General features: G+C 42.2%; 3 protein-coding genes across 10 annotated transcripts; 1 reads left to right on the top strand and 2 right to left on the bottom strand.

The window, feature by feature from the left end:
* Nucleotides 1-25,068: 25,068 nt before the first annotated feature.
* Nucleotides 25,069-35,289, bottom strand: LOC147255818 (uncharacterized). 2 transcript variants are annotated; one of them, XM_086212652.1, is made up of 4 exons: nucleotides 35,195-35,268; nucleotides 32,098-32,250; nucleotides 31,503-31,767; nucleotides 25,069-26,448 (listed from the first exon to the last, which is right to left on the bottom strand). In XM_086212652.1, exons 2-4 carry the CDS (start codon nucleotides 32,186-32,188, stop codon nucleotides 26,271-26,273), a joined length of 534 nt encoding a protein of 177 aa, XP_086068778.1. In that variant the 5' UTR covers nucleotides 32,189-32,250; nucleotides 35,195-35,268; the 3' UTR covers nucleotides 25,069-26,270. The 2 variants fall into 2 exon arrangements, 1 of the variants encoding a protein (XP_086068778.1); XR_015117720.1 differs by lacking the exons at nucleotides 25,069-26,448; nucleotides 31,503-31,767; nucleotides 32,098-32,250 and adding an exon at nucleotides 32,260-34,701 and having other exon boundaries at nucleotides 35,195-35,289.
* Nucleotides 35,290-36,598: 1,309 nt separating this feature from the next.
* Nucleotides 36,599-46,125, top strand: LOC147255817 (uncharacterized). 7 transcript variants are annotated; one of them, XR_015117719.1, is made up of 8 exons: nucleotides 36,599-36,701; nucleotides 37,576-37,655; nucleotides 37,777-37,836; nucleotides 39,776-42,100; nucleotides 42,490-42,586; nucleotides 43,377-43,478; nucleotides 44,424-44,583; nucleotides 45,574-46,125. XR_015117719.1 is itself a non-coding variant. In XM_086212649.1 (8 exons), the coding sequence occupies exons 5-8, from the start codon at nucleotides 41,881-41,883 to the stop codon at nucleotides 44,443-44,445; spliced, it is 441 nt and encodes a 146-aa protein (XP_086068775.1). In that variant the 5' UTR covers nucleotides 36,599-36,701; nucleotides 37,576-37,655; nucleotides 37,777-37,836; nucleotides 39,776-40,845; nucleotides 41,856-41,880; the 3' UTR covers nucleotides 44,446-46,125. The 7 variants fall into 7 exon arrangements, 5 of the variants coding, with proteins under 5 accessions (XP_086068775.1, XP_086068774.1, XP_086068773.1 ...); XR_015117718.1 differs by having other exon boundaries at nucleotides 45,571-46,125; XM_086212649.1 differs by having other exon boundaries at nucleotides 39,776-40,845; nucleotides 41,856-42,100; nucleotides 44,424-46,125.
* A 15,961-nt stretch (nucleotides 46,126-62,086) lies between these two features.
* Nucleotides 62,087-65,251, bottom strand: aar2 (AAR2 splicing factor). Its single transcript, XM_086212646.1, has 4 exons — nucleotides 65,123-65,251; nucleotides 64,092-64,893; nucleotides 63,758-63,987; nucleotides 62,087-63,215 (listed from the first exon to the last, which is right to left on the bottom strand). Exons 2-4 carry the CDS (start codon nucleotides 64,858-64,860, stop codon nucleotides 63,048-63,050), a joined length of 1,167 nt encoding a protein of 388 aa, XP_086068772.1. The 5' UTR covers nucleotides 64,861-64,893; nucleotides 65,123-65,251; the 3' UTR covers nucleotides 62,087-63,047.
* Between the last annotated feature and the right edge of the window lie 6,014 nt (nucleotides 65,252-71,265).

Below are 71,265 nucleotides of genomic sequence, written 5' to 3'. Positions count from 1 at the left end.
TGTGACCTGTGATACAAAACAGCCATAACTTTTGTTCAAAGTGAGTTTTCAGTCAAGTTTCAACCTGAAAGCATAGAAAGATGCATAAAAGAGAAGTTACAGGTGGATTTCATGCAGTTTTCCTAAAAATAAAGAAGTTATGCATGAAGTGTTCATTTTGGCCTTCTCTCGCTGAGAAAACACTATTTGTGACCTGTGATACAAAACAGCCATAACTTTTGTTCAAAGTGAGTTTTCAGTCAAGTTTCAACGGGAAAGAATAGAAAGATGCATAAAAGATAAGTTATAGGTGGATTTCAGGCAGTTTTCCTCAAAATACAGGAGTTCTGCATGAAGTTTTCATTTTGGCCTTCTCTCGCTGAGAAAACACTTTTTGTGAACTGTGATACAAAACAGCCATAACTTTTGTTCAAAGTGAGTTTTCAGTCAAGTTTCAACCTGAAAGAATAGAAAGATGCACAAAAGAGAAGTTATAGGTGGATTTCAGGCAGTTTTCCTCAAAATACAGGAGTTCTGCATGAAGTGTTCATTTTGGCCTTCTCTCGCTGAGAAAACACTATTTGTGACCTGTGATACAAAACAGCCATAACTTTTGTTAAAAGTGAGTTTTCAGTCAAGTTTCCACCTGAAAGCATAGAAAGATGCACAAAAGAGAAGTTACAGGTGGATTTCATGCAGTTTTCCTCAAAATACAGAAGTTATGCGTGAAGTGTTCATTTTGGCCTTCTCTCGCTGAGAAAACGCTATTTGTGACCTCTGATACAAAACAGCCATAACTTTTCATCAAAGTGAGTTTTCAGTCACGTTTCAACCTGAAAACATAGAAAGATGCATAATCTTTAAGTTAGAGGTGGATTTCATGGAGTTTTCCTCAAAATACAGAAGTTATGCATGAAGTGTTCATTTTGGCCTTCTCTCGCTGAGAAAACACTATTTGTGACCTGTAATACAAAACAGCCATAACTTTTGTTCAAAGTCAGTTTTCAGTCAAGTTTCAACCTGAAAGCATAGAAAGATGCACAAAAGAGAAGTTACAGGTGGATTTCATGCAGTTTTCCTCAAAATACAGGAGTTATGCATGAAGTGTTCAGTTTGGCCTTCTCTCGCTGAGAAAACACTATTTGTGACCTGTGATACAAAACAGCCATAACTTTTGTTCAAAGTGAGTTTTCAGTCAAGTTTCAACGTGAAAGCAAAGAAAGATGAATAAAAGATAAGTTACAGTTGGATTTCATGCAGTTTTCCTCAAAATACAGGAGTTATGCATGAAGTGTTCATTTTGGCCTTCTCTCGCTGAGAAAACACTATTTGTGACCTGTGATACAAAACAGCCATAACTTTTGTTCAAAGTGAGTTTTCAGTCAAGTTTCAACCTGAAAGCAAAGAAAGATGCATAAAAGATAAGTTACAGTTGGATTTCATGCAGTTTTCCTCAAAATACAGAAGTTATGCATGAAGTGTTCATTTTGGCCTTCTCTCGCTGAGAAAAAACTATTTGTGACATGTGATACAAAACAGCCTTAACTTTTGTTCAAAGTGAGTTTTCAGTCAAGTTTCAAACTGAAAGCATAGAAAGATGCATAAAAGATAAGTTACAGGTGGATTTCATGCAGTTTTCCTCAAAATAAAGAAGTTATGCATGAAGTGTTCATTTTGGCCTTCTCTCGCTGAGAAAACACTATTTGTGACCTGTGATACAAAACAGCCATAACTTTTGTTAAAAGTGAGTTTTCAGTCAAGTTTAAACGGGAAAACATAGAAAGATGCATAATCTTTAAGTTAGAGGTGGATTTCATGGAGTTTTCCTCAAAATACAGAAGTTATGCATGAAGTGTTCATTTTGGCCTTCTCTCGCTGAGAAAACACTATTTGTGACCTGTAATACAAAACAGCCATAGCTTTTGTTCAAAGTGAGTTTTCAGTCAAGTTTCAACCTGAAAGCATAGAAAGATGCATAAACTTGAAGTTACAGTTGGATTTCATGCAGTTTTCCTCAAAATACAGAAGTTATGCATGAAGTGTTCATTTTGGCCTTCTCTCGCTGAGAAAACACTATTTGTGACCTGTAATACAAAACAGCCATAACTTTTGTTCAAAGTGAGTTTTCAGTCAAGTTTCAACCTGAAAGCATAGAAAGATGCATAATCTTTAAGTTAGAGGTGGATTTCATGCAGTTTTCCTCAAAATACAGGAGTTATGCATGAAGTGTTCATTTTGGCCTTCTCTCGCTGAGAAAACACTATTTGTGACCTGTGATACAAAACAGCCATAACTTTTGTTCAAAGTGAGTTTTCAGTCAAGTTTCAACCTGAAAGCATAGAAAGATGCATAATCTTTAAGTTAGAGGTGGATTTCATGCAGTTTTCCTCAAAATACAGAAGTTATGCATGAAGTTTTCATTTTGGCCTTCTCTCGCTGAGAAAACACTATTTGTGACCTGTGATACAAAACAGCCATAACTTTTGTTCAAAGTGAGTTTTCAGTCAAGTTTCAACCTGAATGAATAGAAAGATGCATAAAAGAGTAGTTATAGGTGGATTTCAGGCAGTTTTCCTCAAAATACAGGAGTTATGCATGAAGTGTTCATTTTGGCCTTCTCTCGCTGAGAAAACACTATTTGTGACCTGTGATACAAAACAGCCATAACTTTTGTTCAAAGTGAGTTTTCAGTCAAGTTTCAACCTGAAAGCATAGAAAGATGCATAATCTTTAAGTTAGAGGTAGATTTCATGCAGTTTTCCTCAAAATACAGAAGTTATGCATGAAGTGTTCATTTTGGCCTTCTCTCGCTGAGAAAACACTATTTGTGACCTGTGATACAAAAATGCCATAACTTTTGTTCAGAGTGAGTTTTCAGTCAAGTTTCAACCTGAAAGCAAAGAAAGATGCATAAAAGATAAGTTACAGTTGGATTTCATGCAGTTTTCCTCAAAATACAGGAGTTCTGCATGAAGTGTTCATTTTCGCCATCTCTCGCTGAGAAAACACGATTTGTGACCTGTGATACAAAACAGCCATAACTTTTGTTCAAAGTTAGTTTTCAGTCAAGTTTCAACCTGAAAGCATAGAAAGATGCATAAAAGAGAAGTTACAGGTGGATTTCATGGAGTTTTCCTCAAAATAAAGAAGTTCTGCATGAAGTGTTCATTTTGGCCTTCTCTCGCTGAGAAAACACTATTTGTGACCTGTGAAACAAAAATGCCATAACTTTTGTTCAAAGTGAGTTTTCAGTCAAGTTTCAACCTGAAAGCATAGAAAGATGCATAAACTTGAAGTTACAGCTTGATTTAAGTGAGTTTTCATCAAAATACAGGAGTTCTGCATGAAGTTTTCATTTTGGCCTTCTCTCGCTGAGAAAACACTATTTGTGACCTGTGATACAAAACAGCCATAACTTTTGTTCAAAGTGAGTTTTCAGTCAAGTTTCGACCTGAAAGCAAAGAAAGATGCATAAAAGATAAGTTACAGTTGGATTTCATGCAGTTTTCCTCAAAATACAGGAGTTATGCATGAAGTGTTCATTTTGGCCTTCTCTCGCTGAGAAAACACAATTTGTGACCTGTGATACAAAACAGCCATAACTTTTGTTCAAAATGAGTTTTCAGTCAAGTTTCAACCTGAAAGCAAAGAAAGATGCATAAAAGATAAGTTACAGTTGGATTTCATGCAGTTTTCCTCAAAATACAGAAGTTATGCATGAAGTGTTCATTTTTGCCTTCTCTCGCTGAGAAAAAACTATTTGTGACCTGTGATACAAAACAGCCATAACTTTTGTTCAAAGTGAGTTTTCAGTCAAGTTTCAACCTGAAAGCATAGAAAGATGCATAAAAGAGAAGTTACAGGTGGATTTCATGCAGTTTTCCTCAAAATAAAGAAGTTATGGATGAAGTGTTCATTTTGGCCTTCTCTCGCTGAGAAAACACTATTTGTGACCTGTGATAAAAAACAGCCATAACTTTTGTTCAAAGTGAGTTTTCAGTCAAGTTTACACCTGAAAGCATAGAAAGATGCACAAAAGAGAAGTTACAGGTGGATTTCATGCAGTTTTCCTCAAAATACAGAAGTTATGCATGAAGTGTTCATTTTGGCCTTCTCTCGCTGAGAAAACGCTATTTGTGACCTCTGATACAAAACAGCCATAACTTTTGATCAAAGTGAGTTTTCAGTCACGTTTCAAACTGAAAACATAGAAAGATGCATAATCTTTAAGATAGAGGTGGATTTCATGGAGTTTTTCTCAAAACACAGAAGTTATGCATGAAGTGTTCATTTTGGCCTTCTCTCGCTGAGAAAACACTATTTGTGACCTGTAATACAAAACAGCCATAACTTTTGTTCAAAGTGAGTTTTCAGTCAAGTTTCAACCTGAAAGCATAGAAAGATGCACAAAATAGAAGTTACAGGTGGATTTCATGCAGTTTTCCTCAAAATACAGGAGTTATGCATGAAGTGTTCATTTTGGCCTTCTCTCGCTGAGAAAAAACTATTTGTGACCTGTGATACAAAACAGCCATAACTTTTGTTCAAAGTGAGTTTTCAGTCAAGTTTCAACCTGAAAGCATAGAAAGATGCATAATCTTTAAGTTAGAGGTGGATTTCATGCAGTTTTCCTCAAAATACAGGAGTTATGCATGAAGTGTTCATTTTGGCCTTCTCTCGCTGAGAAAACACTATTTGTGACCTGTGATACAAAACAGCCATAACTTTTGTTCAAAGTGAGTTTTCTGTCAAGTTTCAACCTGAAAGCATAGAAAGATGCATAAAAGAGAAGTTACAGGTGGATTTCATGCAGTTTTCCTCAAAATAAAGAAGTTATGCATGAAGTGTTCATTTTGGCCTTCTCTCGCTGAGAAAACACTATTTGTGACCTGTGAAACAAAAATGCCATAACTTTTGTTCAAAGTGAGTTTTCAGTCAAGTTTCAACCTGAAAGCATAGAAAGATGCATAAACTTGAAGTTACAGCTTGATTTCAGTGAGTTTTCATCAAAATACAGGAGTTCTGCATGAAGTGTTCATTTTGGCCTTCTCTCGCTGAGAAAACACTATTTGTGACCTGTGATACAAAACAGCCATAACTTTTGTTCAAAGTGAGTTGTCAGTCAAGTTTCAACCTGAAAGCAAAGAAACATGCATAAAAGATAAGTTACAGTTGGATTTCATGCAGTTTTCCTCAAAATACAGGAGTTATGCATGAAGTGTTCATTTTGGCCTTCTCTTGCTGAGAAAACACTATTTGTGACCTGTGATACAAAACAGCCATAACTTTTGTTCAAAGTGAGTTTTCAGTCAAGTTTCAACCTGAAAGCAAAGAAAGATGCATAAAAGATAAGTTACAGTTGGATTTCATGCAGTTTTCCTCAAAATACAGAAGTTATGCATGAAGTGTTCATTTTTGCCTTCTCTCGCTGAGAAAAAACTATTTGTGACCTGTGATACAAAACAGCCATAACTTTTTTTCAAAGTGAGTTTTCAGTCAAGTTTCAACCTGAAAGCATAGAAAGATGCATAAAAGAGAAGTTACAGGTGGATTTCATGCAGTTTTCCTCAAAATAAAGAAGTTATGCATGAAGTGTTCATTTTGGCCTTCTCTCGCTGAGAAAACACTATTTGTGACCTGTGATACAAAACAGCCATAACTTTTGTTCAAAGTGAGTTTTCAGTCAAGTTTAAACGGGAAAGAATAGAAAGATGCATAAAAGAGAAGTTATAGGTGGATTTCAGGCAGTTTTCCTCAAAATACAGGAGTTATGCATGAAGTTTTCATTTTGGCCTTCTCTCGCTGAGAAAACACTATTTGTGAACTGTGATACAAAACAGCCATAACTTTTGTTCAAAGTGAGTTTTCAGTCAAGTTTCAACCTGAAAGAATAGAAAGATGCATAAAAGAGAAGTTATAGGTGGATTTCAGGCAGTTTTCCTCAAAATACAGGAGTTCTGCATGAAGTGTTCATTTTGGCCTTCTCTCACTGAGAAAACGCTATTTGTGACCTCTGATACAAAACAGCCATAACTTTTGATCAAAGTGAGTTTTCAGTCACGTTTCAACCTGAAAACATAGAAAGATGCAGAATCTTTAAGTTAGAGGTGGATTTCATGGAGTTTTCCTCAAAATACAGAAGTTATGCATGAAGTGTTCATTTTGGCCTTCTCTCGCTGAGAAAACACTATTTGTGACCTGTAATACAAAACAGCCATAACTTTTGTTCAAAGTGAGTTTTCAGTCAAGTTTCAACCTGAAAGCATAGAAAGATGCACAAAAGAGAAGTTACAGGTGGATTTCATGCAGTTTTCCTAAAATACAGAAGTTATGCGTGAAGTGTTCATTTTGGCCTTCTCTCGCTGAGAAAACGCTATTTGTGACCTCTGATACAAAACAGCCATAACTTTTGATCAAAGTGAGTTTTCAGTCACGTTTCAACCTGAAAACATAGAAAGATGCATAATCTTTAAGTTAGAGGTGGATTTCATGGAGTTTTTCTCAAAATACAGAAGTTATGCATGAAGTGTTCATTTTGGCCTTCTCTCGCTGAGAAAACACTATTTGTGACCTGTAATACAAAACAGCAATAACTTTTGTTCAAAGTGAGTTTTCAGTCAAGTTTCAACCTGAAAGCATAGAAAGATGCACAAAAGAGAAGTTACAGGTGGATTTCATGCAGTTTTCCTCAAAATACAGGAGTTATGCATGAAGTGTTCATTTTGGCCTTCTCTCGCTGAGAAAACACTATTTGTGACCTGTGATACAAAACAGCCATAACTTTTGTTCAAAGTGAGTTTTCAGTCAAGTTTCAACCTGAAAGCAAAGAAAGATGAATAAAAGATGAGTTACAGTTGGATTTCATGCAGTTTTCCTCAAAATACAGGAGTTATGCATGAAGTGTTCATTTTGGCCTTCTCTCGCTGAGAAAACACTATTTGTGACCTGTGATACAAAACAGCCATAACTTTTGTTCAAAGTGAGTTTTCAGTCAAGTTTCAACCTGAAAGCAAAGAAAGATGCATAAAAGATAAGTTACAGTTGGATTTCATACAGTTTTCCTCAAAATACAGAAGTTATGCATGAAGTGTTCATTTTTGCCTTCTCTCGCTGAGAAAAAACTATTTGTGACCTGTGATATAAAACAGCCATAACTTTTGTTCAAAGTGAGTTTTCAGTCAAGTTTCAACCTGAAAGCATAGAAAGATGCATATAAGAGAAGTTACAGGTGGATTTCATGCAGTTTTCCTCAAAATAAAGAAGTTATGCATGAAGTGTTCATTTTGGCCTTCTCTCGCTGAGAAAACACTATTTGTGACCTGTGAAACAAAAATGCCATAACTTTTGTTCAAAGTGAGTTTTCAGTCAAGTTTCAACCTGAAAGCATAGAAAGATGCATAAACTTGAAGTTACAGCTTGATTTCAGTGAGTTTTCATCAAAATACAGGAGTTCTGCATGAAGTGTTCATTTTGGCCTTCTCTCGCTGAGAAAACACTATTTGTGACCTGTGATACAAAACAGCCATAACTTTTGTTCAAAGTGAGTTTTCAGTCAAGTTTCAACCTGAAAGCAAAGAAAGATGCATAAAAGATAAGTTACAGTTGGATTTCATGCAGTTTTCCTCAAAATACAGGAGTTATGCATGAAGTTTTCATTTTGGCCTTCTCTCGCTGAGAAAACACTATTTGTGACCTGTGACACAAAAAAGCCATAACTTTTGTTAAAAGTGAGTTTTCAGTCAAGTTTCAACCTGAAAGCAAAGAAAGATGCATAAAAGATAAGTTACAATTGGATTTCATGCAGTTTTCCTCAAAATACAGAAGTTATGCATGAAGTGTTCATTTTTGCCTTCTCTCGCTGAGATAACACTATTTGTGACCTGTGATACAAAACAGCCATAACTTTTGTTCAAAGTGAGTTTTCAGTCAAGTTTCAACCTGAAAGCATAGAAAGATGCATAAAAGAGAAGTTACAGTTGGATTTCATGCAGTTTTCCTCAAAATAAAGAAGTTATGCATGAAGTGTTCATTTTGGCCTTCTCTCGCTGAGAAAACACTATTTGTGACCTGTGATACAAAACAGCAATAACTTTTGTTCAAAGTGAGTTTTCAGTCAAGTTTCAACGGGAAAGAATAGAAAGATGCATAAAAGATAAGTTATAGGTGGATTTCAGGCAGTTTTCCTCAAAATACAGGAGTTCTGCATGAAGTGTTCATTTTGGCCTTCTCTCGCTGAGAAAACACTATTTGTGACCTGTGATAAAAAACAGCCATAACTTTTGTTAAAAGTCAGTTTTCAGTCAAGTTTCCACCTGAAAGCATAGAAAGAGGCACAAAAGAGAAGTTACAGGTGGATTTCATGCAGTTTTCCTCAAAATACAGAAGTTATGCGTGAAGTGTTCATTTTGGCCTTCTCTCGCTGAGAAAACGCTATTTGTGACCTCTGATACAAAACAGCCATAACTTTTGATCAAAGTGAGTTTTCAGTCACGTTTCAACCTGAAAGCATAGAAAGATGCATAATCTTTAAGTTAGAGGTGGATTTCATGGAGTTTTCCTCAAAATACAGAAGTTATGCATGAAGTGTTCATTTTGGCCTTCTCTCGCTGAGAAAACACTATTTGTGACCTGTGATACAAAACAGCCATAACTTTTGTTCAAAGTGAGTTTTCAGTCAAGTTTCAACCTGAAAGCAAAGAAAGATGCATAAAAGATAAGTTACAGTTGGATTTCATGCAGTTTTCCTCAAAATACAGGAGTTATGCATGAAGTGTTCATTTTGGCCTTCTCTCGCTGAGAAAACGCTATTTGTGAAATGTGATACAAAACAGCCATAACTTTTGATCAAAGTGAGTTTTCAGTCAAGTTTAAACCTGAAAGCATAGAAAGATGCATAATCTTTAAGTTAGAGGTGGATTTCATGCAGTTTTCCTCAAAATACAGAAGTTATGCATGAAGTGTTCATTTTGGCCTTCTCTCGCTGAGAAAACACTATTTATGACCTGTGATATAAAAAAGGCATAACTTTTGTTCAAAGTGAGTTTTCAGTCAAGTTTCAACCTGAAAGCAAAGAAAGATGCATAAAAGATAAGTTACAGTTGGATTTCATGCAGTTTTCCTCAAAATACAGGAGTTATGCATGAAGTGTTCATTTTGGCCATCTCTCGCTGAGAAAACACGATTTGTGACCTGTGATACAAAACAGCCATAACTTTTGTTCAAAGTTAGTTTTCAGTCAAGTTTCAACCTGAAAGCATAGAAAGATGCACAAAAGAGAAGTTACAGGTGGATTTCATGCAGTTTTCCTCAAAATACAGAAGTTATGCATGAAGTGTTCATTTTGGCCTTCTCTCGCTGAGATAACACTATTTGTGACCTGTGATACAAAACAGTCATAACTTTTGTTCAAAGTGAGTTTTCAGTCAAGTTTCAAACTGAAAGCAAAGAAAGATGAATAAAAGATAAGTTACAGTTGGATTTCATGCAGTTTTCCTCAAAATACAGGAGTTATGCATGAAGTGTTCATTTTGGCCTTCTCTCGCTGAGAAAACACTATTTGTGACCTGTGATACAAAACAGCCATAACTTTTGTTCAAAGTGAGTTTTCAGTCAAGTTTCAACCTGAAAGCAAAGAAAGATGCATAAAAGATGAGTTACAGTTGGATTTCATGCAGTTTTCCTCAAAATACAGAAGTTATGCGTGAAGTGTTCATTTTGGCCTTCTCTCGCTGAGAAAACGTTATTTGTGACCTCTGATACAAAACAGCCATAACTTTTGATCAAAGTGAGTTTTCAGTCATGTTTCAACCTGAAAGCATAGAAAGATGCATAATCTTTAAGTTAGAGGTGGATTTCATGGAGTTTTCCTCAAAATACAGAAGTTATGCATGAAGTGTTCATTTTGGCCTTCTCTCGCTGAGAAAACACTATTTGTGACCTGTAATACAAAACAGCCATAACTTTTGTTCAAAGTGAGTTTTCAGTCAAGTTTCAACCTGAAAGCATAGAAAGATGCACAAAAGAGAAGTTACAGGTGGATTTCATGCAGTTTTCCTCAAAATACAGGAGTTATGCATGAAGTGTTCATTTTGGCCTTCTCTCGCTGAGAAAACACTATTTGTGACCTGTGATACAAAACAGCCATAACTTTTGTTCAAAGTGAGTTTTCAGTCAAGTTTCAACCTGAAAGCAAAGAAAGATGCATAAAAGAGAAGTTACAGTTGGATTTCATGCAGTTTTCCTCAAAATACAGGAGTTATGCATGAAGTGTTCATTTTGGCCTTCTCTCGCTGAGAAAACACTATTTGTGACCTGTGATACAAAACAGCCATAACTTTTGTTCAAAGTGAGTTTTCAGTCAAGTTTCAACCTGAAAGCCAAGAAAGATGCATAAAAGAGAAGTTACAGTTGGATTTCATGCAGTTTTCCTCAAAATACAGAAGTTATGCATGAAGTGTTCATTTTTGCCTTCTCTCGCTGAGAAAAAACTATTTGTGACCTGTGATATAAAACAGCCATAACTTTTGTTCAAAGTGAGTTTTCAGTCAAGTTTCAACCTGAAAGCATAGAAAGATGCATAAAAGAGAAGTTACAGGTGGATTTCATGCAGTTTTCCTCAAAATAAAGAAGTTATACATGAAGTGTTCATTTTGGCCTTCTCTCGCTGAGAAAACACTATTTGTGACCTGTGAAACAAAAATGCCATAACTTTTGTTCAAAGTGAGTTTTCAGTCAAGTTTCAACCTGAAAGCATAGAAAGATGCATAAACTTGAAGTTACAGCTTGATTTCAGTGAGTTTTCATCAAAATACAGGAGTTCTGCATGAAGTGTTCATTTTGGCCTTCTCTCGCTGAGAAAACACTATTTGTGACCTGTGATACAAAAAAGCCATAACTTTTGTTCAAAGTGAGTTTTCAGTCAAGTTTCAACCTGAAAGCAAAGAAAGATGCATAAAAGATAAGTTACAGTTGGATTTCATGCAGTTTTCCTCAAAATACAGAAGTTATGCATGAAGTGTTCATTTTGGCCTTCTCTCGCTGAGAAAACACTATTTGTGACCTGTGATACAAAACAGCCATAACTTTTGTTCAAAGTGAGTTTTCAGTCAAGTTTCAACCTGAAAGCAAAGAAAGATGCATAAAAGATAAGTTACAGTTGGATTTCATGCAGTTTTCCTCAAAATACAGAAGTTATGCATGAAGTGTTCATTTTTGCCTTCTCTCGCTGAGAAAAAACTCTTTGTGACCTGTGATACAAAACAGCCATAACTTTTGTTCAAAGTGAGTTTTCAGTCAAGTTTCAACCTGAAAGCATAGAAAGATGCATAAACTTGAAGTTACTGGCGTAAAAAGGCAGTTTTTCTAAAAATACAGGAGTTATGCATGAAGTGTTCATTTTGGCCTTCTCTCGCTGAGACGACAATATTTGTGACCTGTGATACAAAACAGACATTACTTTTGTTCAAAGTGAGTTTTCAGTCAAGTTTCAACCTCAAAGCAAAGAAAGATGCATGAACCTGAAATTACAGGAGGATTTCACTCAGTTTTCCTAAAAATATAGGAGTTATGCATGAAGTGTTTATTTTGTCCTTCTCTCGCTGAGAAAACGCTATTTGGGAAATGTGATACAAAATAGACATAACTTTATTGAAAGTGAGTTTTCAAACAAGTTTCAACCTGAAGGCATAGATAGATGCATAGACCATAAGATACAGGTGGATTTCACTCAGTTTTCCTCAAAATACAGGAGTTATACATGAAGTGTTCATTTTGCCCTTCTCTCGCTGAGAAAACACTATTTGTGACCTGTGATACAAAACAGCCATAACTTTTGTTCAAAGTGAGTTTTCAGTCAAGTTTCAACCTGAAAGCATGGAAAGATGCATAAACTTGAAGTTACAGGCGTAAAAAGGCAGTTTTTCTAAAAATACAGGAGTTATGCATGAAATGTTCATTTTGGCCTTCTCTCGCTAAGAAAACGCTGTTTGGGACCTGTGATACAAAACAGCCATAACTTTGTTGAAAGTGAGTTTTCAGTCAAGTTTCAACCTCAAAGCAAAGAAAGATGCATGAACCTGAAGTTACGGGAGGATTTCACTCAGTTTTCCTCAAAATACAGGAGTTATAAATGAAGTGTTCATTTCTGCCTTCTCTCGCTGAGAAAACGGTATTTTTTACCTGTGATACAAAAAAAGCCATAACTTTTGTTCAAAGTGAGTTTTCAGTCAAGTTTCAACCTCAAAGCAAAGAAACATGCATGAACCTGAAGTTACAGGTGGATTTCTCTCAGTTTTCCTAAAAATATAGGAGTTATACATGAAGTGTTCATTTTGTCCTTCTCTCGCTGAGAAAACGCTATTTGGGAAATGTGATACAAAATAGCCATAACTTTATTGAAAGTGAGTTTTTGGACAAGTTTCAACCTGAAAGCATAGAAAGATGCATAGACTATAAGATACAGGTGGATTTCACTCAGTTTTCCTCAAATACAGGAGTTATGCATGAAGTGTTCATTTTGGCCTTCTCTCGCTGAGAAAACGCAATTTGGGACCTGTGATACAAAACAGACATAACTTTTGTTCAAAGTGACTTTTCAGTCAAGTTTCAACCTCAAAGCAAAAAAAGATGCATAAACTTGAAGTTACAAGTGGATTTCACTCAGTTTTCCTCAAAATACAGGAGTTCTGCATGAAGTGTTCATTTTCTCCTTCTCTCGCTGAGAAAACACTATTTGGGAAATGTGATACAAAACAGCCATAACTTTATTGAAAGTGAGTTTTCAGACAAGTTTCAACCTGAAAGCATAGAAAGATGCATAGACTATAAGATACAGGTGGATTTCACTAAGTTTTCGTCAAATACAGGAGTTATGCATTAAGTTTTCCTTTTGGCCTTCTCTCGCTGAGAAAAAGCTATTTGGGACCTGTGATACAAAACAACCATAACTTTTGTTCAAAGTGAGTTTTCAGTCAAGTTCCAATCTTAAAGCATAGAAAGATTTATAATCTTGAAGTTACAGGTGGATTTCACTCAATTTTCCTCAAAATATAGGAGTTATGCATGAAGTGTTCATTTTGGCCATCTCTCGCTTAGAAAACGCTAGTTGTGACCTGTGACACAAAACAGACATAACTTTTGTTCAAAGTGAGTTTTCAGTCAAGTTTCAATGTCAAATAATAGAAAGATCCATAAACTGGAAGTTACAGGTTGATTTCACTCAGTTTTCCAAAAAATACAGGAATTATGCATGAAGTGTTCATTTTGGCCATCTCTCCCTGAGAAAACGCTTCTTTTGACCTGTGACACAAAACAGACATAACTTTTGTTCAAAGTGAGTTTTCTCTCAAGTTTCAACCTGAAAGCATAGAAAGATGCATAAACTTGATGTTACAGGTGGATTTCACTCAGTTTTCCTCAAAATGCAGGAGTTCTGCATGAAGTTTTCATTTTGGCCTTCTCTCGCTGAGAAAACGCTATTCGGGACCTGTGATACAAAACAGACATAACTTTCTTTCAATGTGAGTTTTCAGTCAAGTTTCAACCTGAAAGCATAGAAAGATGCATAAACCTGAAGTTACAGGTGGATTTCACTCAGTTTTCCTCAAATACAGGAGTTCTGCATGAAGTTTTCAATTTGGCCTTCTCTCGCTGAGAAAATGCTATTTGGGACCAGTGATACAAAGCAGACATAACTACAATTCTACAATTCTACAATTTCATTTAGCAGACGCTTTTTTCCAAAGCGAAGTACAACACAAGCAAGAATTTAGACCTATTTAAGGAAAAGTCCATGGGAAGCGCAAAAGTGCTTCAGTTGTGATTTGGTCACAGGTACTGCCATCTAGTGGCAGAAGAAGTGTCGCCCCCACTCCCTTTTTTTTTTTATATAACAGACATACAACATCACACAACACAGTTAGTGCTACATAATCACGAAGCGCTGGGTCTTGGACCCTCTGACTTATTCTACCCCAAAGAGGAGAAGAGTCAGGTTAAGTGCCTAGGTGCTCTCTGAACAATTGAGTCTTCAATTGTCTCTTAAAAGTAGAAAGGGACTCAGCAGAACGCACATAGTTGGGTAGTTCGTTCCACCATTTGGGAACAACAGAAGTGAAGAGTCTGGCTGGGGATATGGAGCAGCACTCGGCTGGAAGCACCAGGCGTCTTTTGCATGCAGAGTGTAGTGGCCGAGAAGGAGAGTAGACCTGGATCAGGGATTCCAGGAAGGCTGGAGCCATTCTTGTGATTGTTTCGTAATCCAAGAGAAGTGCCTTGAATTTGATCCTGGCTGCCACTGGAAGCCAGTGAAGAGAAACCAGCAGCGGGGTGACGTGCCCTTTTTGGCTGGTTGAAGACCAGACGTGCTGCATTCTGGATCATCTGCAGAGGCTTGAATGAGCATGCAGGGAGGCCTGCCAGAAGAGAGTTGCAGTAGTCAATGTGTGAGATGACAAGAGCCTAAACCAGAATCTGTGTGGTCTGTTGGGTCAGGAAGGGTCTGATCTTCCTGATGTTGTAAAGGGCATAACGGCAAGACCGAGAAACTGAGGCCACATGAACCTTAAAGGTCAGCTGGTCATCAATCATGACACCCAGGTTTCTGGCTGAGTTTGTGGGCGCAAGTAGGCTCGAGTCAAGTTGGACACTGACCTGAGGCTGAACAGATGGACAAGCTGGAAAGACCATAAGTTCAGTCTTAGAGAGATTCAGTTGAAGGTGGCGTTCCTTCATCTATGTGGAGATATCAGCCAGACACGCTGATATACGATCTGAGACCGTTCTGTCATCAGGTGGAAAAGAGAGGAAAAGCTGAGTGTCGTCAGCATAACAGTGTTAGGAGAAGCCATGGGAGCGGATCACTGCACCAAGTGAGGTGGTGTACAGAGAGAAGAGAAGGGGACCAAGCACTGACCCCTGAGGAACCCCAGTCGATAGGCCATGTGACCTAGACACCTTTCCTCGCCATGACACTCTGAAGGATCTGCCTGTGAGGTAGGACTTGAACCACAACAAGGCAGAACCAGATATGCCGAGCTCAGAGAGTGTGGAGAGGAGAATGTGATGGTTCACCGTGTCGAAGGCAGCAGACAGGTCCAGCAGAAGTAGGACAGAGCACTGACCAGCAGCTCGAGCTCATCTCAGTGACTCAGTGACTGACAGGAGTACAGTCTCAGTGGAGTGGTCACACCTGAAGCCAGACTGAAAAGAGTCAAGTAGGTTGTTGTTCCGCAGATGTTCAGAGACCTGGTTAAATACTGAGCGCTCCAGTATTTTTGACAGGAATGGCAGAAGTGATACTGGCCTGTAGTTTTCAACCTTGGCGGGGTTGAGATTAGGCTTTTTGAGCAGTGGGGTGACACGGGCCTGCTTAAAAGTAGCAGAAAAAATGCCAGTTTCCAGGGAGGAATTGACAATGTGTGTGACTGCAGGTTTGATAGTGGGCAAAATGGTCTGCAGGATGCTGGTGGGTATTGGATCGAGAGGACAAGTTGTAGGTTTTGAGCTCAGGAGAAGTCTGGAGACTTCATCTTCGCTCAGGGGAGCAAAGGAGAAGAGTGAATTAGCAGTGGAAGGTTGGTGCTGACTGGACTGGTCAGGCTCAGAGAACTGGTTGCTGATTGCAGCAACCTTTTCAGTAAAAAAGGAGGCAAACATGTCTGAAGTCAGCGCAGTGGAAGGCTGAGCAACTGGAGGAGAAAGCAAGGAGTTAAACGCCATAAACAGTTTTCTGGAATCAGAAGTGGCACAGATCTTGTTCTGATAGAAGGCTTTCTTAGCGGACTGTAAGCATGAGGTGAAGGAAGCAAGTTTCTGTTTGTATAAGGACAAGTCAGTGGGTTCTTGGGATTTACGCCACTTTCTTTCTGCTGCCCTGAGTCCAGCTCTTTGTTCTCTCAGAACTTCAGAGAGCCATGGACTTGGTTGTTTTTTCTTGGCTGGTTTGGACACCAGGGGGCAGAGTTTGTCCAGAGAGGATGCCAGAGGGGAACAGAGTGTTTCTATAGCCTCATGAACAGAAAGTGAGGAGAAGTGCGAGTGGTCAGGCATAACGGAGTTCACCTCATCAGACAGCTGTGCTGCTGTGAGGGATTTCAGGTTTGTGGCATCGTGCACCTTGCTGTATGCTTGCCTCAGCTTCTTCATTTTTAGGTGACATTGCTCCGCTGTTCTGTCATACCCCCCCCCCCCCCCCTTTCATCCTCTCCGAAAAACCACGAAACGTCTCAGAGTTCCGGTGGGTCTTCTCCAGTTAATTTTTTATTTCATCCTCTGACCATATCTGAATGAAATATTTAATTTCCTCCTCCCCCCAAGTATTACTACGGCTCATCTTTGCTTTGTTTATGTTTTTTTTCGGCAGGAATGAGACGTTTAAATATGTCGTGTATCCTGCTTTTAGTCCAATAGTCCAAAAAATGCTTTCACATTACACAGCAGCGGACTTTGGACCAGGATAATCTGGACCGAGACCACCTCCTGAGGCAGGACCAAAGACTCGGTCCTTAGTCCGGACCGTGGTCCGGTGGAGCTTTCAAATCTGTCAAGTTGCTCCGGACTATCTGGAAAGTCCGAAAGTCTGGACCAAACGAGGTAGGTGAGAAAACGCCCTCAGTCTCCCAAATGTTTATTGAGATTAATGCAAAGCTCAGCACACACCATGTATGGACTCATACACTTTGCATACAACAACATCAACAATAGGGTTTACATAGGATGGTTTGAATCGATTACAAACAAATTGCAAGATGGCTCCTTTCAAAATACTACAGTCACACTGATGGTAGAGCTGAAATACTGGGTTTTATCGAGGAGGCGAGGAGTTTGAAATTTTTTTCACCAGCTGTTTCAAGGAAACACATAGCCCCCCACCCAGCAGACATTCATGGTGGGCGATACAATACTTTTATTTTAGTGATATTGTGGATTACCAGCTGGTCGGTGACAGCCACGTTCCACTCCTGCGGTGTATAAATGTATCTGATGAGCACAGACACATGCCCACATTGACTTTTGACAAGCCACACAACACGTCGCTCTCCAAATCTGTTATAGACAACATAGAGATATCATTTCAAAACGAGCACAACCCGTATATGTACGGGAAGGCGATAATGAAACGACACTCCAGACCCAAAAAGAACAAGTTAAAAAATATGGATACAGCTATGTACACCCCTCATGTCAGCGATGACGCGAGATATATGTCGTATTACATGGAGCAGGCAGGTGGCACGATGCCGGGGTTCATAGGAACAAGCACTCAATATGGTAATGGACTGGGTGGAATGTTTTGCAGTTTATTCAGGATGGCTCTGCCCTTGCTGAGGAGGGGTATAAATATAGCAAAGCTTCATTTAAAGACAGCAGCCACTAGCATTGTGGGAGATGTAGTTTCAAACATAGCCAGAGCTGCCAAGTCTCACGCTTTGAGAGTGAGAGTCACACAATTAAGCCTCTTCTCATGCCACACGCCACACTTGCCATTTCGCACGCTCATTTGCCAAAGTTGAGATTTGCTGAAATTCCACAAAATCCATTTAAATTGGTGTTAAAAACTGAATTCGGGTCTGGCTACACTCTGTTTTGTTTCAACCTGGAGCCTGAGGAGGGCCATAGCAGAAATGTCTCTGATCAAATCCGAAAACGTGAGATTGAAGGTGCGATTCAGAAAGCCCCTCGCCAGAACTGTCAACCTCATTTGTTATTCAGTGTTTGATTCAGTCATTAAGATATCAAACAGAAGACAGGTGCTGCTAGACAACTACTGAGAAACATGAACACTGCCGAGTTGACCGGAGTTGTTGAAAAAATAGCAAGGAGAGACTGATGTTGTCTCCCGAAAAGAAAAATTACACATCTTCCCACAATGACAATTGTTAACACAGATCCGTCACACATGCCTGGAGAGCACTGGTTAGCCCTTTACATCACAGAGGACAAGAACGGATGTTTTTTTGATAGTTTTGGAAATACACAATTCTGGTCCTGATAGCTTTAAATTATCTGAAATTTGTGGGTTAAGTTCCCTCAAGCCATTTTCAAAGGTTTTTATGGCTTTTTATGACTGAGTGAGTGAGCGTGGCCCATCATCAACTCAAGCCTACACTACAGTGAGTGGATACAGCCGAAGCTAACTAGTATCAGGATGCCACCCCTCTCCGCTGATGATTTCCACAAATTTGTGCTGAAGATCACTGTGCTGGAAACCAAAATTCATAAGTTAGAAGTAAATGTGGATGTTAACGGACTCTGTGGAAACGAAACTACTCTGCTTTTAACACCAACAAGTGGACAAGAGAATGCTATCAAACAGCTACTTAGCACAGATAAGACTGCAAAGAAGCTGGAGAGTTATGATCTCTGTAGTAAATCTTCACATGGAAGTCCTCCCTGGAACAGCCTAGGAGAGAAGCAAAAGAAGGAATCTGCTCCCTTGAACATGGAAGGACATTTAACAGGCAGAACCGTCCTCCCATAAATCTCAGATGCTACCGGCTGACGCGCTACCATCTACCTCCTCCTTGTTGTGCCAACTCAACCAGATCAAGAGATTCATTTTGAGATGTGACAATTAATCCACCTGAAGGAAAGGCTTTCGGCCTGTGAGGCCTAACACCCCTTTTCAAAGCCTGCATTTGAGTGACCACATGTTCTTGAAACAAAGGGTGATAAAAGTTTCGTAAAATGGGTCTCAATCTGGCCATTGACCCCCCCCTCAAGAACTCGTGCTTGCTTGACCGGAAGTTCGCCTGTCGAACTGCTATTGGCTGAGAGCCAGTACCATCCCACGGGAAGTGACATCATCGGCCGGTCCACATAAAACTTCAGCGCGAAGAAGGTTCGACCTCTTCGGTACTTTTCAAGCCCATTGGTACGCTTCAACCTCCTCGGCTCTCCTCTTGGGACCTTGAGCTGGCAGTTCAGCAATGGCAGAGACTCCACAAAGGACACCTCTCCCCCCGTCCACTCGTCCAGAGAAGCCACCGCTGAGTCACGCAATCCGCGTGAACTGGTCCCTGGTGAAAGAAAGCTCATTCCAGCTTCCTACCAGTAACTCCAGCAGATCCTGCAGGCTGCCCCGCCGCTGCTCTGCTGCCCTCCGAATCGAGCCAAACCGCACTCTGGATCAATTTGGATTGTTTGGTGACACCCCTAGCCGCACTCACCTGGCCAAGCATGACATTAAAAGTGGGGGATGCCAAACCGATCTGGCAGAGGTTTTATCAGGTTAATTTTGAAAAGCGTAATCAACTTCACGACGAGGTTAAGTATATGCTTGAGAATGGTATTGCAGAGCCTTGCTCATCAAGCTGGTCCTCTGCGTGCCTGCTCGTACCAAAGTCTGATAACACCCTGCGTTTTTACACTGATTTTAGGAAGGTGAACTCAGTGACTAAGCCGGATTCCTTTCCCCTTCCCAGGATGGATGACTGTGTTGAGCAGGTTGGTGCTGCAAAGTTTGTTAGCAAGTTTGACCTCCTGAAGGGTTATTGGCAAATTCCCCTTTCCCTGCGAGCGCGGGAGATTTATTACTCCGACAGATTTATATTCATACACGGTGATGCCGTTTGGGCAGCAGAACGCTCCAAATACGTTCCAACGCCTGATGAACTGTGTGGTGGGTGATATGCAGGGGTGCACTGTATATTTAGACGATGTCGTGGTGTTTTCTGACACCTGGGAAACTCACATGGACTGTGTCCGTGAGCTGTTCAACCGGTTAGTAGAGGCTAGGCTCACGGTTAACCTTGCAAAGTGTGAGTTTGCAAGGGCAACTGTGACCTACCTTGGCAGAGTGGTTGGGCAGGGTGAGGTGCGTCCGGTGGGTGTGATGGTTGAGGCTGTGTCGAGATATCCGGTTCCAACTTCAAAGAAGGAGCTGATGTGTTTCCTTGGCTTTGTGGGCTATTAAAGAGGTTTCTGCAGGAACTTCTCCACAGTGGTGGCACCTCTCACTGACCTACTTGGGGGGACAGCCAAGTACGTCTTGTTGCCAGCCTGCCAGAAAGCATTTGAACAGGTTAAGACACTCCTTTGCAGGGCTCAAGTCCTGGCGGCGCCACGGCTGGACCGGCCGTTCCAGCTGTTTGACGACGCCAGTCACATCGGAGCATGTGCTGTGCTAATGCAGGATGATGACCTGGGAATAGAGAGGCCTGTCAGATACTTCTCCAAAAAGTTTACTCCATGCCAAATGAAGTATTCCGTCATTGAGAAGGAGGCGCTAGCTCTGATTTTAGCCTTGAAACACATTGTTTATGTAGGCTGCAGCACTCCACTGGTTGTTTTTACAGACCATAACCCCCTGACTTTCCTTCATTCACTGCAGTGTCCAAACCAGCGCTTGATTAGGTGGTCCCTCTTCCTGCAGTCGTACTGCTTGGACATTTGGCATGTGAAAGGGTCGGATAACATGGTGGCAGACACATTGTCCAGGGTTCCCTGATCTGTTTGAATGGGTGTGTATGTGAAAACCGGCTCCGGGCCATCTGGCCGAGCTGCCCAATGAGTTTTGGGGGGGCTGGGACACTGTTTAGTGTGTGTTTGTACTGTGTTTAGTGCTGCTACTGTGCTGCTATGCCGAGCAAACATTAAAGGGTCTTTGCCTGAAGTACCTTCAGGCTCAGGCCCTGATAATATTTTTTTCGTTCGAGCAATAACAGTTAAAACCAGGTTTTGATTGGGTGTTGTAGGACTTTTTCAACAATTCATCATTAATCAATCAGAAGGACCCACAGAGTATATATTGCACTGTTCAAAATCTGGAGAGGACACCTTCCAGTTAGTTCAAAAGAATTTATTCAGATTAACAGGAAAGAATACAGATCTCTGGAGATCGTCTTCCCTTATCCTGGAGTCAGCATATGCAGATGCGTCGTCCCTGGCGTTGGGGCAAGAAGTCCAACGATCTAACTATCTCTCCAGTTTTAGGTGTTACAAGGAGGTGTTTATATGATTGCTTCTGCGTGCAAGTGTGTATTTTTGATCTTTGTGTTATTTTGCAGAATCTTCTGTCTGACCGCGTGCCAGCACCATCTGTTCCCATCGTATACTTCTTGTTGCATCTGTGAAGATCAAAACCTCTCTTTTCCCTGATTTATGACCTTGCTCTTATCTACTTCTGACTCCCACCACTTCATGCTACCGTAAAAATTCTGTGGACTCTGTTCTGACTTAATTAGCTTGAAGGAGTGATGAGCTACACCCCTGTTGTGACCTTTTCACCTGTGTCCACCTGTGTCTTATACAATCTGGTCTGTGCTTCACTGCCTTCTGTTTTCTGCACTCTATTTTAAGTAAATATATTGTGGCGGCCTAGGGAGGGCGTGTTTGTGCCTTAGTTCTTGTTAGTACTTCCAGGTTAAGGTTCACTTCTGTGACTGGCGGTAAAGGAATTGTTTTTAGCATTCAGTTAGTTTCAGCGCCGGGAGGATGAGCTGCCGCTCCGTTATCCTGCTAAGCTAAACCTTTGCTGACTGGGATTGTAATGAGCACCGCGCCTGTACCTGTTCCACAGTGACTGTATGTGCAACCTTTTATCCTCCATTAAATGAGCGCTCCTGTTATAAACACACAGCGCTGCCTGTTAGGCCCAACTACGTCTCAATTTCCCTCCTTCAAACCTGAGCTCGCCACATTGGTGTCAGAAGTGGGATGGCAGCAGCTGGAGTGATTGAGCCCTCCAACAGCCCCTGGGCAGCTCTGGTGGTCTTGACAAAGATGAAAAACGGCAAGCAACGGTTCTGTGTGGACTATAGGCGCCTCAATGCTGTCACTAAAAAGGACTCTTACCCCCTCCCTAGGATCGATGATGCGCTCTACTACATCTCCAGCTCCTGTTGGTTCAGCTCTCTGGACCTTCGCAGTGGCTACTGGCAGGTGGAGCTAGCCCCAGAAGCCAGACCAAAAACCGCCTTCACTATTGGACAAGGGTTATGGCAGTTCAGGGTCATGCCATTCGGGCTCTGCAATGCACCAGCGACCTTTGAGCGCCTGATGGAGAAGGTGCTAGTGGATGTGCCCCGGAGTTGCTGTGTGGTCTATCTGGATGACCTGCTGGTGCACGCGGCGGGGTTTGACGAGGCGATGTCAAATCTGGCGGAAGTGTTCACTGCCATTAGGGGAGCAGGGCTGTGGCTGAATCCTGCCAAGTGTCAACTGATGGCAAGAGAGACAACATTTCTGGGCCATGTGGTGAGTGCGGACGGGGTAGCAACTGATCCGACTAAGGTGGCGGCCGTTCGGGACTGGCCAATGCCCACTAGCATCAGTGAACTAAGAAGTTTCCTGGGGCTTGCATCCTATTACAGACGTTTCATCAAGGGCTTTGCCACCATCGCCATCCCACTTCATCGTCTGACCAATAAGGGCCAGCCATTCGTCTGGGACGACGCATGTGCCACTGCCTTTAGTCAGCTCCAGATGTCCATGACCACGGCCCCAGTTCTAGCCTACCCAGACCCCCATCGACCCTATATTGTGGACACGGATGCCAGCGGCGTGGGGGTGGGGGCCGTCCTTTCCCAGGAGGGGGAAGGCGGAGAACAGGTAATCTCTTTCTTTAGTCGGACCTTGTCACAGGCTGAGAGAAATTACTGCGTCACTCGCCGTGAGCTGCTGGCGGTTGTCCAGGCGGTGCGCCAATTCCGCCCCTACCTCCATGGCAATCGCTTCCTCCTCCGCACTGACCATGCTTCGCTCACCTGGCTCATGAACTTCAAGCAGCCGGAAGGGCAGGTCGCTCGCTGGTTGGAGGTTCTACAGGAATATGACTTTGATATCCAGCACCGAGCCGGGTGTCAGCACAACAACGCGGATTCCCTTTCACGACGACCGTGCATTACGGCAGACTGTCACTACTGCCACCAACAAGAGGACAAAGGACAGTGGGAGCCATCAGTGGCAGCGGTTCAGACCATCATGGACAGTGAGGGGCAGTCTTCTTTCACCCCACAACAGCTACAGCAGGGGCAGGAAGCTGTCCCATCGCTTTCCCTGGTACGAGGCTGGGTGGAGGCAGAGCGGCATCCAGACTGGACGGAGGTGTCTCCACTTGGGCTGGAGGTGAAGTCCTATCATTCCCAGTTGGACAATGTCGAGCTCCATGATGGCTTGTTGTTTCGAAGGTGGGAGGTTCCAAACCAAGGACGCAGCTTTCTGCAGTTGTTGGTTCCTCGCAACCTCCGTCCGCAGGTTCTCAAGATGGTGCATGGCTCGGTGGGGGCAGGGCACTTTGGCAACGCAAAGACCCTCTATCGGCTCAGGCAGAAGTTCTACTGGCCAGGGTGTCGGTGTGATGTGGAGCTACATGTCCATTGTTGCGACTCTTGCACTGCCAAAAAGGGGCCAACTCAACGTTCACGCGGCCCCCTGCAACAGTATGTCGTTGGGGCCCCCATGGAACGGGTAGGGGTGGACATCTTATGCCCTTTCCCAGTCACAGATTTCGGCAATCGGTACATTTTAGTAGCCATGGATTACTTCACTAAGTGGCCCGAGGCCTATGCTGTGCCAGACCAGAGTGCCGGTACGACTGCAGAGAAACTGGTGGAGGAGATGTTCTCACGCTTCGGGGCCCCAGAGGAGCTCCACAGCGACCAAGGCCGGAATTTCGAGGCTCAGGTCTTCGCAGAAGTCTGCCGTCGCTTGGGGATTGAGAAAGCAAGGACAACGCCCCTGCACCCCCAGAGTGATGGCCTTGTGGAGCGATTTAACCATACCCTAGCAACGCAGTTAGCTCTCCTCACTGAGCAACATCAACGGGACTGGGACAGGCATCTCCCCATGGTGCTATGGTCTTATCGAACAGCTGTCCAAGAGTCGAGCCAGTGCACCCCAGCTGCTCTCATGTTTGGTCGGGAGCTCCGTACGCCCGTGGACTTGGTCTTTGGTGCCCCACCAGAACCAGAAGTCGCTGGAGGGACCGAGATGGACTACTTCCGGAGATTGAGGGACCGGCTCCAAGTGGTTCACGACTACACCCGCCATGCTCAAGCCAGTTCGGGGCAGAAGCAGAAAAGAGCATACGACACTCGCTGTTGGGGAAGAGCGTTCGCCACGGGGGACCAAGTGTGGGTGTATTGCCCTGTTAGGAAGAAAGGACTGTCCCCCAAGCTCTGTAGCCACTGGCAGGGACCGGGCGAGGTTGAAGCGAGGCTTTCAGAAGTAGTGTATCGGGTTCGCATGCCAGGCAAGCGAAGAAGGGTGGTGCTACACTGCGACAGGCTGGCGCCATACCGGCCTCTCACCTCACCTGTTGCCCCAGGGGGCACCCCAGATGGACTGCCACTGCCCTCTCCCAGTGGCCCTTCCAGCAGCCTGCCAACTGCGGCCATGCCCAGGCCCGGACGCAGCCGACGGCGCCCCGGATACCTGAGAGACTATGTATTGGGTGATGGAGGTGTCGGGGGTGACTAACCTCCTCAGGTGGGGGCTATGTGGTGGCCTAGGGAGGGCGTATTTGTGCCTTAGTTCTTGTTAGTACTTCCAGGTTAAGGTTCACTTTTGTGACTGGCGGTAAAGGCATTGTTTTTAGCATTCAGAGTTAGTTTCAGCGCCGGGAGGATGACCTGCCGCTCCGTTATCCTGCTAAGCTAAACCTTTGCTGACTGGGATTCTAATGAGCACCGCGCCTGTACCTGTTCCACAGTGACTGTATGTGCAACCTTTTATCCTCCATTAAATGAGTGCTCCTGTTATAAACACACAGCGCTGCCTGTTAGGCCCAACTACGTCTCAATTTCCTTCCTTCAAACCTGAGCTCGCCACAATATGTATAAATTTAACTACAGTTTAAGCAAATATATATGTATGGATTAATCTACAGTTTAAGCAAATATATAAATAAATTTATCTACAGTGTGTATGTGAAAACCAGCTCCGGCCCGTCTGCACGAGCTGCCTCATGTTTTTTGGGTGGGGCTGGGACATATAGAGGATTCGATCGGAACCTCAACCAGTCACCAAGTGACAAAAATGTAAGAATAGACCAGAGAAAGAGAGAGAGTACAGCCGACGGGTTTTATTCTCAAAGTCTCACAAGTTCTACAACACAGAGAAACAGAAGTTGCCCATGTTGAGGAAGCCCCCCTCTCACATCTCATCAACCTATCTTTATAGTCAAAGAGGCGTGTATTTTGAGTACAAATGTGTGTGTGTGTGGTTTGGATATGCATGTAAATGTGTGAGTGTGTGTCTGGGTCATTGCAACCAGTACATTCCAAGATGCTCTTCCAACTCTAGAGAGCTGGACTGTCCGGGACTGGTGTGTGTGTGTGTGTGTGTGTGTGTGTGTGTGTGTGTGTGTGTGTGTGTGTGTGTGTGTGTGTGTGTGTGTGTGTGTGTGCATTCTGACAACTGATACCTGTTTTGGTCTGATGAACTTCTCGGAACATTAACAACTTCTTGGTGACATTAACATCCTCTCGGTAACATTTCCAAACATGGGAGTAATTTCCCGGGACATCGATATCTTTTCAATAACAACTCCAAACAAGGAGATGATAATGTTGTAATATTCCTTGGTGTTTGCCAAAACCTGTCCTTTCCCTTAGTGTTCTTCAACCTAACACAGAGAATCATAAATTTTTGAGTATATGGCCATTTATTGTGCTACTACATAATCCCCCCTTTGAGGAGTCTTGTCCTCACCATCCACGGGGGAAGTGAATGGTGAAGAATGTATATATGGTGTATGGTGTACCTGTATGAAAATGTATCCGATCAAATGTACACATGAATCATGAATATGTTTTTAGTCTCTGTCCATCTTTCCTGATGGAGGCGAAAAAATCTGGCGGCTGTTGAATCCAGGAAAAACTCCTCCACCGGCCGCCTCTCGCTGGGCGGCCCATCACAACAGATGGATCAGACACAGAATATAATGATAAACAAGGTAATGTGACTACTTACTACAAAATTCACTCTGGATATTATCAGATTACTTCTTAACCATCAAAGTGTAACCGTAATGTATGCATACTCAACCTGTGAGGATTATAAAAATTAAAATAAAAAATAAGTGACAAAAATGAATGACATTCAAACAACAACAAAAACAAAATGAACGACCCAGGGGTATACTGTCCACAGTCTCTCATTAGTGATTGTGCGGTGAAGCGTATATTGTGTTTGTGTTTTTAGTGCTGCTACTGTGTTGCTCTGCCGAGCAAACATAATAGGGTACCTTCAGGCTCAGGCCCTAATTAACACATGAATAAAACACATACACAATGTCTACAAAAACCCCTGCCTTGAACAAGTACCACATACCTACACACTGTAGGATCTCATCAATGCTTCCTTGGGAGGTGCAGAAAGCCGTCACATGCGTTATCGTCAGTCTGATTTGATACATCATCAAAAAATAAGGCGCTTCCTAACTCCTGCAAAAGCTTTGGCCACCGTGTCCTTCTCGATGACTTCTTGTAAGGCATTAAACACCTCACACAAAGCTGGTATGTCGCACCACTGTACAAAAAAAAAGTCTTTAAATCCTTTTGGGCCTTTTTTTGTTCTATCGAGACATGTTGTCAGGTACAACACAGCACCAATCGTGACAAGCTCGAAATGATTTGGGTCCTGATGAGCTGTGCCATCAGGACATGTACAGCTCGGTGTAACCCGTTCTAGGGCTACTGTGAAACTCAATATATCGCGCACAATATATCATAAACATGTGGCCAATCACAAATAGACATGCCATGTGCAACTCCGTATGAGTATGCATCGCCCACACTCAGATAAACTTTACAGTCTTCATATTTAACTTTATACACATACCGAAAAACTCCCCCTACAACCTCCTCATACTTAAGCGCAGCACTCTCATCTACCCGCTTCTTTTTATTTTTGCGTTTTGGCCCGTTCTGTTGTACACGATGCTCTGACATACCATCAGGATGTGTAGCCATTTCTGGTGAGTCTGCTTTAAGGCGTTGAAAAAAATCCCCTGGGATGATCCGATCGTGATGCCGTGGTCTGGAGTCGGTGGAGTGGCGCGGTGCCGTCTGTTTCTTATAAGGACTACGTGTGAGGATGGGGCGGGGCTGTGTTCTCACAGGATGCCAGCCGCAGTGGGCGGTGTTTTTAAGTCTGGTGAGATACCACCATGCCATCTGACCGGGGCTTGTTGGGGCTTGAGTTTGACTTTTTACTTTTCAAAGCAGTATTTTACAAAATCAAATATTTTAGTCAGAATGGGTTAGTACAGAAACCCTTAAAAACAGATACTCATGTTTAATTACATTTTCAGATTTTATCACACTGGCCCCTTTAACAAGCATGTCATCACAGAAAACAAGAACGCACATAGTATGTAAGAAAAGGTTGATTGTGTGCAGGAAATTGTTGTTCCACAACCTCGTCATGATGGCGTTATAATTCCTATCAAAGTACTGATAGGGCATGTCAGTTCAAGTTTATCCGAGTGGGAGGCCGCCTGTTGCACAGTAGTCAATTTGTCAAGTCAAGTCAATTTTATTTGTATAGCGCCAAATCACAACAGAAGTTATCTCATGACACTTTACAGGTAGAGCAGGAGTAGGACCACGCTCCTTCAATGAATTTACACCCAACAATTCTCCATGAGCAAGCACATCCTGCAACAGCGGCGACAAAAACCTTCCTTTTAACAGGCAGGAACGTTGAGCAGACCCAGGCTCAATGGGGACGGCCTTCTGCTTTGACCAGTTGGGGGGAAAGAGAGCGGGGCAGAGACAAAGACAGATAATGGAGGAAGACATTTATGCAGAACGAAAGAGTGGGACAGTGATAAAGAGAGAGAGAGAAAAGGAAGAGACTGATGGACAGATGGGGGACGTGAGCAGGTGGAGCTATGGGTGGCAGCTTCAGCCTCTTCAGGTCTGCAGCCTCCTCCAGCAGCATCCGGGATCTGGGATGAGGGGAGCCAAAAGGCTCCGGAGAAGAAGATGAGTTAGTAATAAGTATGAGTATGATTTATGTATGACAAATATAGGAGGACAGAGAGGAGTCGAGAGAAGCCCAGTGCACCATGGGAGATCCCCCAGCAGCCTAAGCCTATAGCAGCATATCTAAGGGCCAGCCTAAGCAGCCCAACTAGAAGCCTGCACAAAAAGGAAAGGCTGCTCTTAAAGGTCGAGAGGGTGCCTGCATCCCGGACCGAAACTGGGAGACGGTTCCACAGGAGCGGAGCCTGATAGCTGAAGGCTCTGGCTCCCATTCTACTTTTAGAAACTCTTGGAACCACCAGTAACCCCGCATCCTGGGAGTGAAGAGTTCTAGCTGGATAATTGGGGACTATGAGCTCTGTCAGGTATGAAGGAACCTGACTGTTGAGGACTTTGTATGTTGGAAGGAGAATTTTGAATTCTATTCTAAATTTGACAGGGAGCTAATGCAGAGAAGCCAGTACAGGAGAGACATGGTCTCTTCGACTAGTTCTCGTCAACACACAGGCAGCAGCATTTTGGACCAGCTGGAGAGTCTTTAGGGACCTACTGGTGCAGCCTCATAGGAGGGAATTGCAGTAATCCAGCCTGGAAGTGACAAAGGCATGGACTAGTTTTTCTGCATCCTTTTGAGACAGGATGTGTCTGATCCTAGCAATGTTTGGTAAATGAAAGAAAGCAGTCCTAGAAATTTGCTTAATGTGGGCATGAAAGGACAGATCCTGATTGAAGAGAACTCCTAGGTTCCTTACGGTCATCCTGGGGGCCAAGGTAATTCCTTCCAGGGTACCTATCTCATTAGATAGGGTGTCTCTAAGATGTTTTGGGCCCAGGACAATGACTTCAGTTTTATTGGAGTTTAATCAAAGGAAATTAAGGGTCATCTAAGTTTTTGTCTCCTTTAGACAGGCCTCCAGTTTAGTCAGCTGATTTATTTCATGTGGATGCATTGATAAGTACAGCTGTGTGTCGTCAGCATAACAGTGAAAATTAATTGAGTGTTTCCTTATAATGTGACAGAGAGGAAGCAGATAAAGGGTGAAGAGGATTGGTCCAAGCACAGAGCCTTGTGGAACACCATAAGTGACTGCAGTGGTTTCCGAGGGTTTATCATTAGTGAGTACAAACTGAGATCGACCTAGTAAATATGACCTGAACCAGTTAAGTGCAGTTCCTTTAATGCCAATGTCATGTTCCAGTCTCTGTAGAAGGATGTGGTGATCAATGGTATCAAAAGCTGCACTAAGATCTAATAAGAGACCAGTCCCTCATCTGATGCTAGTAGGAGGTCATTGGTAACTCTGACGAGTGCGGTTTCTGTGCTATGATGAATCCTGAAACCTGACTGGAAATCCTCTAATAGGCTGTTGCTACGGATAAAGTCACACAGCTGTTTAGCAACTGCTTTCTCCAGAATTTTGGAGAGAAAAGGAAGATTTGATATTGGTCTGTAGTTGGCCAAAACTTCTGGATCCAGGGTTGCTTTTTTGAGAAGGGGTCTAATTACTGCCACTTTAAAGGACTGTGGGACGTAACCAGATAACAGCAACACATTGATCATATCTAAGAGGGAGGGGCTAACGAGGGGTAGAGAGTCCTTAAGTAGCAGTACTCTGCTGGATCAGGATGCTATGCACCCAATTGTGCTTGATCCCCAACTGGATCATCAAAGACTTTGACAAAAGATTGTTCCACCCCAGCCCAGTGTGAGTATTCGCTGATGTCCATTGGAAATATTGGGTCATCCATGGCAGAGAAGTTATCTGACATCACCAGTGGGTGTGCACAGACTGTTGGAAATGGCTCCCCCCCCCCCCCCCCCCAGATCCCTTGGATGGCTGAGCTGCCCCCTGCTAGACTGTGCCTCCACAAGCCTGCATTTTACTCTAGTGCAGGGGTGGGCAATCATGTGCCATGGAGGGCCGTGTGTATGCAGGTTTTCCTTCCAACCACACACTTTTACAGGTGATTAACAGATGAATCACCTGTTAAAGTGTTTGTTTGCGGGTTTTCCTTCCAACAACATGGCCCTCCATGGCACATGATTGCCCACCCCTGCTCTAGTGGAGTAGATTGTTTCGGCCCATATAAGGTTAAAATCGGCTGCAGGAGTGAAAAGAGATGGGGTATTTTCTTTAAATGTATGAAAACGCGTGCAGTTTATATTGATCTCCTCAGTGGCATAGATGCTGACTCCTACCTGATGGCACTCAGGCTTTGTGGCTCAGCGAGGAGCTATTGTCCAACCAGGGGGCAAACTTCAGGGGAGGAGAATGAGAGTTGAAGGAAACTTTCACAGTCAGTTGCTGGCAGACCATTTCTGGAAGCACTTCCTGGAGTACTACCTGCCTGGTCTCCAAGCATGTCAGAAATGGCAGACAAAAGCGCCAGATCTCCAGGTTGGCACCATGGTCATGACGTAGACCCACAGTAACCCTGAGCACGCTGGCCTGTGGGACGAGTCTTACAAGTCCTCCCTGGATCAGATGACCAAGTCAGGACTGTGGAAGTACCAGTTGGAGACCGCACCTACATGCATCCAGTGGTTTGAATCTTTCACCTTCCTGTCCTTTCCGATTAGAAGCTTCTCCAAATTAGAGAACTTTTATAACTTTTAATAGATCCCTATTATCCAGCTCGAACCCTTTGCTCCCAGGATGCAAGGTTACTGGTGGTTCCTAGAGTTTCTAAAAGTAGAATGGGAGCCAGAGCTTCTAGCTATCAGGCTCCCCTCCTGTGAAACCATCTCCCAGTTTCGGTCCAGGATGCAGACACCCTCTCGACCTTTAAGAGCAGACTTAAGACCTTCCTTTTTGATCAGGCTTATAGTTAGGGCTGCTTAGGCTAGCCCTTAAATATGCTGCTATAGGCTTAGGCTGCTGGGGGATCTCCCATGGTGCACTGGGCTTCTCTCTACTCCTCTCTGTCCTCCTATATTTGTCATGCATAAATCGTAGTCATACGTATTACTAACTTGGCTTCTTCTCCGGAGCCTTTTGGCTTCCCTCATCCCAGATCCCGGGTGCTGCTGGAGGAGGCTGCAGACCTGAAGAGGCTCAAGTTACCACCCGTAGCTACACCTGCTCACGTCCCTGTCTGTCCATCAGTCTCTTCCCTTCTGTCTATCTTTATCTCTGTCCCACTCTTTCCTTCTGCATATCTGTCTTCCTCCATTATCTGTCTTTGTCTCTGCCCCACTCTCTCTTTCCCCCCAACTGGTCAAAGCAGAAGGCCGTCCCTATTGAGCCTGGATCTGCTTGACGTTCCTGCCTGTTAAAAGGAAGGTTTTTGTCATCGCTGTTGCAGGATGTGCTTGCTCATGGAGAATTGTTGGGTGTAAATTCATTGAAGGAGTGTGGAACTAGACCTGCTCTACCTGTAAAGTGTCATGTGATAACTTTTGTTGTGATTTGGCGCTATATAAATAAAATTGACTTCGTTTATGATAATGTGCAGATTTCCAAAAGAAATCTGGGGGCGGCTGTTGAAAAGGCCAACCCTTCTTAGTTTTGTTTCATTTATACCTAGTAGTTTTCTATTTGTTATCACAGCTGTCAGTCAGTTACCACAGTCAGCCAATCACATTGCACAAACCTTCCATTTTGTCCCCGCTTACTGCTACTGCTAGACTCTACGCCGTCGTTCAGCATTCGAAGTTCTGCGTCGAGGGAATGCGTAGCTCTGCAATTCACCGCCAAGCCGCTAGGGGGCTGTGTCTTTGTACTTGCGGACCTCCTCGATAACCCTTTCTTCGGCTTGGTCAATTTTTGCATGTAGCTCTCCACGGAAACTTTAAAATCACCTGGAGATGACCACTTCCTGCTGACCAGGAGCAGCATGGCATCCTGATCCAAGAGCTCTGCAGCAGGACCAGAAAATAAAAGTTGAAAAATTTTACATCCCTGAAACTAAATCTCAGCTTTTAAGGGAAAAAAAAGTAAATGAACTTGCTCAGAAATTGACTTTGGGACAAGCACCAAACAACAAACGGATTCCTTCCCCACATGCGCAACAAACATTTCAGCGTCTGGTGGAGCTACCTGAGTGGGTCAAGATACCGTAGTGATGGATATGGACAAAAACTTCATAAATACAATGCATGCCTATGCACGTAACTGTTTGGACGACCAACTCAAGGAAATAGATAACCTTATTAATTAAGAAGCTGAACCGACGCCACAACACTTACCTGAAATCCCCACAGGATCCAAATCTAAGAGGAAGAAAAAAGAGAGAGCGGTGAGTGGTGAATCGGATTGTGAAATGGCATCACTCAGCATTTTTGGAGAGAATGGAGAAGATACAAGTTGAATCTCTGATCGATCGGACCCTCAACCCGTCCCTAGGTGACAAAGTATAAGAATAGACCAAAGTGAGAGAGAGAGATTGAGTACAGCCAACGGGATTTTATTCTCAGAGTATTACAGTTTACAACATAGAATAGCAGAACTATCCTCTGTCAAGAAAAAGCCCCCGAAAGCCCTAACCACCTGTCTTTTGTAGCCAAAGAAACATGTATTTTGAGACTAGGTGTGTGTGTGTGTGTGTGTGTGTGTGTGCGTGTGTGCGTGTTTGTGTTCAGTCCGACCAGGTCATTTACAAGATATTGTTGGGGTTAGGCCTCACATGGGGCACCAAAATGTTGGGGCTCCTAAAAGGGGAGAGGATTGGCGATATCTTACATTAAACTATAAAGAAAATGATCAATTATTAAATATGATTACAATTCTACAATTTCATTTAGCAGACGCTTTTGTCCAAAGCGACGTGCAACACAAGCAAGAATTTCAACTTAATTAAGGAGAATTCCATAGGAAGCGCAAAAGTGCTTCAGTTGTGATTTGGTCACAGGTACTGCCATCTAGTGGCAGAAGAAGTGTCGCCCCCCCTCCCCCTTTTTAAATTTTTTTTTTTTATTACAATATAATCTATTAACGGGGCACCACCCTGGAATCAGAGAACAGCCAATACTCTGTTATCGACCTCAAAGGTGAGGTAAGCAAATTGTCAAATTTGCTTGGCCAAATTCAACAGCTATTGAATCAATTAAAATTAAACAATTAATTATTTAATTAAAATCAATTACTATCAGGTCTATTCAGTCTCAGTCAAATAGAAGGTGTGATTCCAAGCACTGACCAAATCAAACCAGCAATCAAAGTTCAATCCACACACAATAAAACCAGGAGTCGAATTGTTGCAAAATATAACACATTTATTATCACAATATTAATTTTACAATTAACACAGCAATAATCAATAGGTATAGCTTCATAATTACGGACTACTATCTAACATCTACTTCTATCAAAAGTGTGTGTGCATGTGTGTGTGTGAGAGAGAGAGAGAGAGAGAGAGAGAGAGAGAGAGAGAGAGAGAGAGAGAGAGAGAGAGCGCAAGAGAGGTTGCGCGTGCGCACCTGAGCGGTTCAGGATAACTGACCCAAAATGGCGGACTAAGACAATAGAGCCAAAATGGCCGCCCTGACTTCTGCTGAGTAGGAAGAAGGGGGGCAGGGAGGCTGCAAAGTCCTAGTCACGTGTGTGGAGGTGTGAAAAGTGGTAGCAGAGTGGGGGAGGAAAGGAAAGATCTTACCTTGCTGTAGATTCAGATTAAATGGCGCTGACAAAGACAAAGAGCTCGCTCCCGCTCGCCGTGTGCGCGCGTACCGGTTTCGACCAAGTCTGGTACGTGCGCTTCCACAGACGAGGTTACAGCTCTTTCGACTTCGTAGACGGCCACCGATCATGAACTCAGCTCGGTTGTGGAAACCAAACAGTGATAACTCTTGATGATCAGATGCTGAGGGCCCGGCGGCCCGTCTGACACAACAGAGTTAACACAGCACAACGACACAGTGACAGTAATACAGTGATGAGAGCACGGCGGCTCGTTCACTTGCAGCGTTTACTGTTACACTCTTGACTACGATCTCTGCCCAGACACATTAATGCCTTACTATCGTTGCTCCGCTCCGAGGCGGAGATGGAGATGGCGCTTGCAGAGGGTCCGTTCCTTGGCTCGGATGCGTGCCTCCGCGGTCGACCGGGTCGGGGAATTGTCCTGAGCAACACGTCCCGACAAAACTTGCGTCCTTCTGCAGGGTAGAGGAGATCAGCGGGTGCGGGCTGTCTGCTTTGGATCCAAAACAAAGTCAAAAGGAAGGGATGCGCGGATTCTCCGTGTTTGGGGATGAGGAGAACCGCGGTCACGTGACTGAATTGAAAGTGAAAGTCTGTGGACTTGACTCGTCCCGCGAGTTGTAGACTGCTGCTCCACGAACAAGAGAGAGGAGCAAAGGGAGACGTGGTGGTTGCTCCCTTTCGGCAGACGCTACTTGGTGAAGTTAGCGTACCTGGGAAAAAGCGAAGCTTTTTGGCAGTACGTCTGCTTTTATAGGTCCGCCGCTGATGATGACGTAGCGGGGACCCCCTGGGCTCTCAGCCAATTACCCAGCCAACATGTACCTGTGGACCCCATATGGGCTAACCCCGGGCTGCATGGGCACCAGCTGGGCATGGGCTTGAAGTGGGCTAAGTGTATGGGCCCCATAAGGGATACATTTGGGCTAAATGGGCATGGGTTGGAATTGGGAAGACTATGTGGGACTTATATGGGTTTCTTCACCTGGGTCCCACATGGTAAGCCCATTTGGGCTGACTATATTGGGCCCGTAAGGGATACGTGTAACTACTTCCTGGCCAATCATTGACTCCACGCTTCATACTGATGTTAATAAAGTGCATTTATTTTCTTTGTCGTATGGTTTAAGCACCGTTGAACACCGTGAAAACTAAAAGGAAAATGAGATGGAAAATCTCAATGAATATTTGTAATGACAGACAGCAGATTTATATTCAAATAAATGAAACTCAATTAGACTACATAAACCTCTAAACATTACTTTCTTTAATTACACAAATTAAACAGCTACAGATTTAAATCCTATAACTTGTCTCCTTTTCAAAAAAAAATACAAATATACTAGTAAGCAATAGGAATTCAAATTCTAAACACACTGTAAACACTGTTAGCTCACTACATCAATTGCAGTGAAATTCAACTCTTGTAGTGAATAAAGAACAAACCAAACTTCAAGTCGTGCACAAATGGCATTTAAAGTGGATCATGTGCTAATGTGTCAATAGCTTACAATGCAAAATAGCTAGCTGCACAGTAATGAAATGCAACCGGACTATTGATATGCAAATTCACGTTTCACATAACCACTCGGTACTATTAACATCAAACAGGAAGTTAGTACAGAACAAAGGAAAGCTATTTACCGTGTGCGCCCTTGACCAGTTGTAGAATGAAACTTAAACTTATTACTCTGTCTCTCTTTCGCACCGTTTCTCTGCCGCACTTCCGTGTTTTGAGCGCTTCCGTGTTTGACGCACTTCCGTGTTTGACGCGCTTTAACTGTTTACGCGGACTTCTGATCTGCGTTAGAGGGTCACTTGATAAACAAGAGTAAACTTAAAATAAATAAATACAATCATTTACAATACGTGTGGGCTAAATGGGCATAAGTTGGAACCGGGAAGACTATGTGGGACCTATATGGGTTTCTTCACCTGGGTCCCACATGGTAAGCCTATTTGGGCTGACTATATCGGGCCCGTAAGGGATACATGTGGGCTAAATGGGCATGGGTTGGAACCGGGAAGGCTATGTGGGACCTATATGGGTTATGACACCTGGGTCCCAGATGGTAGCATCATTTGGGCTAACTTTATTGGCCCCATATAGGATACATGTGGGCTAAATGGGCATGGGTGGAACTTGAACGACTAAGTAGGACCTAAATGGGCTCTGTAATATGGGTCGAATATGGTAGGACCGTGTGGCCCCATATAGGACACATTTGTACTTATATGTTTATGGGCTGAAACTGGTAAGACCATGTCGGACCTACATGGGCATTGTAGTGCGGGTCCCACATGATAAACAGAGCTGCTTCTTCATAACGTGAATAAATGAAAGATGTAATATTGTAGAAATAGGAAAACAATCCATTTGACAATTTAGTCAATACTTCTCTGTCACAATATGGGTGGCTCAACCAGATGCATGTTGCTTCCTGTTTATAGTGATAGACTTAGAAAGAGCAAGGAGAGGAGAGGAGAAAGAAAACCAGCCTGTCTGCTAGCCTGTCGCTGACTCCTGACCTACTGTTATTTCCGTTTAAACAGTTACACTCCAGACATTTTAAGACGCATACACATTTCATAACCTTTTCTATAACTTTACTCACAGCCATGCATATCCTTTTCATTACTGAACTCTACAGGATCTTCCATTGTGTTGAGAATCCATTGTCCTCAAGAGCTTTTAGCCTTCTTCTCTTAAATTCAGAAATACATGACTGCAATGAGCTTACACATTAAATAATATTCATTAATGCTAAGAAATCCCAACAGTTACCCACCAATCATGAACATTTTCTCCTTTCAATACACAAAAAGGGAACAGTAGCACTGTTAAAAAAAAAAAAAGAAGCCTGGCAGACAATAGCGAACTGGCTTAATGAGTAAGTAGCCCAAAAGTGTACACTTTTTAAACAGTAATTCACAGGAACTGTCATAATTACAAATAAAGGATGCAGAGCTGATGACCTTTCAAGACCACGGATCAATAGTTGTGTTTTTTGCTTTAATGTGGCCCACAGAAGTGCATTTACTCAGGTTACGTAGAATCAATTTTCCCATGTTATGCTCCGTTTCATCCGCCCTCCTTCATAAAGAACACACTTGTCTGGACAGAAAAGGACCTGGCAACAGAAAACAAAATGTAAGGATCAGTTGTGTTTTTTTTACACCTTTTTTAGCATCTCAGGTATTCAATTTCAACTTTTTTTTGTTTTTTTGTTTTTTTCTTCCTTTTTTTCAGTTTTAACCTACTGGCAGTGTTTTGAGGTGGAGGGGAGGGGTGGGGGTTGGGGGCCTTGATGCAGGATGATCTCAAATGATGTAAAAATCATGGAAATTCTGTAAACAATCGGTTAAACTTGACCTGCTTTTGTGCGACCTACTTAAGGCTTAGTTCATCCAATATAACCAATATTTACTTGCTTAATCTCTTATCCTGCAATACCCCCGAAGTGTCAATAAGATTTTACAGAATAACATTCACGAATGGCCTTGTTACTTGGATACTCAAAACAATAAAGCATTACATTACATATTTAACACACTACACTACACTACACACCGACGATGTAATCCTTATGCAAAATGTCAGAAATTGATCATAATTCACTTTCCAGAATGCTGTTTCTCTCTCGCCTCCTAACTTCCAAATCTTCCCCTTTACTTTACAACCATATAATTTTGTGATTGGTTGATGTGGTGCACTTTCGACCAATAGGAAAGGAGTGTCGTGTTTTTCCGTTTTGTTTTTTTTTTGGCACTTTAATACTCTCTGCAGAATCACCTGCCTTGGAGCAGATTGTCTTGCTGTTTTTATCATTTCACCCGGGACCGAAGCGACAACATTCAGGAAAAAACATGGAGTTTATCATAACACTGGATTTACTTGACCTATCAACACAACTTAAAAACTTGTAAATAGTTTCAAAATCCACACTTTCAACACAAGTTGGAATGGTGGGGCTGCGTCTTGCTGCTACGTCATCTTAAATCTGTCACGTGATTTGTATACACAGACACGTTTGCCGACGTCCCAGGGGGCTGAGCACAGTGAGAGAAGAACTTGAGCGGGAGAAAAACTGTAACGGGAGGGAAGGTAACGTAACATGAGCTTATTTATACAATATTAGTGCATGCACATCCACGAACAATCAGAAATGATGCAAATTAAAGCCACCTAACAGGCTGCAATACCCGTGTTTTATCAACGTTTTCAGGTCAGCATTTTGGTCGTGTCTCAACCTTGCTTAGGACTTTCCCCCGTGACTCTGCTGGAGGTAAGCTAACTTATGCTAAAATGTAATGTAGCTAACTGTGTCATTTGGTTAGCCAAAGCATGGGTTATGGAGCCACAACACTGACAGTAAGATTTGGTATTGAAAAAGAAACTTGGCATTGTAGAAAGAGTTGCATTGACACTGAAACAAGCATTGTAAAATGTTGAAAAATAAAATATAAACATAAAAAACACTATTTTTTATTATGTGTTTTTCAATGCCAATATTCAGTTGTGTTTTTTTTACACCTTTTTTAGCATCTCAGGTATTCAATTTCAACTTTTTTTTGTTTTGTTTTCTTCCTTTTTTTCAGTTTTAACCTACTGGCAGTGTTTTGACGTGGAGGGGAGGGGTGGGGGTTGGGGGCCTTGACGCTTGAGAACACCCTTCCAGATTTTGAGGAGATGAGAGTGGCCTCAGTCGGCTACCAGCAACACCGCTCTCCCTGCGGCTGTGATCGCACACTGAGACCTATGGATGAAAGTTCACCTGGAACTCCCAAACTGCCAGTAAGTCTGTTTCTCTCTGTCTGTATTTTTCCACATAAACCTTGTGGCGTTAAAATCACTTAACCTTTAAAATCACTTTATGCTTCATGTCATGCTAATTTAGCAAACATGCAAATGTTCGCTAAACTAGCTAGTGTAAAAGTGCTCCGAGTCGTTTACTACAGAAACTTTAACACTGACAGGAGGGATTCTTCATCACAGACATTATTCCGCTACAGCTTAATAAACCAACACAATATATTGATGTTACAGTAATTATTACTGGAATTGGGATTTACAGATGGACTGCAGTCAATCAGAAGGAAGGGGACCTCAGGGTGCTGCAGTTTATACATTTACACAAATATAAGAAAGTATATAATACCATATAACAGTCTCAGTCTTTTGTTTATGGTATTTTAGCCATTTCTTCATACCTGTGATGTATGCTCTATTTTTTAGGAATATGAAGCAAATGAAGTATCCCTCCTGTCAGTGTTAATGTTTCTGTAGTAAACGACTCAAAGCACCTTACACTAGCTAGCTTAGCGAACATTAACACGTTTGCTAAATTAGCATGACATGAAGTATGAAGTGATTTTAAAGGTTAAGTGATTTTTACACCAGAAGGTTTATGTGGGAAAATACAGATACAGAGAAACAGACTTACTGGCAGTTTGGGAGTTCCAGGTGAACTTTCATCTATAGGTCTCAGTGTGCGATCACAGCCGCAGGGAGAGCAGTGTTGCTGGTAGCGACTGAGGCTGCTCTCCTCTCTCCTCTCCTCAAAATCTGGAACCCCATCGGTGCACCAAGCCTCGCCTGCAACCCCTCCAGCAGGCTCCATAAGTGCTTGTTCGCAAAGTATGGTAAGAGATGTTAAGGTTACCATGCAATCAAGGTATCACTTAAAAAAAACACACCAATATTAGATCTGCTGCTGTTACAAGGAATTATGATATTGTGAATAACAATATTGTGGGACAATGTTGATGATTTTTTTTGTTTCTTTCATTTTTTTTCCGCTTTGCCATATAATGAGATCAATTTAATTTTACACCTTGATGAAAAATACAGTTGTGAAATCATATTCAGTTAAAACAGGTGTTTTTAATGAGTGACTACTTGGGCCGCAGCCACAAATGTTTTAGCAATAGCCACAAATTCAAACGAGAGGTCCCGAGGACCCTAATTATGTAAACAAAACAATGTATCCTAAGTGATTAGCCTCAGCATTTCTCTGGTTACGGAGTACTACCCGACAGTGTCAGTTTATGCCTGTACTCTGAAACAAGTTCAACAAACCCCGGATCTCCTTGCATTATGGGGCTTCAAAATCTAGCCAGCTATGTTGTCACACAAAACTGGTTATCAACTATAGTTCTTACCATAGTTATTGTTTGCCCACCAAGCGGGAAACACTACATGATTGTCTCCTCTGTGTATTTTAGTGTGATGGACTACCTTGGCAATTCACGGACTAGGAGGAGGAGAATCAAAGTCCGAGTGCAGCGTCATTTAATGAGCCTTGCTTTGGAGGCTGTGGCACAGGCTGATCAGACTGTGGACGTAGCCACACAAAATACTGAAGAGCATGTGGGGAACAGTGCTGATGAAGCTGTAAATCTAAATTTTGACGCTGATTGTGTGGACCAGATGGTGCAAAATAGCAGAGATGATGTGGAGGCCAACACTGATGAACATGTAGATCTGAATTTTGACATAGACAGTGAAGCTGATGACTACATGACTAGTGACCCTGATGAAGATTCCAGCTGTGATTTTGCTGAAACACAACCTCATTCAGATGCTAAGAGGAAACTGGCTGAATGGGCAACTAACCAAAATATTTCTCACTCCGCACTGTCAGAGCTTTTGGGCATACTTTTGGAGCTAGGTCTTGATTTACTAAAGGATCCTAGAACACTTCTAAATACCCTGAAAGATTGTGATGTCAAACTGTTGGGACAGGGAAGCTACTACAATTTTGGACTTGCAAGTGCAATAGTTTCAGAACTGAAAATAACCAATGAGCATGAACTGACAACAGATACATTGACTGTTCATGTGAATGTTGATGGATTGCCTCTCTTCAGGATTTCAAATATGCAACTATGGCCTATTTTAGGTCAAATAGTTGAACTGCCAAAATCAAATGTGTTTATCATAGGTGTATATGCAGGTCCCCCTAAACCGGAATCAGTACATGACTACATGCATGATTTTGTGGAGGATTTGAAAGCTATCACAGCAACTGGTATAAGTTTTAATGACAAGCACTTCAAAGTACCTCTTCCTGATGCTTTTATTTGCGACACTCCAGCAAGAGCTTTTTTAAAGTGTGTCAAAGGTCATGGTGGCTACAGTTCTTGTGAGCGTTGCACACAGTCTGGCATTTATGTTTATGGTAAAGTTGTGTTTCCAGACATGGATTCTAGTCCAAGGACAGATACTCAGTTTGAACAAATGACTGATGAAGACCACCATCACTCTAAATCACCGCTCCATGGGCTCGGCATTGGTATGGTTTCCTCTTTTCCTTTAGACTATATGCATTTAGTGTGTTTGGGCATTGTCCGTAAATTGATTGCTCTGTGGTTCAAGGGGCCATTGCAGTGTCGGGTGCCATCTTCTGTTCTATCCACCATCTCTGATCACTTGAAACGATGTAGAGAAATGTTGCCACGGAGCTTCTCCAGAAAGCCACGGTCTTTGTCTGAGTACAGCCAATGGAAGGCTACAGAATTCAGGCAGTTTTTATTATATACAGGACCAGTTGTGCTTTTTCAAAGACTGCCCCGTCAACAGTACAAAAACTTTCTGGTTTTGTCATCAGCTGTGAGAATACTTTTGTCATCTCTCTGTAGAGAGTACTGTGGTTATGCCAAAAAATTGTTAAGATGCTTTGTCGCCAATTTTGCAAAAATATATGGTACAAATGTTTTAGTTAACAGTACGCACAATCTGTTAAATTTAGCAGATGATGCTGAAAAGTATGGTCCCCTAGATTCTGTTTCATGTTTTCCATTTGAGAATTATTTGGGACAGTTGAAAAAAATGGTGAGAAAACCACAGCATCCTGTGCAACAAATTGTCAGGCGTGTCTGTGAAAGGCAGTTATTTCCTTGCATGTCTGAAGAGATGCCTGCGTCAGCTAAACTTAAACAGCCCCATGCATCTGGGGCAATGGTGACAGAATTGTCCATGCATTCATGTGTTCAGTATAAGATATATAAAAACAAAGACACAATCATCTCAACCTCCAGTAGTACAAATTGTTTTGAACTTGAGGGCAGAGTTGCAGTTGTACAGAACATTGTGCAGTTTGATGGAGGAACACATGTAGTGTACAAACTTTTTGAGACGGGCCTGTTTTTACAACTACCCCATTAACTCAACATCTCTTGGAATATGTCTGCTTTCAAAACTGTCTGGTCAGCTTGCCAGTGCTCCAGTGACGGACTTCACCAAACCACTGCTTTTATTGCCTCTTCAGGATACATTATTTGTGTCTTTGCCTCTGCTTCACAGCAGATAACTCAATGAACTTCGCAGGATGTCGTCATTCAGTGTGGTGGAGTTTGTCGACGAAGTAGATGAAAATGATGGCTGCAAGAAGGTGGACATCATTTCGTCTAATTGGTTTGCGGACAGTGAAAGAAAGTTGTGCTGGTGGCCACCACCTTCAGTGACCAATGTAACCAAGGCCGTGAAAGAGGGCGCAACCCCAGGTGCCAGCTGGTTGCTGTGTAATGTGCGTGTGATGGGAAATGCAGGTAATTTTGATTGTCCTTACACTAACTACTGCCCTATTTTCCTGACCTAAATGCTCCTTTTACCCCACAAGTTCTTTTTTATATCAGTTTTTCATAATGACAGGATTGTTTTAACAGAACAAGCTGTTGTAGCTGTAGGTTTTCATTCAAACTGACCACGATCACACCTGGCGTGACTCATTAGTTCAACTGATTGTAGTCTTTACATGTTTTATTAGTTATATTAGGTGTACTTGCTTCGTTGGAAAGAAAGCCTGTTAACACACTACCTCTGGGTTGATAAGATCTGACACATCTGCTTCTACAGTTAATACTGCTTTTGTGTTTATCGCTTATGTAGTTCTGTTTCCTGCCTTACTTCTTTTACTTTGTGTCACTGCATCTTATAGCCACCTATGAAGATGCCAGGGCAAAGCTAAAACGAGCCCAGTATTCATCGGATCTGACCAACACCAAACATGGCATGAGAGGCAAGAGAAAAAGAAAGTAGGTGTTTGCTTGAGAAAGCAGGTAATAGGTCATTTCTTTTATAAATAATAGGATAAATTATGGCTCTGCAATTTGACAAAAAATGGCTGCAATGATTTTGCCATATTTACAATTATCAATATTTTTAATAATCTACATCTCAAAAATACAGCCAGTGTTTATGACTAATAAAGCCTGAAGAAATCTAAGGGTGCATTTAGTTAACTTCAGGATTTAGTGTCTTTATGTAGCATATACAAATTATTAATATCAATGGAGCAGTGGAAAATCAATTTTATACTTCAAAAGTGTCACAGCATACCATGAATTTTACATTGATCCTGAAAACTTTTATTTTAAAGACATTCCCAGAAAGCCTTGTCTGTGCACGCAGATATGTAGTTGGTGATGGTATTAGAAGTCTGATTAGCATCCACTGTCACTTTACTTACCATTAGAAATGGACAATGGAGTCACTTACATCACACATTTTTCTCACCAGAGGATAACATGAGTTCAGTAGTTTCTCTATCACTTTTTGTCCCTTGGTACTCCTTTTTTTCCCCGTCTTTTGTGTTCACTTTCGTCACTGGTAGCTCTCAAACTACACTTTTATTTCTTTTGTGGTAGAAAATGGAGTGTACATTGACATGCAAGTCAAAAACTTAAGACTGACATGCCGTTGTGTTTATATCTCATGTGTGATTGGTTGTTAGCTCTCATCATATAGAGTCAAAATCCAAAATTATGATCTTCATTGCCATGAAATCATGAGATGTGAGAGGTATAATGTGCTTATCCTCTCTAGGAAAAGTGCAAAACTCTTCCTGAGACAAGCAAGCAGCCCTAGTGAGCCTTCCTCTTCTGATGAGGATCTCCGTCCACCCACTCCCCCAGAGCAACCCCTTGGGTAAGCAGCAAAGTAGAAGATGATGAGCCAAGTCAACCTCCGTGTGAGCCCCAGCACTAGCAGGCCTATTAGTACTCCCCGACAATTTTCTAGCCCCACTACCCTAATTGGCAGCCCTACTGGTACTACTCAACTATCTGCCAGCCCCATTTATCAGGTCACTATCCCAACTGCCCATCAAGTCACCAGCCCCACTGTCCAGAGAGTTGCCCACCCCACTTGTGAAGCCATGTTCTCAAAAATTCTAACAGTTTTGGAAGAAGTGAAGGAGACCCAACAGATTCATGGTAGGATGATAAATGCTCTTTTGAAGAGGAAAGATGGATCGGTGGTAGAGGTTCCCCAAGGAGTGGTTTTACCTTTGAAAACGCAAGCTGAAGTTGAGGATCTCGAAGAGAAGCTGGAGGATCGTAGTTTAATGTCTGCTGTTGTAAAGTTTACATGTTATTCCTCTATTTAGCTGACACTTTTATTTGAAGCAACAATGTACATCACAGAGATGGAGACTGGACTTGACGCTTGTCCTCAAAAGACTTGAGACTTGACTTAGGCCCAATATTTGGTACTCCTAAACAGTTTTTGTTCAAAGGAAATTTCAGAGCTGAATTTATTTACCAGGCACTGCACAGTAATCAATATTCCAGTTTCCACAATAATATAGACGTGTCAAGACTTAGTCAGTGAGCTACTTTTTATCTGTAGTCCCTGGGCAGGTTTAATCTGTGGCCTAACGTCATCAAGATTTAGAAAGCACTATGGTACATAATACCACTATTCTGTGCTTAATTTCAGGTCCTACTAATATGTATAACATTACACTAAATCATATTAAGGCTACAACTTTATATGTCTAGACGACTTTGAGACTGATGGTCAACTCTTTATAGCTTATTGTCTTTGTAATCCATGTATGCATTTTTTTCTCTTTTTGGCTCTTGTCCATAGGTTGCTGTGGTGGCAGATGTAGGGGGCACAAGTGTTGATGATGCTACACGAAGAATGATGAAATATGTCTTATCAAACGGGCTGGCAATGGAATATAATATGTTTGGCCGTCACGGGAAAAAGAAGTTTAAAGACCTGCAACTGTTCAATGTTGTGTATGGTAAGTAATTAAAAAGTTAGTGTAGTTAGTTTTTAATACTTCCTTGAACTTAAATAATAGCCTTGTGAGTATGTGCATACTGGGTATTGTTTGAATTTCATTGATTTCAATTCTGTTCATTGAGTTAGATCATAATCTATTCCTAAATTTGATTCTCAGATGGTAAAAAGTAGTTCAATGTTTTTTTTAAATATGCAAGTTGATCTCTGTTGTTTAATGAAAATAAGTAAATTCAATGTCTTTTTAATTGAGCATTCTGATCTTGTTTTGTCTGGTCTTGCTTAGTATCTGTCCCTCTCCCTTGATGACATTGTTTTTTTGGCCTGTACAGTTTTGGCACACTGACACATTCCACATGTAAAGGGTCTGGGCAGTATATCAGCAGTATTGTGATATAAGACTGATATCAACGTTTGAAAGCGTTGTAGTGTACTGCAAGTTTTGTGCACATTTGATGAGCAATTCATCAGAGACGATGCACCACAAATTTATATGCAAAGTCGGTTTCATCAAATAATCAAGTTTGACATCATATTTTCAAGCCTGGATATGTGAAAACCAATAGTAAAATTCAGTTTTTTCCACGGGAAATTCTTCAGTTAAAGTGGTGACTGGCTTGAAAACATCAATAAATTTCTCCTTAAAAGAATGATAGCCTGTTTATTCAAGTTCCTTGCCACTCCTGAGCACTCCTACCCTTCCATGAAAGTTTGTTTGGTTTTGAGATGCTGGTGCCATACTTTGATATGGGGACCAAAATTTTATTTTCCCACTTCAAGCTTTGTTTTTATTCTATGATACTCCTTACATATTGGGGACATATACTTTAACCATCTTCCTGACAAATTTTTAACTGTCCCATTCTTTTGTAGCTTTTTTTTTTTTTTATCATTGTCCTGATTGTGCCAAGCTACATAAAGGTACTATTTGTATAAAACTATATACCATATCTTCTTAACTTCTTCTAACCCTAACCCCGCACTTAAGAAGAATGCAATGACATCAAAGGTCAACCTGCAAGAAGCTGAGAAGGCACTGTCAAAATGGTTTACCGGAGCAAGGGACCGAGTTGGGCAGAGGGCATCTAGAAGGTCGGGTGTGTCTGACTCTGCAGAGTAAGGTAGAAAGCAGCAGTGGTCTGACTTTCCCTTTGTCTTTTTTCCCATTTGTATTTGTTTAAATTCTTGTTATTTCATGGACACAATTGTTTTAATTGTTGGTTGTGACTTGGAGTTCTGTTATTTCTGTACCATTTAAATTGTAATTACAATTACAAAGCATAATACCTAGTCTGTACTTTTGATATTTTTTGTTTACTGAATGGAAAAAGATGCCCATTCTCGTTCTTGAGAAAATTCTACCAGTAGACTTTATGACAAGAATTTCTTAAAGGGGAAATGAAGCAGTCAAGCAAATTAATATTATTTACTAGATCGAGTCATATTCTTATCAATAATTTTAAAATAAACTTGACAAATATAAACATATAAAAGAAAATAACCGCAGTTTTATCTTTTGTGGCAAGAGCACTGCCAGCTTGCAGTACTGTAAGCTGTGATGTCATTGGGTTGGTTTGCTTCACGGGCCCATGTCTGCACCACAGTGAGAGATAATAGCAAGAGACAACAGGGTGAAAGATGGAGATTGGTGAGCTGATGGAGAAGAGAAGACAAAGGGGGCCGGGGTGGGCACTACTGTATTGCTCCTGGGTGTAAAAATTAGTTTTACAGAGTTCAGGCCGAGCACAAAACAGTCCATTTTCACAAACTTCTGCTGAAACAGAGAACTACTAATACTAATACTACTAATACTGCTGCGCTGGCTGGCAACACTGAAAGAACGGAACACACTCTGTTTCAGCAGAAGTTTATGAAAATGGACTGTTTTGTGCTCGGCCTGAACTCTGTAAAACTCATTTTTACACCCAGGAGCAATACGATAGTGCCCTCCTTGCGTCTTCTCTTCTCCTTTGACTCACCAGTCTTGTCTCTTGCCATCATCTCTCACTGTGATGCAGACACGGGGACTCTCATCAGGCCTGTGAAGCAACCCAACCCAGTGACGTCACAACTTACATTACTGCAAGCTGGCAGCGTTCTCACCATGAAAGATAAAACGGTGGTTTCCCTTTAATCTTGCACCTAATTTGTTCCTTATGTCCAATTGACCTGATTCAAATACAGTTTGTAATGTTTTTACTGTAATGTTCTTGACTTGCTTGAAAAAAGATAAGCTTTTTTGATTTCCGTTTTCAGTTTTTATTTGTATTTGATATTCTCTGTGATGAATCTGCTTATGTATGATAATTAAAATAAAAAAATATTTACGTATTTAATGTTGTTTTTCGTTGGGAGATTTGTATAAGCTAATGAGGGTGTGTGCATATGCTACTTCCGTATGTGACCCAGTTTTGCTCCAACTAAAGAGCAGTGTTACCCCACTTGAAACCAATATAGGACCCAGGTACAATCCCATGTATATAACCCATCTTTTAACCCATGTAGGCCCCATGTTGTATTCATATTGAACTTTGAGCTGGGACTGAGATGGGTCTTGTATATGTTGCCCAGCTGGGGCTCATGCAAAACCATGTGTAATACTGCATGAAACTCATATTGGTAATTGGTGTAGGGCCAATATAGGACCCATGTGTAACCCATCTTCTAACCCATGTAGCCCCCATGTTGTATCCACATAGAAATTTAAGCTGGGACTGAGAAGGGTCTTGTATATGTTACCCAGCTGGGTCCCACCCAATACCCAGTGTAATCCTACATGAAACCCATGTGGGTAGTTGGTATGGGGCCATTATGGAACCCGCGGACAATCCCACAAAGGACCCATTTTAGATTCCCACGTGGGACCCACTTTTTAGCCCATTTGTGCCCCACAAGGGCCCCATATACAAATGTTGGCTGGGTAGTGGTGGTTTTCCCCCTTTGAAGAGGATTGCCACACCTCAACCTGGTGGCTGGCAGGAAAGTTTTATTAGTCTTTGTCCTGTCCCATCTCAGAACAGAGGTAGGAAGAAAATGGTGGTCGTCAGCACATGGGCTCTGAATCCCAACAATATCACGCAGACTCTGAAACGCCAGTATGTCTGGGTCAGATTTGTGCATGTGTATTTAAATTATTGATTTGAACTAAAGGACTTCTACTCCTCACACAGAATCATGAGACACACAGAGAATCATGAATTTTGATATAAAACCATACATTACGCTACTACATAATCCCCCCTTTGAGGACTCTCGTCCTCACATCTACGAGGGGAATGAATGATGTAGGATGCCTATATGTGAATATGGATGGATTTGTATGACCGTGTATCCCTCCAACAGGCACATGATAGTACATGGAAACACGCATGTATGATGTGTATACATGAATACATCAGATCAACATATTAGATCAAGTGTAAATGTGATTACATAAAACATATCAGATCAAGTGCATATATGAATACATGAAATACATGAGCCATGAATATGTTTTCAGTCTCTGTCCATCCTTCCTGATGGAGGCGAAAAAACCTTGCGGCTGTTGTATCCAGGAAAAACTCCTCCATCAGCCCCCTCCTGCCGGGCGGCCCATCACAGCAGATGGATCAGACACAGAATATATTGATAAACATGGTGATATGACTATTTGCTGCAAAATTCACTCTAGATATCATCAAAATACCCTTCATCTAATCAAGATATAATCACAATGTATGCATACACAGAAAACTATAAGAATTATAAAAATTAAAATAAAAACAAATGACAAATGAACGACAACTACCAAACAAGATGAGTGATAAATGGATATGCTGTCCACAGTCTCTTGTTTGTGTGGTTGTATGGTAGAGCGTGTGGTGTGATTACTTGGCGTGTGCTCTTCAGGACATAAGAAGTGGTGTTGACCATCCCTCACATCTTCTCATTGTCCTCTGGACTATCCTCGTAGTCACCAGGATCAGGGAACAAATCTGGCTTGTCTGCCCTTGTGCCAGGAGCATTCTGCACACTGAATGCTCTGGAGTCAGCACACTTAGCAATTGAGCTCCTTGCATGTCCACTACAAGATCCAGCTTTTTGTCCATCGCTCACACACCATCTCCTCAGGATAGGCAGAGGACATGACCAAACACCCTTCAGGCAGAAGCCGCAGCCCTGGGAAAAACAAACACGGAGCTCCAGGACAAGTATAACGAAATTGATGCATACTCCAGACGGTGGTACCTACAAGTGGCGGGGATACCGGAGAAGACAGGGGAGGACATCGAGAAAGTCGTCATTGACCTGTTTGGCCAAATCTCCCCCGACATCGCAAACCAGTTGGCTCTCACGGTGGACATCGTGCACAGAGTGGGTCCGCGCTCTGGACACAAGCGCTCCAGCCACCACGTCCCAGTACACTTTATGTCAAGATCCCATCGGGATAAAGTCTGGAGGGTTGCCATAACCACAGAGTGCATCAAAGGAAAAGGAATAAAGATCATCGAGGACCTGACACGAGAAGCCAAGGAATCCAGGAACAAGCTGTGGCCGCAGGTAGAGAAGGCCAGGAAAGAGGGGATGAAAGCCGGCTTCAGAGCAGCACATGCCTTCATCGATGGGAAAAGAGTCACAGCCAAGGACATGTAAGACGTTTTCTTTGCAGTATATTTTTTAGATTTTTCTTCCTTTCTCTCTCTGGAACAGTTCCGGCAGACTAGCTACCCGCATCGTCTGTTCTTGGCTATGTCTGTTCTTTGAGAGAGTTGCAACATTTTGTGTTTTTCCTTTCTTGCTCTCTCTCTGGAATCTTTTTCAAAGATTCGTTTGCCGGGTGAAAAATGTAATTTAATTTTGTTTTCTGTTTGTTTCCTCCGAGAGGAATGTGGAGAGGTAATGTTTAAGTTTAAACGCAGTCTGATCTGCTGCAGTAGCTGTCACAGTAGCATCTGCTCTTAACCCGGAGAGGTCTGAGTAGGTGCGAGCTTTGTTTTTTTGTTTTGTTTTCCTGTTTCTCTCGTTTGTCGATTAATGTCAATTTGTATATGTTTTTTTTCAAGTCAGGGATTTCTTTTTCTTCTTTAAATACAAGAAGTCTAAAAGACAACACAAAACATAAGGCTATTGTTCCATTCTGTAAAGGACTCAAAGCACATTGTTTTTTTCTCCAAGAGACTCATTCATGTTAAGAGGAACATTAGACTTTGGAAGAACCAATGGGGGACTCCTTAAAATCACCAATGACCTTCGGTCGGCAGCTGACTCCGGACTATTATCCATTCTCATCCTTCTTGATCTGAGCGCGGCTTTTGACACCATTTCTCACTCCATCCTCCTCGACCGACTTGCCTCCATTGGACTATCAGACATACCCCTGGACTGGTTCCACTCATATCTCTCTGACCGCACTCAATTCATTCAGTTAAAATCTTTCACATCCGATCCCTCCCCCCTCTCCTCTGGTGTTCCCCAGGGCTCTGTCCTTGGCCCTATCCTTTTCATCATATACCTCCTCCCACTTGGACTGATATTCCGTAAGCATAACATCTACTTTCACTGTTACGCGGACGACACCCAGCTCTAAGTTTCCTCCAAACCCTCCTCCACCCTCCCACCCTCCTCCCTCTGTGCCTGTTTACAGGAAATCAAATCCTGGTTCACCTCAAACTTCCTCAAACTTAACAGTGATAAAACAGAAGTAGTCCTCATTTCATCCAAATCCACACTCAACAAGCATCCCAGTTTCACCCTCACCATTGACAACACCTCCGTTTCCCCTTCCCCTCAGGTTAAGAGTCTGGGTGTCGTCTTCGACTCCACCTTATCATTCCATACCTACATCAACAACACCATCTGGTCCGCCTACTTCCACCTCCGGAATATCAACCGTCTCCGCCCATCCCTCACTCCCAACAGCGCTGCAATCCTGGTCCACTCTCGCGTCACCTCCCGTCTGGATTATTGTAACTCACTTCTTTTTGGTCTCCCACACAAACTCCTCCATAAGCTTCAATTGGTCCAGAACGCAACTGCCCGAATCATCTCCAGAACCCCTGTCATCAGTCACATCACCCCCGTTCTACATCAACTCCACTGGCTTCCCATTAAACACCGCATTGACTACAAGATCCTCCTCCATACAATCAAAACCATCCATAACCTCGCCCCTTCATACCTGTCAGACCTTCTCCACACCAACATTCCCACCCGGTCTCTCAGGTCTTCCTCCTCCATCAGCCTCAACGTCCCCTCCTTCCGTCTGACCTCCATGGGGGCTAGAGCCTTCAGTTGCTCTGGCCCTCGCCTCTGGAACTCCCTCCCTCCTGACATCAGAAACACTGACTCCGTTGATACCTTCAAAAAACATCTCAAAACTCACCTTTTTAGACAGGCGTATGGCTGAATGCCCTCTTCTGTGCTCTGCTCGAGACTTGTGTTGTTGTTCCTTTAAATTGTGCATGTTTTATTGTTTTTGAAACTGTTGTACGGCGACCTTGAGTGCCTTGTAAGGCTCCTTATAAATAAAATGTATTATTATTATTATTATTATTATTACAAAATCATCTTTTTTCATGGCAGTAATAGATCTGGAGGTGTGGCCATATGTTTTTACAGGTTTCCTGGAACATTAACAACATTTAAATGTGACAAAAACGGCCACTGGATCGCTGCTGTGGTAAATTTAGAAGGTGTGAGATGATGAGCTGTTGATCATGTTCTGTTCATGTCACTACCATATCAGGAGTTGATTGTGTATAAGTACATGACGTGACTGTATGAATTATCAGATGAAGACACAACAAAGCTGGTCGAGCTACAAACTAATCTGGACTCCATATTCACTAAAAAAGCACAAGGAACGTATGTAAGATCCAGAGCTAAATGGATGGAGCAGGGTGAGGAAAACACTTCCTACTTTTTTGGTCTTGAAAAGAAGAGACAAAAGAGAAACAGTATTAACAGCCTGATCATAAATAATAGTGAATGTTTTTCGGATACAAAAATCATTTCTGAAGAGAATTATACTCATCATCCACTCATCCAATGCTAACTTCTTTCTGGACAGCATTCAACATAATACCCCTCAGACAGATTCTGAATTCAAAGAAATATGACTCAGAATTCAAGATAAAAGAGTTAGACACAGCTTTAAAACAATTGGGACCAAATAAAGCACCTGGCCAAGATGGTTTGACCTCAAACTTCTTCAAATTTTTCTGGGAGTCAATAAAAGATCTGTTATTCAATGCTCTGAAAGAATGTATCGAAAATAATGATTTAATGCCAACCATGAAACAAGGGATCATCACTCTGTTACCTAGACCTGGGAAAGACAAAAGGCACATAGATAACTTTAGACTGATCACACTGTTAATTGAAGACTATAAATTATTCACTACTGTTAGAGCCAACAGGTTGAAAATGGGAATAGTGCAAATAATCAGTGAAAGTCAATGAGGCTTGATGAAAGAGAGATCCATTCATAACAATATCAGACTGGTGTTATACATATTAAACTATAAGTATGTCATTGAAGACAAAGGGTTTATATTCTTCCTAGATTTTTGTAAGGCCTTTGACTCAGTGGCACACTCAGTTATTTTGAAACCTCTGAAACATTTTGGATTTGGTTCCAAGTTTATGAAGACAACTGAGATGACTTACAGTGGAATAAACTGCTCTGTCTCCCTCTCTCAAGGCACGACTAAAAGGTTTGAGGTGAAACTAGGAATACGTCAAGGCTGCCCCTGCTCTCCCTCACTGTTCCTTTTAGTGGCAGAACTTCTGGCTATTTACATTAACAACAGTCCAGGAATCGAGATGTTAAATGTTTTAGGTCATCACCTGTCAATCACTCAACTGGCAGATGATACAGCTGTCTTCACCAAACAATCAGAGCAGATCCCAATAATAATCACACAAATGGATTAGTTTTCAAAAGCATCCGGGTTACACTTGAATTTTTAAAAAAATGCGAGTTAATGTCAATTCATGATCACCCACTGACTGAACTGTATAATATTCCTGAAAGAAATGAAATAAAATATCTGGGAGTAATAATAACAAAAGACATTTATCTAAAAATTATATTAAACCAAATGGTAAGCCTGCACTGGAAATTCTGCAACCAATGTTTTTTCCTTTTTTTTGTGTGTGTTTTTTTTTCTTTTCTCCTCTCTGTTGCTGTTGTTACTTTTTCTTTGTTTGTTTGTTTTTTGTTTTTTTTCCTGCTATTGCTGTTGTTGTTTTTGTCTCCCCCCTCCCCCGTGTCTTCCCTGTCCTGTCCCTGTTCTCTCTTTCTATCCACTCCTGAGCCTCAGTCCGGTAGCTTTATCAATGAAGCAATACCATTCCTAATAAAATTAAGCACAAATGGTGATAGGAGGAGTTTGTCAGATTCAGAAAAAAAATGAAATAACAAAAGACATAAAAAAAAACCAGAGAACAAATGAACTTTGAATCTGTAATCAAGAAATGTTAATCCATTCTTCTTTCACAGTTACAAAGGGATCTGTCCATTTTCGGAAGAGTTCTGATCTCTAAAGTTGAAATATTGTCTAGATTAATTTATCCAGCCTATTCATTAGCTGTGTCAAATAATCAGATTGAATCCACCAATCAGACTATTCTCAACTTTGTATGGAAAAACAAACATCATTATATCAAGAGAAACGATGTTGTTAAAACAGCTGAAGATGGAAGTTTAAATGTACCGGTAATTGATTTTGAAGCTATGAATGGCATGATCAAACTAAAACAGCTTCAACAGTTTATCTGTAATTGTAATGCTGTCTGGTTCAATATACCCTCGAAAATATTCAGTAAATGTTGTGGCATTGAATTTCTCTACTGACCATATGGTAGTTGGAGTTGATTTCAATGTAACCCCTGATGAATGGATGGACAGATGGCCTTCAAGACTCTCAAGGGAACACAGAAATCCTATCATGGAAAATTTCATTGACAATAACAATTTGATAGACATCTGGAGAACCTTGAACAAAGATATCAGACAATTTACCTGGCACAAACCTAATGGGCAAATTAGATCACGTATTGATTACTGGTTGGTATCAAATTCAATTTCACAATATGTTACAGAGACAACGATGTCCAATTGTCCTTTAAGTGATAATTGCACTATTAATCTGAGGCTAAAAAACAGAGACCAAAAAAATAAATAAATTTAAAGATTATTGGAAATTTAATTCCCAGTTGCTAAGGAATGTGGAGTACTGTAATTCTATTAAAAAACTAATTTTGGATATTAAAAATGATGAAGCTATTAAGTCACCGATATCTAAATGGGAATATCTACAGTTTAGCATTAGGAAATCCTCAATTGTATTTAGTAAAAAGCTAAACAAGCAAAGGAAAGAAGAAGAAACAAATGTGGTGAAAGAACTTATGAATCTTTATAGCAAGTGAAACTGGACTGAGGAAGAAAAAGAAAACATTAATAACCTGCAATCCAAACTGGATGTGATGTATTTGTATAAAGCCAAGGGTGCTTATGTGAGACCTAGAGCCAGGTGGATAGAAGAGGGAGAACAAAAACACAGCCTATTTTTCAATTTAGAAAAACGCAGACAAGAATACAACTCAGTTTGTAGTTGAATAATTAATGGGGAGGAATGCACAGATCCTAAACATATATCAAACGAAGTCTTCACATTTTACAGTAACCTTTACAAATCTTCCTCTTCAGAACAAATTGTCAAATCCTTTTTTGACAAAATAAGTAATCTGATTCCAATAATTGATGATAACTTTAAAGACATTTGTGATGAAGACTCGATATATATACATATATATATATATATATACATACATATATATATACATACATATACATACATACATACATATATACATACATATATACATACATACATACATATATACTTACATACACACATATATATACACATACATACACACATATACATATATACATACATATACATATATATATACATATATATACATATACATATATATATACATACATACATACCTACACACACACACACACACACACATATATATATATATATATATATATATATATATATATATATATATGCGCCTTTTGGTGTTGGATTTTTCAGGTGAGATAAGCATGAGACAAGGCAAAACATCCACACTTCCAGGTTTTTCAAGTTCCTGAAAGAATTGAGGACATTTTGGGCTCAGGGGAGAAAGCCTTGTGCCAGGGAGCGAGCAGCCCTATCTAGCTCAGTGAAAAGACTGTTTAAACAGTGGAGTCGTGTACAGGAAAAGGAGGGATCGTGGTACTGAGTTATCAAAGATCCACGTCATGGTGAAGTGTGGCAGTTACTCGTGCCTGGTTGTCTAACAGACCAAGTCTTAGAGAGTGGACACAACCACATGGGACATCAGGGCATAGAAGGCACTGTGAAACTGCTCAGAGGGACATGTTTCTGGGTTGGGCTTCATGAAGATGTTGAGAGCTGGGTTAAAAACTGTGAGCGGTGCATTTTGACAAAGATGCCTCAGCCAAAAATCCAGGCTCCTGTTAAAGCATTTCTAGCCTACCGACCCCTTGGAGTGGTGGCTTTTGATTTCACAGTTTTAGAACCAGCTTCAGATGGCCATGAGTATGTCCTCGTGGTGACTGATGTTGACAAAGTTCACACAGGCATATACTACCAAGGCTCAAAAGCAGATACAACAGCTAAAGTTCATGAAGTACGGTGTCCCTGAGAGGGTGCATTCTGACCAGAGCAGGAATTTCGAGAGTGAAGATTACTTCACTCTCAAAATTCCTGCAGAGCTGTGCAAACTCTATGGGGTAAAAAAGACACAGACAACTCTATACAGGCCACAAGGAAATGCTCAGTGTGAAAGATACAACCGCACCTCCATGACTTGTTGAGGACACTCCCTCCAGCGAAGAAAAAGTGTAGGCCAGAGCATCTTCCTGAATTAGTGTGTGCCTATAACGTTACCCCACATTCCACTACAGGGTACTCGCCCTATTTTTGCTTTTTGGTACACAGCCACATCTCCCAGTTGATGCACTGTTAGGGCATGAGTGTATGTCAGACTGTAAACAGGACTGGTTGTCTGTTCATCAGGAGAGACTCCAACAGGCACATGAGAGAGGCAGAGAGTACTCAGAGCAGAAAGCAGCTGAGAGAATTGCGCTGCAAAATGAGAAGGTGTATTCTCCTCCTATAGACATTGGTCAGGTTGTTTTCCTACATCACAGACCCTCAGGAGAAATAAGATTCAAGATGCATGAAGTCCAACAGTCTACAAGGTAGTTGACATTCAAGGAACTACACACACTGTTGAACCTCTGGAAGGAGGTCCCGTCAAAAAAAGAGTTCATAGGTCAGAGTTGAGACCTTGTGCGAAACCAGTTCCCAAACCCAGAACCAAAACCAGGTCACTGGCCAGTACACAGCCTGTAGTTGAGGATGTGCCTCCTGAGTCCAGATTTTGTTGTTGTTGAAGAAGTCCTGCCTCCTCAGTTAATGCAGATGCCAAAGCTGCCATGCGTCCCCGACAGCGTTACTTTACCTGTAACAGCACCTTTGGATGATAGTGGCAGCAAGGAACCTGAGGGAGGTGGCATGAGAGCTGAAGACGTGGCGTGGCGTGAGGGCGAAGGCCTGACGTGACTAGAGACAGACTAAGAACATAATTAAACAAGACAGCAAAACCAGCGACAGCGACCCAACCACCTAACAGAGGAAAACACACGTGTTAATTACGAGAGGGGAAGCAAGACACAGGTGGTGCAATGAACCAGGAGAGACACATGAGGTAATCACAGGAGGGAGGTCAGGAAGACAGGACATGCCTACAAAATAAAACAGGAACCACAAGACAGGGATCGTGACAGTGGGATAAGAGACGCACTAACAGGCATTGCTAGTAGAGCTGAAAGTAAAATCTATGCACCTACACCACTATTAGGCGAAGCAAGCGGGCAAATGCAGGGTCTCATTCAAACCCCTTTAACTTGCCAAAGTCAGCCTGCTCAGTCAGCACCGACATGGTTTCCATACATATATGTATGTATATGTATCAATGTATGTATATGTATGTGTATATATCCATCCATCGTCATCTTCTGCTTATTCCTTACTCGTATGGGTCGCGGGAGGGCTGGAGCCTATCCCAGCAGCTACGGGCGAGAGGTGGGGTACACCCTGGACAGGTCGCCAGTCCATCACAGGGCCAACATACAGAGACAAACAACCATTCACACTCACATTCATACCTACGGTTAATTTAGAGAATCCAATCAGCCTAGACCCCAAATGGCATGTCTTTGGACGGTGGGCGGAAGCCCGAGCACCCGGAGAGAACCCACGCAGGCACGGGGAGAACATGCAAACTCCACACAGAAAGATCCTGCACCCAAGCTGGGACTCGAGCCCGGAACCTTCTTGCTGTGAGGCCACAGTGATAACCACTGCACCACCCTGCAGCCCTATGTGTACATACATATATATATATATATATATATATATATATATATATATATATATATATATGCATACATATATAAATACATGTCAAGTCAAGTCAATTTTTTTTATATAGCGCCAAATCACAACAAAAGTTATCTCATGACACTTTACAGGTAGAGCAGGTCGAATACCACACTCCTTCAATGAATTTACACCCAACAATTCTCCACGAGCAAGCACATCCTGCAACAGCGGTGATGAAAACCATTGTTTTAACAGGCAGGAACGTCGAGCAGACCCAGACTCAATGGGACAGATAATGGAGGATGACAGATATGCAGAAGGAAAGAGTGGGACAGAGATAAAGAGAGAGAGAAAGAGAAGAGACTGATGGACAGACCAGGACGTGAGCAGGTGGAGCTACGGGTGGCAGCTTGAGCCTCTTCAGGTCTGCAGCCTCCAGCAGCAGCACCTGGGATCTGAGATGAGGGGAGCCCGAATGCTCCGGAGAAGAAGACGAGTTAGTAATACGTATGAGTATGATTTATGTTTGACACATATAGGAGTACAGAGAGGGAAGAGAGGAGGAGAGAGAAGCCCAGTGCACCATGGGAGATCCCCCCAGCAGCCCTAGCCTATAGCAGCATGTCTAAGGGCTAGCCTAAGCAGCCCTAACTATAAGCCTGATCAAAAAGGAAGGTCTTTAGTCTGCTCTTAAAGGTCGAGAGGGTGTCTGCATCCCGGACCGAAACTGGGAGACAGTTCCGCAGGAGGGGAGCCTGATAGCTGAAGGCTCTGGCTCCCAGTCTAATTTTAGAAACTCTAGGAACCACCAGTAACCCTGCATCCTGGGAGTGAAGAGTTCTAGCTGGATAATTGGGGACTATGAGCTCTGTCAGGTATGAAGGAACCTGACTGTTGAGGACTTTGTATGTTGGAAGGAGAATTTTGAATTCTATTCTAAATTTGACAGGGAGCTAATGCAGAGAAGCCAGTACAGGAGAGACATGGTCTCTTTGACTAGTTCTCGTCAACACGCGGGCAGCAGCATTTTGGACCAGCTGGAGAGTCTTTAGAGACCTACTAGGAGGGAATTGCAGTAATCCAGCCTGGAAGTGACAAAGGCATGGACTAGTTTTTCTGCATCGTTTTGAGACAGGATGTGTCTGATCTTAGCAATGTTTCGTAAATCAAAGAAAGCAGTCCTAGAAATTTGCTTAATGTGGGAGTTAAAGGACAGATCCTGATCGAAGAGAAATCCTAGGTTCCTTACAGTCGTGCTGGGGGCCAAGGTAATGCCTTCTAGGGTACCTATCTCATTAGATAGGGTGTCTCTATGATGTTTTGGGCCCAGGACAATGACTTCAGTGTTATCAGAGTTTAATCAAAGGAAATTATGGTTCATCCAAGTTTTTATCTCCTTAAGACAGAACTCCAGTTCAGTCAGCTGATTCATTTCATGAGGATTCATTGATAAGTACAGCTGTGTGTCGTCAGTATAGCAGTGAAAATTAATTGAGTGTTTCCTCATAATGTGACGGAGAGGAAGCAAATAAAGGTTGAAGAGGATTGGTCCAAGCACAGAGCCTTGTGGAACACCATAAGTGACTACAGTGGTTTCCTAGGGGTTATCATTAATTAGTACGAACTGAGATCCTCCTAGTAAATATGACCTGAACCAGTTTAGTGCAATTCTTTTCATGTCAATGACATGTTCCAATCTCTGTCGAAGGATATGGTGGTCAATGGTATCAAAAGCTGCACTAAGATCTAATAAGACCAGCACAGAGACCAGTCCCTCATCTGATGCTAGTAGGAGGTCATTGGTAACTTTCACTTGTGCTGTTTCTGTGCTATGATGAATCCTGAAACCTGACTGGAAATCCTCTAATAGGCTGTTGCTGTGGAGAAAGTCACAGAGCTGTTTAGCAACTGCTTTCTCCAGAATTTTGGAGAGAAATGGAAGATGTGATGTTCGTCTGTAGTTGGCCAAAACTTCTGGATCCAGGGTAGCTTTTTTGAGAAGGGGTCTAATTACTGCCACTTTAAAGGACTGTGGAACATAACAAGATAACAGCAACACATTGATCATATCCAAGAGAAAGGTGCTAACGAGGGGTAGAGAGTCCTTAAGTAGCTTAGTTGGGATGGGGTCTGGAAGACAGGTGGAAGATTTAGAGGAGGAAATTATTGAACTGACCTCATGAAGGCTAACGGTAGAAAAACTGTCAAAGTGTATGTCTGGTTCTATAGCTGCCTCTAAGGCTTCTGAAGTTATACAGTAGGTGCCATGTTGTCAGCTGATGGCAAGAGGAGGTGAATTTTCTCTCTCATAAGGACAATTTTGTCATTAAAGAAGTCCATGAAATCTTTGCTGCCCAGGGAAACAGGAATTGCTGGGTTCACTCGAGCTGTGGCTCTCTGTCAGACTGGCTACAGTAGTGAAGAGGAACCTGGGGTTGTTCTTCTGCTCCTTGATTAGTGCCGAGTTGTATGCTGCTCTAGCTATATGAAGGGCTTTCTTAGAACTTTTAAGGCTGTCTTGCCAGATTATTTGAGACTCCTCCAGTTTGGAGGAGTGCCATATTCTCTCGAACTTCTGTGTTTTTTTGCTTAAGCTGTCTGGTTTCTGAATTGTACCAAGGTGCTTTTTTATGGGGCAATTGAGATCAAAGTTGTTGTTAAGGTGCCTGTTGCACTATCGATAAAATTATCAATTTGGGAGGGACTAAGGTTGACAACAGTGTCCTCTGTAACAATGGGACTTGAATCGCTTCCTTAAATTTAGCTACAGCCTGATCTGACAAACATCTGGAAACCACCGTTTTCCTGAGTGGAGTGTAGCTGATTAGTGCAAATTCAAAAGTGATTAATTGATGGTCTGATAAAAGTGCGTTTTGTGGAAATACAACTACATTTTCAGCTTCAATTCCATATGTTAGGACGAGGTTGAGGGTGTGGCTGTGTTGGTGTGTCGGTTCATGAACAGACTGATGGAAACCAATTGTGGTATACACACACACACACACACACACACACTCACACACACACATATATATACATACATACATACATATATAATGTATGTACAGTATATATGTGTGTAGCTTCAATTCCATATGTTAGGACGAGGTTGAGGGTGTGGCTGTGATGGTGTGTCAGTTCATGAACAGACTGATGGAAACCAATTGTCAAGTCAAGTCCATTTTATTTGTATAGTGCCAAATCACAACAAAAGTTATCTCATGACACTTTACAGGTAGAGCACGTCTAGAACCACACTCCTTCAATGAATTTACACCCAACAATTCTCCATGAGCAAGCACATCCTGCAACAGCGGCGACGAAAACCTTCCTTTTAACAGGCAGGAACGTCGAGCAGACCCAGGCTCAATGGGGGACGGCCTTCTGCTTTGACCGGTTGGGAGGAAGAGAGCAGGAGAGCGGGGCAGAGACAAAGACAGATTATGTAGGAAGACATTTATGCAGAAGGAAAGAGTGGGACGGAGATAAAGAGAGAGAAAAGGAAGAGACTGATGGACAGACGGGGACGTGAGCAGGTGGAGCTACGGGTGGCAGCTTGAGCCTCTTCAGGTCTGCAGCCTCCTCCAGCAGCAGTACCACACACACACACACACACACACACACACACACACACACACACACATATATATATATATATATATATATATATATATACACAAACACACACACACATACATACATATATATATACACATACATATATATACACACATATATACATATATAATGTATGTATATATGTGAATTAGGACGAGGTTGAGGGTGTGGCTGTGATGGTGTGTCGGTTCATGAACAGACTGATGGAAACCAGTTGTGGTACACACATATACCATCATGGGCCCTATAAATTCCGCGATCGCGGAATTTGGCAATAAAAACGGAATTAATTTTTAATGCGGAATATCGCGGAAATGCTGTTTTCATGAGACAGAGGAACATAAACCTGGGGAATCGTTCCTGGGGGTCGCTAATCAGTGTGACACAACCTGCCCTCCGTCCCTTTCCATACAAAATGGAAACATGGCGCTCCCCCGTCTGCTAAAAATCTACGCAATACGATGCTAATGCCTACGTACAGAGCTGAGTAGTACCCCGGTGACTGCTATGTGTCAGGTGACGTGTTATTTTGTACATTTTGTCAACACTGTTGACTGGAAGCGGAAAAATACGTGTGGTGACCAGCTGTTGTCTAAAAGTCATACAAAAAACTAAGAAAAGCATCGCGGTAACGCTGGCCAGCAGAACACGATGATGATGATACAGCAATAAAGCATTGAGGAAAAGTGCAATATTGTGTTGCCTCAATTAATGTAAGTTCATTCCTAGTTAATAAGTGTGCATTTTATTCATAAACATGACATTCGTCTGCACCAACCGCCGCCTGCATTGCCCCCCGCCCCCGTTACACCGGCCTGCGCTCCCCTCCCATGAACCAGTCTGCCATCCAGTCTCCCATCAAGCTGGCGTGCTCTGCCTGCCTCCCTTACCCGAAGCTTCCTTCTTCGGCAGTTATTAACATTTCCATGTTTCCCACATTTTATATTGTAAACGGTTTTCTCCTCTGTAACAACATCTACTGCCTGTCTTTCCGTCCTGGGTGAGAGATCCCTCCTCTGTTGCTCACCCTGAGGTTTCTCAGATTTTTCCCTGTTAAAAGGGTTTTCTATGGAGTTTTTCCCCAGTCGATGTTAGGGTGTCAGGGCAGAGGTATGTTGTTATGATGCTATGTAAAGCCCTTTGAGACAAACTGTGAAAATGGGCTATACAAATAAAATTGCCTTGCTTTGCCATGCCATTATTTAAACACAGTTTTGGGCCAAATGTAAGCACAAGGTAAAAAATGGAATTCTATAAATTAAAATGGACAAAACAGAATTTGGGAAAAAAAATGTTATTTGGGAAAAAATAAAATGGAATTTATAGGGCCCTATATTTATATATGTGTGTATACTATTTGCTTTACAAATGTATGACATTAAACATAGAAAACTGAGAGTAGTTACATTGTTTTCAGACCTGAGCCACATAGCAACACCATTTTAGATGTTTGTGGAAGTTGCCATTTATTATTCCTTGATAGAATAAAGACCTTTGAAAAACAGTCATCATTCAGTATACAATTTTCAAACATGTGGGGAGGCCAAAAGCCCTTTTCGGTGAATTATGTCTTGCATGTGTCAAACCAATCCGTCCATTAAAAGTTAAAATAATTTAGCTTATTTTGTCCGTGAAAATCCAAATGTCTTTTTAAATTGCTTCTCTCTAATATCTTAACTTTTTTTAACAATTTTTCCAGAAATATCTAAATTGATTACTTTGTGTATCTGTGTTTTAACTGCTAATTTATGTTTTCAAACATATTTTCTTGTAGTAACTGGTGCAACAATGATTTTATAACCTGCTGATTGACATCATTGTGTCTAAAAAGCATGACAAAAACACCACAAGAGGGCGCCACTGCCCTAAAGACATAAACAAACAGAAAAGGTCCGTCGTCTGGTGGAGCTACAGCTTAAACAATGACACAAGAGAAACAATTGGCTTGATGTTCAATAATATAGTTAAGGTTCAATTCAAACACAGAATACTTTAAGGGTGAAGGTAAGATTAACATCCTCCCTTGGGTTTAAGTTGCAAAACTCCTGATAAGAAACTGATGGGACTTTACGTCACCAACTCCAGCATGTTTAAACATGCTGCAGTTTGTGACTGACTCTGCAAGTTCATGTTTCTCTTGTGTAGTGTATTTTGGATGGAGTACTACATTTTATATTTATGAAAAAATGTGCACAATATCTGAGCGTATCTATCTTTATCTGAGAACTATGGGTATATCAAAACTAAAAGTGCAGCCTTTTACAGATCTGACACCAGACTGGCCAGGAGAATCTCAGGCCTTCTGTAAACATTTGAAACCAGTAATAACAGGCTAAACCCTTCAATCTTATTCCACCCAGTTCCTTGGTCATAGTTCAAGCATTAAGCAGTTTCAGTCCAAAGTTACATCTTCAGGCAGCTCCACCACCACAGGCGCACAATCACCCAAGTCCACATCAAAATCCCAGCAAAACTTCTTGGTTAGGTGCACTTTGAACTTCTCAGCTCTCTTACGGAGCATAACATCAACTTCAGGTCCACTGGCAAACTGGAAAAAGTCCTGCAAGAAATGTGATGTTTAAATTTACATGTGAAAATCAATGGCACATTATTGTTTATTTTGGCTTTCCTGACCTTTCCATGTCTGCCACTCAAACTGTTGTGATCAAATAGAATAGCTCAAGAACTCTATTTGATCAGAAGAACATAATCACAACTGTGATAAACGTTTTTTCCGCAACTCTTTTTCCCATGTTGTCATTCATGTGTACTGTATTTTGTATAACTCCTTTGAGACTTGGTGGTAGTGAATTTTTAAATAAAGATATTACAGCTAATCTAGACAGCAAATTACAAAGCTTGAAAGCAACTTAAAAGTTGTCCATTTGAAATCTGAAAAATCTCAAGGAATATCTGCCGATATATATCGTGAGCTTTAGGAATTCACATCAAGGAACGATAGCTCAAGGCTGGTGGAAAACAAACAATATATACTTTTTTTTTAATTACACCACCAAAAAGTGGCACCAAAAGTGTGTTGAGTGGAGAAAACAGTCAGTTGGAACCAACAAATTCCTCTGAGACTACTGAATGTATATCTACCTGCAGCGTAGAGGTGAGGAAGTTGTTATGAGACACAATATCCACAAAGAAGTCAGGAGGGATTTCTCCAAGCTGGTGGTACAGCACAACGATGAGCCCTAAATAGAGATCCTTATATTTCTGGATGGCAGCTTCAGATCTACACAGCAGGGCCAGAAGACGTTTCCAGTGCTCAAAGCCTTCATAGACATTTCCAATAAGGAAACACACAAAGGCAAATTGCAGCTCACCTGAGGATGGACATTTGACATTGACGTACAGCGTATACATTTTAATTTCAATGATAATGAACAACACTACATCTTCCATTGACAGAAGATATAAAACTGCTGACCAAGCAGGTTGAGAGGCTGCAGCTCATGGTTCTTCTTCAGCACAACCTCGAGGGTGTAGCTTTGATCCATGCTCCACTGAGTGATCTCAGCTGGAGAAGCCCCCGGAGGGTAGGTCTTCTCTGGGATATTTGAGAAACGCAACTCTGTCCCCTCCCTCAGCTTCATCCGAGGGAGCCTTTCAAGTCCCTCTTTCATACTCTGGCAGGCTGTGTCATTCCTTGGATGCGCTGATCTGTCCTTAGTGTGTCTGAACTGAACCTCGGGAACAACATCACTATAGGCACAAATGCGACCTGAGAGGGGCTGCAAGTTGTTGGCCACTTGCTCATTCAGATGACCAGTGAGAGCCACCCATTTCCTCATCACCTCATAGGGATAGGGCCCCAGGTATGGGTCCAGATCTTGCAGGTTTGCGCGGATCTTGTTCATCTCTTCTTCATTGTGAGAAGTTGAGAAGTCCAGAACCTCTTCTTTGGGGTCCCAGTTTGCAAGCAGGATGTCTCTAGGTTTAAGTGTGAGGAAGAGGCTTGTCTTTGGACCAACTTCTCCTCCACAGCTTGGCGAGTTGACAGAACAGTAGTTGAGGAAATGCAGGCCTGGAGGGATCATCTTCACTCCCCTGAAAAGGGGACCAACTTTCCAGACCTTGCAGTCAATCCCAAGCTCAGTCCCCTGAGGAACCCCCAGCAGCACCAGAGTGGCTCCCTCCTCAAACAGCCTCCTGGCAACTTCAGGGTCCATGTCCACGCTGCTACTGCTGCTTGCCATGTATGAATTTTCAGCTGGGCTTGTATTGACCTACTGAGATTAAATAGACAGGGGGGAAAAAAGTTAACTCTATTCCTTTCTTTTCAGATTTTCACATTCGGAATTTTATGGTTTGGTCCTCAGCTGTGCACATAACGTGCACAGCTGAGGACAGCTGTTAACGTCACCGTTGTACGAACATTTTCAATCCATCGTCAAATATTTAAACCCACCAGTTCAAAACAGACCATTTTTTTATTATTAAAGTTACCGCGTAAAATACCTTTCGCCTCGCACGGAAAACGTTGACGATTCCGTGTTGCAACGACTTGCTCCGGACACGAACAACACTTGTAGAACAGAGTACTTCCGCTGCAATGTACGAGGACTACGGTGGCCGAGAGTCGCAAACGAGCTGTAGTTTGAGAGAACACATGCAAACAGTGTAAATGTCAGCACATATAAAGCAGATGAACTTAATCATATCAACAACAGATGAGCAGCATAAAGGAAGTGCGCTGCAACGACCCAAAAGAAGTATACAGGGGGAAAACGTCGCCAAAAATACACCCAGAGTAGAACCGCTGTAAATTCAAGAACCGGTGTGGAGCAGAGATTTATAAATCGAAACAGACAAGAGACCAGAAAAGCGTGCAGGACACTGGACGTTGTTGCATTGAATTGTATTGAATTATGCCTGCCTGCCGAACTTGCATCCTGTGTGGCCGCGCACAGCTGCAGCGAAATTGACATGTAACGATTATTGCTAATTTAAAATAACTTCAGCCTGAATCAGCTTTTCATCTTAACCTGCCAGAAATGTAAGGTAGGATGTGCACTATTCGGCAAAACAGATTTTGGCCTTGCATGATCCCAGCAAAGTTTATTTTCTTAGGATTAAAAAATGAGTTCTGTTCTCAGATAATGTTTTGGGCTGTTCTGACTCGAAACTAAAAAAAAAATTGTTTAATTTCTTTAAAAAAAAATCATATTGACAAATTTTATGTTTAGCTGTATGGGTTTCTTAAAAAGTCCGTAGTGAAACCCATGGCAGGTTGTTGTAGTAGACTGGTGAATGAACAAATGCATGAGGGGAAAAAAAAAAAGACAATGTCAGACATTGTCTGATTATTGTGCAGTGAATCATCCTGTTAATGCAGACAGCTGACAAAATACTTGTGCACTATCACTCATTTAAAGCTATTCTAGGTTTAGGTAATTAGTTTGTGGTATTAATATATTTGACATCTGATGTACTGTAGTTTGTCCCCATTCATTACAACGTGACTAACACCCTTTACTATCATAACCTGCTGTGCTCTGTAGACTAAATGGCTTCAATACTGCCTATTAAACTGACACCTACATGGAGGTTTCATGCTACAGATCAGCTGACATTCCTCATACATTCCTGCTTTTGATGTTTTTGCCTCTCAGATGTTCAGATGTTAACAGTCAAGCATCAAGTTAGAATATGAAAATCACCTTTACCCCGTCTGTGTAACATACATCATTAGTCATGAGCCAGGAATGTAAGGAGCCAACTGGTATCAGATCAAACAAATACAATGTGCAACTCAACACTTGTGGCTCTGGGAGCAGTTTTGAATATTGATATTTGCCACACACATAATGCATTCAGTCTACATTAAACTGGTCAAGAAGTCATGATTTGGACTTGCTCAGGTGGTCGAGTGGTTCGAGCGTACGTCTTCCATATTTCCTGCCTGTCATCGTTGTCATCGTCATCTTGCGCTTATCTGGTTGGTCTGGGTCGCGGGGGCAGCAGCCTCAGCAAGGAAGCCCAGATTCTCCTCTCCCCAGCCACTTCCACCAGCTCTTCTGGTGGAATCCTGAGGCGTTTCCAGGCCGGCCAAGAGATATAATTCCTCTAGCGTGTCGGATGTCGGCCTTGAGTCCTCCTCCCAGTTGGGCATGCCTGGAAGACCTCCCGAGGGAGGCATCCAGGAGGAATCCTTACCAGATGCCCGAACCACCTCAACTGACTCCTCTCGACATGAAGGACCAGCAGCTGCTCTGAGCACCTCCCAAATGACTGAGCTTCTTGCCCTATCTGAAGTGTACCATTATTACAATCAACCTGTAAGAATTGTGACTGTTTGTGATAGCTGTATCAGGCAATTGAGTGTGTAATTACATTTCACCCTGAGCTCGATCCCTTGGTGACAATAAACCTGAGTCTGAGTTTGAGTCTGAGTCTCTAAGGGAGACCCCAGCCACCCTGTGGAGGAAACTCATTTCGGCCACTTGCATTCGCGATCTTGTTCTTTTGGTTATTACCCAAAGCTCATGATCATAGGTGATGGTTGGAACGTAGATTGACCGGTAAATCGAATGCCTCGCCTTTTGACTAAGCTCCCTCTTTACCACAACAGACTGGTTTAGCACCTGCATCACTGCAGATGCCACCTCAATCCGCCTGTCAATCTCCTGCTTGATCCTACCCTCACCTGTGAACAAGACCCCGAGATACTTAAACTCCTCCACCTGAGGCAAGACCTTCCCCCCCAACCCCAAAGGTGGGCAAACCACCCTTTTTTCCAGGATGTCCTAAATAGTCTCTAAAGAGCCTCCAGCTAGTCCAGAACGCTGCAGCGAGGGTTTTGACAGGAGTTAAGAAGAGAGAACATATCTCTCCCTCTTAAGCTTCTGTCCACTGGCTTCCTGTAGGATCTAGAATCGACTTCAAAATCCTTCTGCTGACTTATAAGGCTCTCAATGATAAAGCTCCATCCTATTTGAAAGAAATCATTAGTCCCTATAGGGACACCAAATTTTAAGTAATTTAAACATAACACTGTGCTTTATAGCCAACAACAGTCAAGTTTCTGTTTTTTGAGTGTACTGTCCGACCAGAGCACTCCGCTCCCAAAATGCAGGTCTTTTAGTGATTCCCAGTATCTCTAAAAACAGACTGGAAGGTAGAGCCTTTAGTTACCGGGCTCCTCTACTGTGGCTCTTTCCATGGGTCAGAGAGGCAGACACTCTAATGAAAGAGCCTTCAGTCAGGACTGGTTCAGGTAGCTCTGAACCATTGATAGCTATGCTGCTATAGGCGTAGACTGCTGGGGGACACATCAGGTTACATGGAGCCCTCTCCTCTCTTCTCCTCACCTCTCCTCTCCCCTCCTCCTCTCTCCTCCTCTCCTCCCTGCACATTTTTGGAACTGTCATTACCATTACTTGTTGCACTTTGTAGTTTGGCCTTGGTGTCTCGCAGTCTCTCTGTGTTTCCACAGATCCACCGGAGCTCCATCTCTCTCCTCCAACCGCTGCCTGCATTCTTATCCCATCCATATTCAGTCCCCCATCAAGCTGGCTTGCTCTCCCTGCCTCCCCTACCAGAAGCTTCCTTCTCCAAACATTTCCATGTTTCCCAGATTTTGTATTGTAAACTGTTTTCTTGTCTGTAACATCTACTGCACGTCTGTCCGTCCTGGGTGAGGGATCCCTCCTCTGTTGCTCACCCTGAGGTTTCTCAGATTTTTTTCCTGTTGAAAGGGTTTTCTGTGGAGTTTTTCCTCAGTCGATGTGAGGGTCTAAGGACAGAGGATGTTGTTATGATGCCATGTAAAGCCCTTTGAGACAAACTGTTTGTGAAAACGGGCTATACAAATACAATTGCCTTGCCTTGCCTTTTCTGGCTGAGGACCATGGCCTCAGATTTGGAGGTGCTGATTCTCATCCCAGCCACTTCGCATTCGGCTGTGAACTGTCCCAGCTGTAGGTCGTGGCTTGATGGAGCTAAGAGGACAACATCATCTGCAAAAAGCAGAGATGACATCCCCCCCCCACCTGGCTGCGCCTAGAAATTCTGTCCATAAAGGTTATGAACAGAACCAGTGACAAAGGGCAGCCTTGGCAGAGTCCAACCCTCACCAGACCAGACCAGACTCTCACTCCTCTGTTAGAAAGACTGAAAGGCCCTTTGTAAGGGGCCATCCACCCCATACTCCTGGAGTACCCCCCACAGGGTGCCCCTTGGAACACAGTCATAAGCCTTCTCCAGATCCACAAAACACATGTGGACTGGTTGGGCAAATTCCCATGCCCCCTCCAGCACCCTAGCTGAACCATGGCTCCAAGACCGGAACAAAAACCACGCTGCTCCTCCTCAATCTGAGGTTCGACTATCGCCCTGACCCTCCTCTCCTGCCATAGACTTGTCCAGGGAGGCAGAGGAGTGTGATCCCCCGATAGTTGGAACACACTCTCTGGTCCCCTTTCTTAAAGATTGGAACCACCACACGGTCTGCCACTCCAAAGGCACCGCCCCCGATGTCCACGCAATGTTGCAGTGACGTGTCAACCAAGACAGCCCCACAACATTTAGAGGCTTGAAATACCCAGGGCAGATGTCATCCACCCCCAGAGCTCTGCCACTGCCCAGTTGCTTATCTGCTTCAGCCTCTTCCTTATGTCCTGCCTGTCTACTGGTAAATAAAGGTGTCTATGCCAAAATAAATAAATAATTAAAAAAAAAAGAAGAAGTCATGGTTGGATAAAGATTCCAAATTGGTGGACACAGACTACTATGACTATTTCTTGTTTATGAGAGAAATCATGAAGGCTACAGGAGCATTAAAATTGTGATCCTGAGCAGATAGATGTCCTCAAATGCAACTAAAAACATAATGACACAGAACTATTCATTCATCCTTGTCTTGGGTGGAGAAGGGGGTTGGTATTGTTTGCCTTGCTGATCGCAAGGCATTTCAGTATGGTGTTGCTGACAATGATGGTGGTTCACCTAAAGGCCCTCCTGTATCCAGCAGCTGGCTATTGGCTTTTGGGAGATGGAGGATACTGTCCCTGCAGCATCAGGTTGCTCTGACGACACAGTGCAGCCAGACTGGAGCAAGTATGCACACACAGACATACAGCAAATATATTAAATTGTTGTTTAGTGGTATTAAAATACACATTTCAATTTTTCTAATTATTTGTTTGTTAATAACAGATGTCGTGTAAGAGGCAATATTTAATATATTAATTTCTGTAATTATTTTTGCTATTCTTATAATGGCCTACTTATTTTGTGGGAACATTAATAAGTTTAATCTAGGGTCTTTTATTTTGTTGTAAATGTATTAACTGACTAAGTTGGACTGACTTAAACAACAATATTTAATTAGTATTTATCTGTATTACACTGCTCATATAGTTGCAGCTGTAGCTGACACTGAATACATTTCTGATGTCTTTGTAACGACAACTTGACATTATGCAAAGTAACGTTACCAGAACCGTTGTTCTGGTTATGACAAGTTGACATTGAACTCATTTAAGATGTCTTCGTAATGACAACTTGACATTAACCTTAACCCCGATGTAAACTTGTCATAACCAGGACAACTTCTGGTAATGTCACTTTGATTTTGTCAAGTTGTCATAATCAGGACAACTTCAAACATGTGAACTTGTCATGACAAAAAACAAACAGCATTGCATGACAGAGGTCATTAACATTTATGAATTTATGACTTGTTTATTAATATTTTTGACATGTTCCAGACAGTGTGATGTCACTCTTATGTAGCTATATTCACGTAACCCTAACCAGGGGTGAAAGTGGCTTAAAAGTGTTGCTGGAACTGTACGCACGCCCTTTGGGCGTTAAAAAAAAGCCGACAAAGTTTTTTGGTTTTTAATCGGTTTTGGGTGATTTTTATTTTGGGTTATTTCGGTTTTCGGGTGTCTATTCCCCGCACAACTGCAGTCCCCATAGCTCCACACTTCCCGCGCTACACCTGGAAATGCTTTGAAAACTGCTTTTTACAGTAACTGCCCACTACAGTCTTCACAACAGGGAACAGGCAGACATGCATAGATGAAAAAACAGATCATCAATATCACTCAATGATTTATTTAGCAAAATATCAGTTTACACTTTACAGTGAGTGACACAACACAAAACGTGGAAAATTTCAAAAACAATTACTAATTTGATTTTGCCCTCTGTTTTGTTTTCTTTCTCTTTTTTTCGTTCCGTGAAAGCAGAACACGTGTGGTTTTAACCAATAAAACTAACAATGCTGGTAACGTGACACATGTGTCTGTCTGTCAGCCAACCAGAATCGCCTCGCATGCCAGAAGTGCTCATGGGCACGACTCCGTGTCAAGGCGGTTTCACACTGAACGCGCAAGGCGCAGGCTGCACGGTAGAAGTCCATTCATTGTGTATGTGGGCGCGCTGTGACGTCACATGAGTGCAAAGCAAGCCCAGCAACTCGATAGCGCTGCGCGGGGTGGGGCGTGAAACCGCCTGATGCGTAGTTTTCTTTATTATCATTATTCCTGTTACTATGCACATACACATAATCATCCAGGTACACACAGGCACACGCACATGTATATATGCATGTGTATATATATATACATATATATATATATATATATATATAT

The sequence above is a fragment of the Aulostomus chinensis genome, chromosome 9, assembly GCF_037954235.1.
Source record: "Aulostomus chinensis isolate RoL2024-O1b breed Wild chromosome 9, RoL_Achi_v1.0, whole genome shotgun sequence".
NCBI lineage: Eukaryota > Metazoa > Chordata > Actinopteri > Syngnathiformes > Aulostomidae > Aulostomus > Aulostomus chinensis.
Note: the sequence above shows the minus strand (reverse complement) of the source record. Positions and strands in the feature narration are given on the sequence as shown.

Bases quoted from the DNA above. Each gene is read 5' to 3' on its own strand.
- LOC147255818 (XM_086212652.1), bottom strand. From the start codon at position 32,188: ATGCTGAGTGATGCCATTTCACAATCCGATTCACCACTCACCGCTCTC. The intron at 31,768-32,097 runs GTAAGTGTTGTG...GTCCTGCTGCAG, and splicing joins GGATCCTGTGGGGATTTCAG to AGCTCTTGGATCAGGATGCC. The intron at 26,449-31,502 runs GTTTGTGCAATG...TTTTTTGTACAG, and splicing joins AAGCGGGGACAAAATGGAAG to TGGTGCGACATACCAGCTTT.
- LOC147255817 (XM_086212648.1), top strand. From the start codon at position 41,881: ATGTCGTCATTCAGTGTGGTGGAGTTTGTCGACGAAGTAGATGAAAAT. The intron at 42,101-42,489 runs GTAATTTTGATT...TGCATCTTATAG, and splicing joins GCGTGTGATGGGAAATGCAG to CCACCTATGAAGATGCCAGG. The intron at 43,479-44,423 runs GTAAGCAGCAAA...TCTTGTCCATAG, and splicing joins CCCCCAGAGCAACCCCTTGG to GTTGCTGTGGTGGCAGATGT.
- aar2 (XM_086212646.1), bottom strand. From the start codon at position 64,860: ATGGCAAGCAGCAGTAGCAGCGTGGACATGGACCCTGAAGTTGCCAGG. The intron at 63,988-64,091 runs GTCAGCAGTTTT...GTCCATCCTCAG, and splicing joins GCAGCCTCTCAACCTGCTTG to GTGAGCTGCAATTTGCCTTT. The intron at 63,216-63,757 runs GTAGATATACAT...CATTTCTTGCAG, and splicing joins TCCTCACCTCTACGCTGCAG to GACTTTTTCCAGTTTGCCAG.